This window comes from Manacus vitellinus, unplaced genomic scaffold (assembly GCF_001715985.3).
Source record: "Manacus vitellinus isolate BGI_N305 unplaced genomic scaffold, ASM171598v3 scaffold_8_pilon, whole genome shotgun sequence".
NCBI classification, from domain to species: Eukaryota; Metazoa; Chordata; class Aves; order Passeriformes; family Pipridae; genus Manacus; species Manacus vitellinus.
In genome coordinates this window covers 21,280,040-21,352,128 of record NW_021940864.1, presented here as the reverse complement: position 1 = coordinate 21,352,128, position 72,089 = coordinate 21,280,040, and the positions used below count along the sequence as shown (strand labels likewise).

The 72,089-nt window shown below is 38.2% G+C and overlaps 2 long non-coding RNA genes across 2 annotated transcripts in view; both read right to left on the bottom strand.

Annotated features, from left to right (window-relative positions):
* The window catches only part of LOC108641795, an 8,326-nt gene extending 3,739 nt beyond the window's left edge, over positions 1–4,587 (bottom strand). The window contains exon 1 of the long non-coding RNA XR_001922268.1: positions 4,095–4,587. This is a non-coding gene — a long non-coding RNA (uncharacterized LOC108641795). The remainder of the gene's footprint in view (positions 1–4,094) is intronic.
* A 34,972-nt stretch (positions 4,588–39,559) lies between these two features.
* On the bottom strand, positions 39,560–43,281 carry LOC108641796. The gene is made up of 4 exons (XR_001922269.1): positions 43,268–43,281; positions 43,020–43,069; positions 40,544–40,582; positions 39,560–39,585 (listed from the first exon to the last, which is right to left on the bottom strand). It is a non-coding gene; the product is annotated as an uncharacterized LOC108641796 (long non-coding RNA).
* Between the last annotated feature and the right edge of the window lie 28,808 nt (positions 43,282–72,089).

The following is a 72,089-nucleotide window of genomic DNA, read 5'->3' as shown; positions in this document are numbered from 1 at the left end:
TCACTTCACATGCATCTGTCTTAGTCCTTTGCTGAGTAAAGCCCTTTAAGATCACCAGAGGAGGTATATGTTAAGGTAACTTCCCTGTCTGATCATCCAGGAACCACCATGACAGTCGCACTCACAGTGCCTGAGTTGGGACAGAAGCCCACGGTGTTGGGTGTCATCGGCTCCTGCTGTGTCTGTAATTGTCCAGCCACCTGGCTGGTGCCACAGGTCCCTGTGCCCTTTGTTATGCAAAAGGTCCCAAGCAGAGCTCAATCTGGCACTGCAGTTTGCACACTGAGCTACCTGCACTGCATGTCTTCCCCGATGCATTTTATAAATGTTTCATGATGTTTCATAGGCACATGTACAGCAGTTTCATAAAAGGGTGGCATGTAGGGTTCCATCTTCTGTCAGAACCCCAGCCCAACATCCACACTGTTTTAACGATAAACAGCATTGATCCATTGATAAGAAGCCTCATTATAGACAGGGTGAGCTATAATCCTTAACTTCTCTCTCCTATCAGGAGCTCCCTGGGTCCAAGAAGTCCCATTCCTGCCCTGCACCCAGGTCAGCCCATTCACAGCAAATTACGCCTTGGTGGAAAATTTTCCTTGTGTCTGAAACACAGACAGAAAGAAGGAAGAGAGGAGAGGCTCAGATGTTTGTAGCAATCTGGTCTGTTTTGAACATAAAGCTATTGGAAGACAAAGAGAATTTGAGAAAGCTGTACTTTTATTTCTCAACATGTGAAAGAATATAGTACAAATGCCATTCTGGATATACCACATCTAAATATGAATGCACCATGTTAGAAAGAAGTCAACTGGTCAAGTTTTTTACCCTGGATAACCTCTAATGAGATTTATCAGACTTCCAACAGCAATTTTCATCACACAACTAAGCATGGTATTATTATATCTGTGATTGAGAACTCTAGAAATTTTGATAGCTTTCAGTCAGATACTTATCTCTGGACACAAAGAGAAATTTTACAATTGTACCACTGCAAAGTTGTCCAGTTTTAAATAAATTATTTCAACTTTAGTCAAAGATGTGTCTTGTACTGCTTTAAAACGAGTACTTGCTTCATGCACATTTTTGACTGGTCTCAGATTACTCTTCGGGAATTATTCTTACATCCTGTGCATAAAGATGTGTACTTCCCTTGAGGATATATTCAAGGTAAAATCTTACTCTAAGTGACATGCTTGCATTTACATTGGAGAGTAGGAGAGGTAAAGGCACCTTCAGGTGTTTGGTGGAGGTCACAAAGGCTGTTCCAGAATGGAAGCAGGGTATCCCTCTGGACCAGCCAGGGTGAGACCCAGTGAAGAACTGGTAGACCCTACTCCACCACCATCACACACTGGTGAAAGGAATGAAAACCTATGCATTGTGAGAGGAAAGGATGCTTCACTACAGAATTTATGTGTCACAAATTACTTTGTGCTCCTACTGTGTGCAGTGAGGACAAGCTCTCCACCAAGGCTCAATGTTTTGGGTACCTTTCACCATAGTCTTAATTTTGGGCATTACCCATGGCATGATTTAACCTAGTGTGAACAACTCCCTGGCAAATCAATTTTTTTACATATAATTTTTGACATATGTTATGTTTAAGTTCCTTCCATTAAATGCTATTCTTTACATCTTAAATTATTTCAGACAGTTTCCTTTAACATTAACTGGAATTAACATTTCCATTGTAATATATTGCAAGTGACATCTGTTGGACCAACTTTTCCCTCCAAGAATTATATGTCCTACCAGGCAGACAACCTCATAATTTTGTGGAATTATTATATTATGTTGTTCCCAAGAAAAATAAATGTATTCAGTTTTCCTATAGGCAGTGGCATTAAATAACAGTTACACAGCTCAGTCCTCTTCCTGCTAAATTTGGTGGCTAAACTCCCACTGACTTCATGGGAGCAGGATTTTATTTACTGTAACATTCACAGAAATTAAGGGTTAGCCTCTAAAAGTAGGGAAAGTTTGGCCACATAAGCCTCCAAAGGCCTAGATATTTAAAATATATCTGTTGCTGCTACTTATATGTCCATACACTTTCAGTATCCCTTTCACATGCTTTCATTAATTGCACAAAAATATTTGTGAATACAGTCAAAACAACTGAAATAATTAATGCTTATTTTTAGGGGCAATTGCTAATTCCTTCCAATAGGAAGTAGAAATTTACCTACTTCTCTTTCTCCAGACAAGAAAACCAATCTTTCGAAGGTTAGCTGACAAAATAAAATCCAGAGAGGGGCTTTTGCACATTTAACCACACCTATATACAAACTTATAGCTCCCTTATCCAGCACCCTGCCCAGATCCAAAGGTGTCTAAATTCCCTAATCTCTTAAGCAATATTCTATGTTCTTGTGCTGGAAAAAAATGTTTCCAGATGTATGATATCTGGTGTGCCTTTTTTTTTTTTCTGAGATTATTGCCCCTTCCAGCCATGCCTCCAGCTTTCCCTGGTCAGGTCTGCCATTCCTCACTCCAAGAAATGAGCACTGCAAGAAGTTGCTTTACACAGAGGAGCACCTCACTAAGGAAATATTTAAGTCCTGACCCATGCTGAGAGGGTGAGGAAATTCTCACTCTCTAAATTACTTTAAACCCTTTTCAAGAAAGAGACTTCCATCAAAAGAGTGCCTCCAGGCTAATCCTTCCAGGTGGCCAGAGGACAGAGATACTGAACATAGGCAGAACATTTCAGGAGACTCTAACCTTTAAGACTGCATAAACTACTCCTTTCTGCAGAAATCCCAAGAGACAACACACCTCCACAGCATGAGGCACTCCCTATTTTTTCAGGCTTTGAGGAAAGGGATGGTCATTTATTGCAGGCTCAAATGAACAGTAAATATCAATATTTCCTGCCTGACTCAGCTGCCCTATTTAGTGTATTGATCTGCCTATCTTCCAATTCCTATTCCTGCACACCAAGGGAGGAAAAACAAGCAGTTATTTATGGCAACTCACCCCAACCCTAGTCCCAGGGGCACAACAAGAATTCTTATTTCTTCCCCTTTCTTTGCATGGGTACAAAATGCAAGTCACATTGTCACTTGCTGCAGTCTGCTCAATGTTTAATAAAATATGAATGTAGAAACCTGGAAATGTTACTGAAAAAGGCACATGTAACTGAAAAAGTTACCTGCAGTCCTGCATGTCCCAGTACTTCTACCTATACTGCCAAATGAGGAAGACCACACAACCTCTCTCCTTCATCATAGCTGTAGCCTGCCCTGGTTGGTAGCAGTTACAAAAGAAGTGCAATCTCTTATCCCACCATGATTATCATTTACAGGAATAATGTCAGGAAAAGCATAAAAATCAACCAACCAACTGAAGAAAAAAAACCAAAAACCCAATAGATAATTTCTTTTTTTAGATTAAGATTAGATAATAATATTACTTTGCTCTCTTAAAATCTGAATTCTTTGTTACAACTGAGTAAACTGTAATACGTGTTTTTAAATGTCTGAAATGCCTTCTGCATCCAAACCAATATAGAATAATGCTAATAATTTTCTTGTAATACTAGAAGAAATACCCAAGGCAATAAAATGCTATGAAAGGATGCTTTCCTTATCGAATTTCATAAAAACTTGAAGGCTTAGTAGATTCTATTTCTTTTTTCAATAGATATTTAGATAAAATGAGGAAAATAGCCTTTTTTGGTACTTTCAGGTACAGCCTTTTCTTAGAATTCTAGGAATCTTTCACAGTACAGCAGATAAGAATTCTCGCCCTAAAAAAAATCCAGTGGCTTTGTAACTAAATAATGTTACCCCTCTGGTCAAAAAAATTCACTGCAGAAATTGTATTCAGTTATGAAAAGAAAAATTGGAGAGAAAAATTATCCCCTTTAACAATATTTTGTACTAGTTCTGTTCCAAAATTTTTAGCCAACACAAGAGAAGAAGCATAAAACAGACATGAAACAATAACAAAACCCTATGCATTATAATTAAAATAATAGAATCATGGAATGGACAGAGTTGGAAGCCAGAGGTGAGGTCAGTAGTTCCCAGAGTCCTCCTTTCTACCCTTTCTGAAGGGTATAATATTTCCCCTTCTTCACTTACCTTGGACTTAACTTCAGAGCCACGACTTTTCAAAGATTATAGAGAGAGGTTTGGCAACTACATCAGCCAATTCACTCAGGACTCTGGGATGCATCTCATCAGATCCCACAGACTTATGTGCATTAAGGTTCCTCAGGTAGTCATGAACCTGATCTTCACTTATAGTGACTTTGCTCTCCTAGTCCCCATCCTGCTGTCCATCCACTCAAAAGGTGTGGGAAGAGAGATTGCCATTGAAGACTGAGGCAAAAAGTTGTTGAGTACCTCAGCCCTCTCCTCATCCACTGTTTATGAAGGAGGGTGCATACATCTTCTTTGACCTTCCTTTTCTCGTTAACGTAGCTGCAGAGACCATTCCAGTTATTCTTTGCATCCCTTGCCAGCTTCAGTTCCAGCTTCGCCTTGGCCTTCCTCACCTCATCCCAACACAGTCATATTTCATCTTCCCAGGTCAGCTGCCCTGGTTTCAACTGTCTATGTATTTGTTCCTTTCCCTTTTGTTTGACCAGTAGGTTCTTACACATATCGTAACAACTCAAAATTCAGACACAAAAATAAAATGAAGTCATTCAGCAGGAGAAAAAAAAAAAAAGAAGAAAGAAACAGAATAACTCAAAACTTTTAAAGATAATATATTTTGTTTTCTTTGATTTTATAGTAAAAAATCTATCTCCCTTTTGTTTACTCTTCCATAATATCCTAATAATGGTAAAATATACCAGGACACTTAAAACAGGAATTGGTTGTACTATGATAAGATCATTCAGATTTTGCAAAAGGCCAGTTACTCATGATATCAGTGTGACTAGAACTGCTTTTAGACATCACTTTGGATTTACCTTTGTGATCTTCTTAATTTTAAATAACAAGAGAAAAACTTAATGTCTTAAAAATGCCAGCTACTACTACAGATTTAGAGACTTATCATAAATGAAAACACAATAACTAAAAGGGGGGGCAGATTCAATGGTGGTAATAAAGCAGATGCTTCAAAATACATTGTTTTCCTTCAATTCAGGATGCAGAAATTCATTGACAAAGAAGAGCTAAAGAACCTATATTTCCCACTTTTCTCAATTATTGAAGCATCTCGAAAGTCAGGGGAGCTATGTGGATTTAAATTGTTGAGTCTTTAGCACTACTTTTTCTTCTCTTTTTGGTAACCATGCAAACAACACTTCTAGGTTAATTGAATGTAAAAAGATTCTTTACTCTTTCTGAGTCAGAAAATAACCTGAAACAGAGATCCAAAAGAACTCTTCACTTAGTCACAACATGCAGTACCTGTACAATACACATTTCAACAGCATTTATCAGATTTCAGTTAGTTTCTATGAGTGACAGCCAGTTATTCATTCATTTACTTTATCTTCTACACTCACCATTAAAAAAAAGATAGAAATCAACGCCTCCATATTTGCAGTGGGACCTGGTAATTGATATCTCACACTGTGGTAGCTCTGCCTTAGAACTATTTTGTCCAAATAATAATTCTTCTATAAAATTTGTGTACTTGGTATACCACCTTCAACTGCTTAAAAAAATGAGGAATGCAGCATTGATCCTAGCTTCTCTACTTTCAGGAAACTTCTACAAATTTACTCAGAAACTGCAGGAAGGTATTTCCCTGGAAGGCCACAGATTTTGGGAGCTTCAAACAATTTGTGGGAAGGTGATCCACACAGGATTTTACACAGGACAGTGTCACTGTTTCTGTACTTAAAATGGTTTCGGGCCCTTCCCTCCAGTCTGCATTCCTTCAGATGAAAAGAAACAGAATGAGGTTTGACCAAGCAGGAGGAGTCCCAAAGCCTGCATCAATCAGCTAAGCTCTATTGAAGTCAATGAGCCAGTTTATCCTGGCTGAACTATGGGCCCCTAATCTCTATAAAAGAATTCATCTACACATTTGGTACAATAAAACCCAACAAAGCTGTGAAATTTCCATTTCCAAGTTGGATACGTCTGTGGAGGTTGGTCATGGATGGAAGCAGCCCTGATTTCAGTGCCAGCAGGGGAAGGAGGGATCCCCTCTGGTGCTGGGCATTATCACATGAAAGGTAGAATGTGGTGCCCTGGGAAGTATTAATCTAGAGTGCAGTGCCTCTTTTTTCCTCTGCTAGAGCCAGGCCTGGATGTGTATAAACAAACAAGCCAGCACAGTGCCAGGTATCAGCTAAGCTTTCCACCAAATACAAGCTTTCACATATTTATGCAGCATCTGCAGTGCATTTAAAGGTCTGTATGGATTACCTTGACTTGATATCACCTGGAAAGTTCTATTAACCACAAGTGCTTAACCTGCAAGTCATTCCTTCAGCTAATGAAAAACGTTAACTTGCATAAAGGTGCCTCTCAACTCACTTTCCTGCATCCTCTCTTTAGAGGAACGTCTTGGGAGTTCTTGTATTTCCCTTTCCTAATATAAATTTTACAAGTGTGAAAGAACATCTGATGAAAGTGCTTTTGTTATATTGACTCTAGAAAAGATACGATTGATTACAGGCCTATTTGCCTATTGCTAGTTCTGCTCACAGAGGTGACAAAGGAACAAAAAAAAAACCCAACAAAAAAACAGACAAAAAAAGCTACATTTATTCTCCATTTGTCTGTGTTCTCATTTACACCAGGCTAATTTCAAACCATATGTGTATTTCACATTGTGCCAGCATAAATGACTACACAGCTGCAGAGCAATACAAAGTCTGCCCTAAAACCAGGGATGTTCAGATCATCCGTGAGCACTGTTACCCAGGAGACCAGTTTATGCAGTGAGCTTAGAGGAGATGACTGGAAGGGAAGTCTCACCTTGAGTTAATGATGCATCATACAACAGATTTTAAAAATGAAGATTGCAGAGCAATAAGTGACTATACAAAAGTCCCATTGTGCAGGCAACCAAACAGACAGAAGTGTGTATAAATGGGTATACTACTTCAAACATTAGGATCATACGAGTGGGAATAACCTCAGATAATCTACCTCCTCTAGGGCAGAGTGCCAGAGGGTTTTTTTTAATTTATTTTCCAATAAAGCCACCCTTGTATAGCTTGTCACATCAGCACAGTTTCACTGAATGGACTAGAGTGTGACATAAACAGCTGAATCACGCAAGTTGCAAGTACTGAAAACCTGTTGGAAAGGGAAAGGAAGGAGTAATAAGTGGTATAATCCACTAAATGCTTTAAAATCCAGAAGCAAAGGGCCACTGGGAGTGAAAGGTGGAAAGGTGCCTGTATTTGCTTGTGCCTGAGAGATGCTATGGAGGTGGTGAGCTGAGAAAAAGTGGTTCCTTGGGAGGAGGTGGGCAGTAACGGCTAAGCCAGGTCCTTCCATGGGGATGGCACTGGGTTCAGGGGTGTTTAATGTGGATCACTCCACCAACATCCAACTCTGCATCAGACAGGAACATCAGAGGGATGGTGGACAGTGGGTGATGGTCAGACACCAGTCTGGCTACTGGGGGTTGTTGCTCTAGGTAAACCACAACCTGTCTGGGACCACACAGGTAAGTGGCATCTCGCTCCTTCACCAGTTTGACCTGTTTTGGTCATATAATTTAACACTTTACCCCTCAATCCAAGTATGGACCAGTGAACAAGTCCTTCCTCTTCATGTTCCAGTTAAGAAGGTCTGTATTTTCTTGCCTCTTTTACAGTGAATATCTATTCTCAGAGACCATCTAGAAATTCTCTAAAGAAAATCACATTGTCTTTCTTGAATGCTTTCCCTTTGACTTATTTTGCTGTTCTTTGCTTTTATGACTGCTGCCTTCTTTCCTTTATTTGCACTGCATACCATATCAGTATTTCAGCTCATTTTCTTCTACTTTCTTTGTACTTTCTTTTGCCCATTCCCTCAGTAAATGTCATTTCCAAGAACTGTGATTTTTGGGTCCTGAATCTCCTATCTTTTCCTTCAGTGTTCAGAGTTGCAATAGTTTTTATTTCTTTTTTCCAACTCTCTTTACTTTTTGCTTAATTAGACTGTTCTTTTTCTCTTATGCTTTCATTGCCCTAACAGTTCCTTAACATACCTCTCCTTTGCTCCACAGACTTTATTTTTTGTATCTGTGCTGAACTAAAACAGGGGATAAAGTCAAAGTTGCCTTCCACCACTTCAAGTCCTTCTTGACATGCTTTACTTTTAACCCCTTTTCATCTAATTATGCAGTCCTATCCTACATTTCTTACTGAATCTAATAACTCTTTTTTTCACAAATTTTGCTTTACCCTCTTTCACCTCCATTCTCTCATTTCTTCAAAAGATATTGCCTTAATGTACAAGTTATCAAAGCCACAAGTTCTAAAACCAGTATCACCTCTTAAAATATTTTAATCAAGCAGTTGTGATGGGAAAAACCTTTTAATTTCTATTTCAATATAAATTGAATTCAAGTAACGGCATCTTGTGAATTAAATTCTAACAGGTGTGTTAATTCAATATAAGACAAAATAGTATTTTGAGATATCCTTTCATTTTGTTATAAAAAAGGTGCTTCAGTCATTCAGGTTCACAGGATTATGAATTGACAATTGACACTGAGGAGAAGCACGTTTGTTCTACTTTGGGCTTTTTTAAGCAAAGCTCTAAAGATTCCCCTGGGATTGTTGGACTTGAGATTGAATGAGAAGTTAAAATTTATTTTACTTGTTCCTAAGACCCAGCAGAAGACAAACACTCTTCATATCTGTCACTGTTTTTCAGAGGAACCTTTGTCTTGAGCCTGGCCTAACAAGTGGTCATTTCCCTTGCCCAGACAGTGCACTGTGACCTGAGACTGAGATTCCAAGTCTGGTAATGACTCCTCCTGAAGCACAGGCTCTTTTCACTGCAGTCCAAGCAGCAGTTACACACTTTAAGCACAGCAAAGAACTTCTAAGGGGCAACCTCACCATCAAACATCCCAAAGCCTAGTTTTTTTGAAAACCGATGATAAATCAGGTGGGATCTTCTGAACATCAACCTAGGCAGCCATTCCCTGGGGTTTTTGATAAAGCAGAAATGCTTGAACTTTATCTAGCTCCATCCATCCTGCCACATTTGTCTTCCCTCATGCTGGGTTAAATCCCATGGGCAAGCCAGTAGCAGAGCAGTGTGGCATTAGATATGGGCTTTGGAATCCCAGTCAGGGTGGGCTTGCCCACCAAACCTCTGGTCCAGGGCCTTCAAGAGTCTATGGAGTTGCACATGGACTGAAAAGGGTCTGGTGGTGCTTAAGGGTTGTCTTTAGGAACATAAGTTGGTATGTAGGTACAGGCAGCCCATATGTGGAATATTTCACAAAAATGGCCTGTTTTTCAGGATGATAAAGGGTACTTGACAAAGTACAACTTAAGTACCTTCAACTTTTGATGATATCCACAACAAGACTCTCAAAGTAAAACATTTCTGGTCATCAGCACCTTTAAGCAGGACTTTTAACAATTAATATTTTGTCATGTTTCCAGAAGACAAACTGTTTGCTTTCTGTTTAACGAGTGCCAATTCTGATACTGCTGACGGTTTTTTTCCAAGAAGTTATGAACACCCACCTAAAATCTGAGGATGCTGTTGTTTTCAGAAGGCAATGTTTCTGAGGGAAATGAAGTTTGTTTTTTTCTACTGACCTACTTTGCTCAAAAGAAAATAAGTATTGTAGGTGTTTTAGTGCCATAAGTAAAGTTCTGAAAAATTAACATTGATACTGAACATTTCCATCCCTTAAAAGTTTAGATTTTCAACCACAAGAAAAAAAACTTGTTTTCAGGATAACAATGCAGGCTGACAATTTTTTTTGCTGTAGATTCTCTGAGATAATTTCTCCTGAAAATAAGGCACACATTGGAAAAGAGGACAGACAGATTAATTTTTCAGTATTTACCAAGTAATTGAGTGTTTTCTCAGTGTTTTGAAAAGTCAAGTAGTTTATGGTTGGATTTTGCTATTCATTGACTTCGGGATTAACTGATCTCTCATATGTGGTATTTCTCAGGTTCTTATGACTTTTGTATAGTTTGTATTGATTTACTATATATGTAATCAAAATTTCTCATGTCACGTATTTTTGCTATCTGATAGTTTTGGCAAGAAGTAGACTCATTGTTAACCTCTCTCCTTAAAATGCAGCCCTCCCTTCCACTGGCAATAGTAATGTTATAAAATAACAGTGATTAGTCTCTGTCACTGTAAAGCACTTTACCCATTTTTGCCAATCCAGCCTTGGTTTCCATGGAAACAGAAGACAGTAACACAGCAGACAGAACTTTTTTTTTTCCTTTTTTTTTGGATGTCAGTTGCCTTCAAAGTTCATTCACAAAGCCATCCTTCCTCCATATTTTTTCCTTAAACCTATAGATTTTAGGATTCAGGAAGATTCAGTCATCTGGGGTTTTCATTTTGCTACGGATGGCTTTAAAGAAAATTTGTGGCCAGCAAAATTTGACAGGATGATAGACTTGGACATTGGAGTCCTGGGTTAATTCACAAAGTTGTCTGAAGTCAGTTTCTCAGAGATAAAATGAAGACTTAGTGGAGCATATTGGTGCTGTAATTTTTCAGGAGTAAGACAGACAAAAGCTATTACCTAGATTACCACTTTTATCATATTAAGATACAAGTGTAGAGATGATTAGAAGCATATAACAGTCAAATTAGATTTGTGTTACTATGTCCTTAGAAGAAGGGCTTTGGCCTTTCTGAGAAAACAGAGATACTTTTTTAAAGCCATTTGAAATACATGAATATCTTACCCTACTGCACTAAGGACTCTTGAAAGGATGTCTTATCAATTAGATTGTATTGACCTTTGGTGAAATATAGAAGGCATGTGTTAAAATTTTAAAAATTAAATATATCAAATCAAATTAGTTGTCTGTCTGTGTAGAAAAACATTTTTAAAGGTCACGAGGGTGAACCATATACAAAGCATTATTTAGCACACAGTAATGCTAAAGACTAGTACTATATTCCAAGAACAAAGAAGCTGAGTTTCTTTTCTATGTAAAACTTGTTTATAAATAAAAATATGAGTTTTTCATCAATTTTTTTCTTACCAGTAATTTTATAACAAAACCTATATGGGATAAATGTTACCCAAAGTAACTGATTCACAACATTTTCTGTTCAAAGGATGACTGATCATGTAAATCACTAACAGAATAGGTTGCCATGCTACACAAACAATGAGACAGGTCTCTCTAAAATAGAGGAGACTGACTGTGTCATGTAGTTTTTATTCTTTTCTAATTTGGAAATATATGAGATAGAACATCAGCACAGGTGCATAGGGAAGGTCAGAAAATCCACTTTAAAACTTTCTTTTTCCTTCTCCATATTTTTAAAAAGCATTGTTGCCTGTGGAAGCCAAGAAGATGTGTAACTTTTCTTATCTGTCTCATTATCTGCATTGTGTACTATATGGGAACACTCACTATGAACTAGTGTTTCTCTGTGACAGGTATAGCTGTTCCTGTCTAGAAAAGCTGATGACTTTGATTTCAATGAACATCACCTCAGTGCTCAGATGCTGTGTTTCATCTGTTATTGTTGTAAACTTGCATGTTTTCATCCCTGACAGGGGAAAATAAAGCAACATAGTCAATATACATATGCATTTTTTTACATCTCCCAACAATAACTTATTTTCATATCCATGTGTGTTCCTCCATACACAGCACATTGTGACACTTTGTTTCACCATTCCTAAACTAAAAAATCATATTAAAAATCTGCTCAGGCTCCCAGTGCTCACTGGAGGCAGCTGCTCTAGGCACAGCAGCACATGCAGCCCAGCACTGCAGCAGTGACAAAAATGCTCTGTGCTTTGCCATCTGACCTCAAGCAGTGGTGACCTTCCTGCAAGACTGGCATAACCTCCCTAACATAACAAGTGGCAGTTTTAAAATACCTCAGAATTTTCCTTTATTGTCATAAGGGAGGCTTATGGAAAACACAGCTCTAGACTTTCCTTCCCATTCCTTCCAGCACACTGCATTCTTCTGCCTCCCTCTGAGTCCCCTTCACCAACCAAACACACACCTCTGCAGTTTGGTTTGGGTGATGGTGCTGCCTCAGGTGCCACCACCAGCAGTGGAATGGGAATATCACCACCCCACGAGCAGCTCCTGTCTCAGATCAGTTAGACCTCTCTGGCACCACCAGTGATACCCCAAACTTCAGGGGTAACCAAGAGCACAACTCTGAGCACTGTGGCACTGGCCATTTCTCAGACATCTGAGAAGCTCCCCAGCCCCCTACAGCAGGTGCCACCAAGGTTAAAGTAGCTGTTCACACGTATTCACATCGTAAACAGCATCCTTTGTTAGCACAGTCATTCTCATTGCTGATGGGATGCTGCTTCTCACACTTTTGTCCCTAACTGCTTTAGTCACCCTTCAACTATGCATCAGAAGTGAAATAATCAGATTTTCTGATGAACAAAATAAAATTCATCCCCAAAATTTATGTTTATAGAGAATAATTATCTGAAAAGATAACCAATTACTTTTTTTTTTTTTTAATACCATGACATCCCCTTGGACTTTTTACTGGGACCACCAATTAACTTCACACAGACAAATGAGCAACAAAAATACAATTTTTTGCTGCTGTCACCATGGGAGCCATTTCAGTTAACAAGGTAACAGTGAAACCTTCCAGGTCTTTTTCCCAATTCTCTCAGCTGTCTAGACCCACCAGCTTGATTATTACCAGAGTAAAGACTTCATCAAATATATTTATTTTCTTCCACAAAAGCTAAGCATAACTGTTGGCTCAGCTGAAACAAGCCCAGAGTTTCGCATTGGTGCTATCATAAAGGGAACCATCCCTTTCTTTCTTTCCACAGTTCTTGATTTAGAATGCCTTTAGAAAGTCATACTCTGGGATCTTTACAATGGGTGTTGTGCAGTGGTATCACAGAGTACAATTTTTGAAACAGATTCTTATGGTTTCTCCCCCCAAGTAACACAAAAGCACTTTACAGAAATAAAAGTCTAAAGAGGATCTGAGAGATTACTTCATCCATTTTTGCATCAAGACAAAGTTGGATGGTATGGAGCTACTTGGTGACAGGTACTAAATATGGCAGAATGATGTCCATAACAAAAATGTCTAAGGGGAAGCAAGTATCACATTACAATGCATTTTTATGAGTTTCAATTAGTTTTATCTTAGCAGTAGCAAAGACTTGATACATTAAAATTTGTACTATTTGATGTAGGTTGTATTTTTATTTAGCTAAATCTTAATGCCAGAGAAATATAGCTAAAGGACTTAGTAATAAATAACATGCAGAATGTAAATTTAAAAGAAAGACTGCAGTAATGACTGAAGATGCATTATATGCATTCTTTTTTAAATATATTTTGTCTGATGCTAATTAGATTTGAAAGAGAAATTAGTAAAATAATTTAAAATCAACATTAATGCCAAAATTTAAGTTTTAATGTCACCATAATATTTAGAATATAATAAATCTAAAAATTTCTTATAAATCTGTACAAACGTATTTTTTTTTTTTTAAGCCATGATATTTTGCCTGATGAGAACTCAGTACTCTGATTCCCTTTCTTCATTATTTTTGTTTAAAGTTCTTACAATGCGAATGGTTAAAAATCTCTGATTGCTCAAAACTTATCCTACAAGGGTTTTAACAGAGGGATTTCAGTAGGGAGTGTTAAGAGAACAACCTGCCGAAAACTCATGCCAAGTTATAAACAATCTTTCCCAGAGGATATCAACTTTCCATCACAATTCCCTTGTGATTATCAGAAGTCAGTACTTCTAAATTTTGGCTCCGTGACTGACTTTTTTTCTCATTCTGGCTTGTGGGATCCATTTTGTTACTCTCCTAACCTTCTCGGGTAAACTATGTGAAAGATAATTTATGCTGGCAGCTCTCTATTACTCCACCCAATGCACTTCTCCAGCACCCATGCCCTGTCCTTGCTCATAATCTTCCTGAAAATTTTAACAATTAGGTTTGCTTCCATGATTTGAATTTAGAAAGGAGTTGATGGGTTTCCAGAAACTAGGATATCTACCTGCACAGAGATGGCTGAAACACTAGTGCTCTCCAAGGATGCTTAATTGCTACAAGCAACCCTAATTAGTGGAAGGAAACAGGGGAAAAATAGGCATCAGGATGGACATCTGGTGCAGTTTCCCAATTTCTACGTCCTTAAGATGTAATTTGCAGGCAAAAACTGTAAACTGAGTAGCAAACCTCCCGTGTCCTAGTGGATTATAACTGTGAAGAAACACACTCCTTTGATGATTTCTCTCTATGTACAAACTCCCTCTTCTGTTCCTGTTTATGATTAAAATGAAAAGGTACTTAGCAGTTCATAAGCCAGAAAACTTGCCCGTTAGGTCTTAGTTCCCTTATTGCTACAGTAATGCTGTCTTATGTACTATGAAATTACTTCTACAGTAGTCAAACTACCAAAGAAAAAAAAAATCTGTTTGCCATAGTGGCAGCAAGCAATTATCAGAAAAAGAGGAGAAAGTTTGAAGAAATTTTGCCCTCTGAGTGCAGCATCAGCCAGCTTGGAGAAAGCAATTGTCTGAAGTGTTGCCATATTACAGGGCATTAATTTCTATCTGAAGCAGGGCGATTCTGATCTGAGTTGTTCTGTCTCCAAGTTCCCTTCACTGAAGGTTATGTCTTTATTTTCTGTATCATATATCATGCTATTTTACTTCTATCTCCACTTAGAATTTAGAGATCTGTGACCAAATCATCATTTTAGCCTAAGCTAGAATATTTTCTAACTAATTGGGCATATTTAGTCACCCCTAACTTGTCCTACTTTCTATGACAGAACAGCAGTAGAAGACCCACAGCACCTGAACATGCCCTCTCATCTCAGGGAAAGTCTGGTGAAGAATATGAAACAGATCATAAATGCCAATTACTGTGCCATGCTCCCTTCAGTTTTCAGGTTTTATGCATCCCAGGAAAAAAGCATGATAATACATAACACAAAGTATTCCCCTTAGGAAAAAATTCATAAACAATTATAATTAAAAAAAATTACAGAGGAAAATATTGGCAGATACTAGAAGTTGTATTTTTAAATATTTTGGTAGTACTCTTGGAGTTTTCTTCAACTATTTTTCTTTTCCTTTTTTAGGCCTGCTAGTCTGCAATTTATTAATGGCCCACAATAAAGTCAGAGATAATCCAGCAAGAAAAAAAACAAAACCAAAAAAAGGCAAACCACAAACAACCCCAACAATTAAAACTGAAATAAAGTTTTGCTTCTAACTCATGATAGGAGCATCCTCCAATTTCAGGTTAAATTATGTGTTTACAACTATTAATAATTTCTATTAGTGAGCCCAAAAATATTCAAAAATCATCAACTACCTACACATTGACACATATTTTTTCCTGATTAATCTAATTATCATGATTTATTAAAATTGTGCAAGTATATATGTCAAGGTGAAATATAGATCACAAAACATATGTCAAAGGTGAATCCTTCATGGAACGTGTCCTTCATGCTCCATTTACATTTTGTTGGGACCAAAACTCATGGCTACATTTGCCTATTGCCTCTATTTCCACCACTGTTTCATTTTTTCTCCCCCTTTATTGTCTTTTTAATATATTGTAGTTCTATACCTATATATATCATCTGGGAAACAAGCTTTGGGCTATCGTTCTATAAATGTTTTATTTATAATAAGCTTGAACGATTTGATGTGGTTCCTTTAAGTAAATGATTCCAGAATTATGACATATAAAAATTTAAGAAAATATGGATAGTTAACTAACCTTCTGACAAGAAAAAAGGAAGAAAGACAAAGACCATAACCTCTTTATGTTGTTATTATTATTACCATTTTACCTTCAGGAAGGAACTTCTTTTCTTTTTGCTTATAGAATATTATATTTTTAGGAACAAATTTTAGTATGTATACTTTTTGTGTAGGCAAAGCCCTTTTGGCTTCCTTTTCAGGAAACACCTTTCTTGCTATGAGAACATATGTAATACCAAGCATGCATTTGAAACTCCCCAAACAAGAGGCTCATTAATAGACTTTAAAAATTTATTAATTGGTTCCTGTAACTGGGCCATCTGTCACAAAAAGATGAAAAGCTATGTGAAAAGAGTCATTCATTTGTGAATTGGGAAATACTTTTTAGTCTTTTTAGTGTTTATGTCCTTATTATTTCCAAAGATAATAATTTTTTCCTCATGTGCCTGCCACTTCCACTCAGAAGGAGACATGTACCAGAAAGGCAGATGCTGTTAGAGAAGTAGTACAGCATGTTCTCATCTCACACTGATTCTTGAAACAAAAATCCTCATTCTGAATCATAGAATCATATAGGTTGAAGAAGACTCTTAAGATCACCAACTCCAACTGTAAATGGCCATAAGCAGCTAATTCACAAAGAAATCAGTGACATTCAGGTGCTCAAATACTAATTAGAGATATGGGCCATGAGTCTATCGTCCCAAATATTGGAGAAAAAAAGACAAATGTTTTAATGCTTGTGCATTATAGAAAAAGTGTAAAAAAAAGGATCCCGTGGTAACTTTGTTTCCTGGCTGTTGGGGTTTAGATACCATATTAAAGTTGGTTTTGTTGCAAACACCTGAGAGTTTCCTTAGTCTGGGGCTGTAGATATCAGGAGGATGACAGATTTGCTGCTCTTCTGGTGAAAACCTGCTTAAGTGAGAAAATATCTCCTACTATCTTAGCAAAGAGAGAGGTGTTTCAGAGTACAACGGGTGGTTGTGGTACATTGTTTTTAGGGATGTCAGAGCTATGACCAACATGTTCCTGTGCTGGAGGAAGTTTTAATGTTCAGGGGGATCAGTAGGAAAAACCCTAGTGAAAAAGATTCTCCAGAAATTTTCAGTCATCTCTGAAATCATTGCTGTTCCCAAATTTTCCACTTAATTTTTTGTCTTGAACTAAAGCTGTCAAGTTCTCTGCCCAGGCTGAATTTACATATTTCTGCAGTTTACACCTTGTAAAAATCATTGAGGATATAACTATCAACTTGAGGGAAATAAAACATGGAATATGGCAACTAATCAGACATAAACCAGAATATTTAAAAAAATGATTCATGTAAACTTAGTATTGAAAGAGCTGAGTGAAAGTTTTGTGTATTTATGGCTCCTGCTCAGCAGAGTTTAATCCTGGTGCTGTTTTCTGGAGTTCCTTGTACCTAGGCAGTATCAGCATATAACACCCTAAAGACAGTGTAACAGACCATACTCAGTCCACAAGAAGGATTTGAACTTAGGATTTTAAATGCTAAGAGCACCAACTTCCTCAGTCTGAGTAAAGGAAATGAGTGTCTTGGCCAGTCGCAGTTTTGCAGAACTGTCATATAGTGCTACAAGATGGAACCTGGTGTATCTACAGCTATTTCTATTAGTTCTACAAGACTCAAGTATCACACATTAGTACTTCTGTTTATGCGGATCATCCACATAGGACTGCTGGCACTTTTATTAGTTGGAAAGTCCAAAAATTTATACTTCCAAGCCAATGCTGATAGGCATTTTGATAAGAAGACTCAAGTGATAGTTTTCATATTTTTCACAGTAGATGTCCTAATCCTAAACCCATAGAAACTTATTTAAAAACCAGTACATTCTCTGCAACAGGAGGTCACCAGAAAAATGCTTCTTGAAAGTAATTTTCTTTTTTCTATAAGCAAAACATAATGTAAATATGATGATCTCTAGAGCTGTCTGGAACTCCTAAAAATTTAGAATTTTAAAGATGGAAGCTGGTCCTGAAATAAGGTAAAAATGTGTCTATCTGTTCACAAACTAAGTAAATGTCTCTCCACAGTACTTTGGAAGAACAAAATCAGGATTATGTAGCTTCATTGCACATTGCAAAGTATTTCAAGCAGACCAGGGAGCTGACTGGAAGATAGCCAGTACTATCTGGCTATCTGGAGCCAGGATCATTTATCATGATCACATAATCTGAGGTCTAAAAATTATCCAATGCAAATGGAAAATTAAATTACAAATCAATCCCTAAAAAACCAGTTTCCTGGAATTTTGAGAATTGCAGATTTATTGTTGTCCTAGTTTTTATTACCATTACTTGTAACAAATAAAATCTTCAATCATTAGGAATGAAAAAATGGGATTTTACTAGAGTTTTTTGGTATTCATTTCAGATACCATACCTATTTTCTAAAAGGGTGTAAAAAATTCCTGGAGGAAAAGGTTTCATAGTAGCTATCCAAAAACTGAGGCACGCGTATGAACCAGCCATAAGTAAAGAACTTGACTTGTTGTAGCAGCCATAGTTCTGTGTGTTGGTTTGCCATACATAGCTTCACTTTCTGTAACTGACAGCTTAAGGGAGAATCTACACATTCAACTAACAAGGTGCTGGAGCAACAAGGAGTGACGTTACCTTAATCTCAGTTATCCCTGTCTCTTTTCCACATTACGTACTGTTGGAAAAAGGTTAGCTCTGCAAATGGTTGTTATACTCGTCAGCTTCCTAGATTTGATTTAGATTTAAAATTAATAAATTTTCCAGCTCTGACTGATTACAAAGAAAAACTGGGAAACAGAATCCTGGTAGCTTACATACACACACACAGAGGCAGAAAAAAAGAATTAAAAACTTCTTTGCAGTTGCATCTATTTCTTTCTAAACCAAACTTTATGGCATATCAGGTCTTGGTTAAGTTGTATTTTGAGCCTTTGAAAAGGTTAGAGTTTAAGACAAGATTGCTTCCCAAAAGAGGTTACTTAGGAAGAGGCATCAGTAAAGTCTGGGTGCCCTATGAGGGTGCGTGGGGAGAGTCTTGAAGCATGGAACAGCAAGGAACAGAAAGTACCACAGTTTGTAGTGAACCACAGAGGTTCTTACTGACTCTGAAAGTGGAGAAGTTATGTAAGTTTGAAAGTTATGAATAAATGATGGAGAAAAGGAAATACTTTCGAACTATGATAACTGCAGATAAAAACCTGAAGTCATTGCTTTGTGAATAAATCTCCTGCTGTTCACTTAGCAATTCCTCTTCTTGTATACTTACTCTGATACGGTCCCTGCTCAGAGTTTACATCCTTTCTTTTCCTTCTTCTTCTGGAGATAAAAATCTAATGGCATTATTGAGACCATATAAGGCATTTATTATGCCATAAAACACGGAAAGCAGCTTTGAACATTTGAAATTTCTTTCTATTTACAGATACTTTATCAGAACATTAGCAATGGGCCCAGTAGTTTTAATGTCTTGGTTATTTGCTCCTGTTTGGTCTGTGATGAGTTTTTTGTCTCTTTGGGTTTGGATAGTTTTTTTGGTTGCTTTTTTTCTTTCTCCAGATGACATAAAGGAATGAGAAGAGGCTCCTGATGCAAGATGGATATCTTTAGAGCTATGACAGAATGAAATTTTGGAAAAAAATAGAACCCAGAACTAAGAACTTTATGTAGCTATCCTAATCACCCCCTATGTTTCCTGAATTTGGTACTGAGGCTGAACTGGACTGAACGTGAATTTTTTTATATTCTTTGCCTCATGAATGTTTCCTAACCACCAATTTCAACAAAAGAAGTTGATTTATCCTCCTTCTCATTGTGTAGTCAGCTAGTCATTTAAGCACATGTTTTTGTATCTTTAATCACATTGTTTTGATGGATTTAGTTATAATATTCCAGAAGCTTCTAAAAATATTCGACTACTTGAGTGCTTTGTTGAGTGAGGTTATAAAAGCCATAAATACAGGCTACAAATATGCCTATGCTACTTAAGCAGAAAAATTACCCAGAAAGAGTTAACCACCATCCTTACTCCTATATGTCTAGCACCACTGACAGGACAAGACTTGAAATGTTGGGATTTATCACAATCATAACCCACCCCTGAATGTTACAGTGGAACTTGAGTTTTCTAAGAGCATACTGTTGATCTTGTGTCCATTTCCAATAGACCAATAACAAATACACCTTAGGCCTACTAATACTCTAGGGTGGACTTATATGGTGGATGTTTCAGAATAATAATAAAATTCTTTTTTTTCTTAGTAATGTTTTACTTCAGTCCAGAATACATGATGCTACAAAATAATCTAATGATTACACAGTTTTTAATTTCTTTCAAATATTACTTCCACTTTAGCAAATCTAAACTATGCCTCTCCCCAAAGCATCATGGATTTCCCACTTGAAGTCAGATAGAGAAAACACTCCATAGGATAGCATGAAATTACTTAATTTGGGTTTATTACTCAATTTATTTTTAAACCCTGAAAACATGAAGCGGCACAATTTTATTTCCTTTAAGTTTGTTCATTTTAAGAGAGATATCTATTTTTATCTCTTGTGCGCATACTTCTACAAATAGATAAGTTAGCTATGCATATCCAGAGAATGAACTTAAGGGTTTGTCTTTGCCTGTGCATTTGCTTGAGAAAAGGAAAGCAGAATTTTGCAAAGAGAGGGGGTTTTGATTCTTTTAAAACTTTTTTTCATATTCTTGAAATGACAATGTGCTATTGAGCCTTTTAAGCTCAAGTGACATACATCGATAGCATCCTAGGAAGTGATGGGCAGAGACAGACAGTCATCCTGCCTCTTGCTGCTGTAATTTGAACACATGCCTTACAGAAGGCCCTACTTCAAGATGAAAATCACTGCATCCAGGACAACAGAAGAGCTTTTGCAAGTCTGGTTCTGGGAATGTGAGTCATACAGCTCAGTAAAATCCACCATTATATAACTACGCTTTCTAGACGTTACGACAGGACTATCAAGGAGGTGCTAAACATTTCAATGTTGTGAGCACTGAGCCTTGCTGTACTGGTAAACCACTGCAATGAAAAGGATCCAGGTTGCACATCTAGAATATTTGTCTGTTTCCCAAGCTTTGTGAAACACTACATCACATCACAACGCTTTTTGGTTTTGCATTTAATTAGAGGACAATGATGATATTCATAATGATGGCCACTAGAAACAGTGCACCCAGTAGATCAGCTATGTAAAATGTGGGTGAAGTTTTGAGTCTATACAAGCAGATTTTATGGAATCTAAATTTTATTATAGATAAATGAAAATTACCACATCACTCAGATTTACAATCACAAATTTTCTCTGTGTAATTAAAACACAATTTTTTAATTACAAGAATAGAAGATTTGGCATATGAGCTTTTTTCCAAATACATTAACAGTACAGTAACAATTTTGGTACATACTGACAGGCAGAATTTGCTTACTGGAATTAGCTATTCTACCCAAAATTTGCCTCCCTGGAACTTTATTTCAGGAACTGAAGCATCATTTCACAAGTGCTACAATTTTATGGTGTACTAAACATTGAAATTGTAAACAAGATTTCTGGGAAAAGCTTTTTTAATGTTTCTTGAAACATTTAAATTTTTTATACTTAATGTCTTTTTTTCTTTTAAATTACATTTAAAAGAAAAGTCAGTAAATTTAGCCCCATGTATGCTTATGTCATTTCATTTTCCCTATGAGTAATAATCAGGAATAAAGAAGTAAAAAATATCAGTGTAATGTGGGAATATCAAGGCCTGACATTTACATATTTCAAGACCTACAAAAATTTCAAGTTTATCAGAATTATTTTCTATATTAATTTAGAATAGATTCTACCAGTTCCTGTAATCTGGATCTTCAGTCAAACTGTCTTAATAGTGCCAATATTCCACTGAGAATATCAATCACTGTTCAGTAAATGATGACTACTTAAATACCTTACTCTTGCTGGCCACTTTGGTTTTGGATATGCTTAGTTACCTTATCCCTGCAGGGTCAGAATATGCTCAAATCAGGATATGCTCACCGGTACTTGCTTTCAAACTTTGTAACATAACAGAGCTGTAATTCTAGATAAGACTCTGGATGATACTATAATATAAATACCAAAAGAGAAATTACTGTAAAATTTGAGTAGTTTTAAGAACTTTACATTACCTTGCTGGTTGTTTCAATTAAAAGCTGTTTAGATTTAGCTGAAGAGCTTACTTTTGCTTCCGTGCTTCCACTGGCTTTCCTTTACATCTTTTTAAGGACTTACGGAGAGAAAAAGTGTCTCAGAAATCAACATCAATGTTTCAGTCAGCGCCTCAAAGCTAGCCACCTGTAGTTAGGAATTAGAAATGTGGCCAAGATAGAGAAATTGAACAGCTTTTGACAGACAGGGTGTAAAGTAAGATACACAGGTATCCCCAGAAATGCCAAGGCAGTGGAAAGAGTTCAAAAGTTTGGTTAGAAGGCCAGAACATGAGAAACTTAAAAATATTTCACAGTGATATTGAAGCACCAGGCCCTAGGAGGAAAAGGCAAGTTCCTACCCTCTCCGGGTCCTTTAGTATCCTCTCTGTTTCTCCCACGCCTTCCCAAGGCCTCTGTACATGTCTGCTAGGGTTATCTCTCTCCGGCATAGCAAAGAGGGAGATAACACAGCTCTCTCTGAAACCCCCTCCTGACCAAACAAGGGGAAAAAACCCATCTAATCCTATTGAGAAGGCACTTCACAGGCTTCCTAAGTGTTACAAATTCTTCCAAAATTGCAGCTCTTTCTACACAGGGTCACAACTCCTACGCACCCTCTGTACAGCTTAAGCTTCACCAGTATGTAAAACTTTGAGCTGCCTAACCCAGCTACTTATAACCTCTTCAACTGGCTCAGCAGTGGAGCAAGTGGAGGGTAGTGGTCATGCAGAGGAGGTGTGAAAGTTTTGACTTTCTCCACTGTGACCCAGACTTGGTGCCATGAGATGTCACTCTTCCTCCTGTTCCATGAACCCATCAACTACCCCCATCCCCACTTCCTCCAGCACCTTATTCCATGGTCATTTCTGGAAACGTGATGGCAGCTCTTTTACCAAGATTTTAAAAGCGTCAGATCAGTTCATTAGATGTCAAGGACTTCTGAAACACCAATTACATATATGCTTCATGAAGTTTTACACAGTAAATGTGACATCTTCAATGATTCTCTGCTCGGACAAGGCAGAAAGCACCTGGACTTATAGTGGAGAAGTGCCATGATCCACTTTTCTTCCCTAAAGTTCACAGGGGAAAAACATAAAGTGATATGGGAAATTTCTGATGCCTCAAATACTTGGAATACACTATAAAAAATGTTACACTGGGCTGGTCCCAGCTACACAGAAACATGTTTGTTCTAGATTCCACTAAAATGAATAGAAGCTCCCAAGGGCAGACAGATAAGAGAGGTGCAACCAAAAGCCTGACCATCTTAGAAAACAAAAATTTTCTAAAGTCTACACAAAGCAAATTATGTGTGGAGTTATTAAATGCAAACATGATGGACATTCAGGGACAATGTACATGTACTTTACGCTAACCAGCAAGATGAATTATGCTGACTGAACACTCTCAGGTACTTACATCACCCACATACCTGCTGATTTCTTCTTTTTTCTTGCCACTACTGAACTGTGATTGAAAATCAACTTGTCTTTGCAGTCTCAGAGACATTCAAGACCACTTTGTGACTTCAAGCTCTTTTACAATTATAGCCATCAGCCCCTAAATTCAGAGATATATGAAAACTGCTGAAACAGACAAGGTGTGCCTGCCAGTTCTGCAAAGGGCGGATGGTCAAATCATAATGATGCACTTCACAGTAATTCCAGTGCTCTGATGGCTACTCTGTAGAAAGCACAACAAAAGAGATTGCAAGATTAGAGAGAGGAGGCAAAGACAAATTTTGAAGTCTTTCAATGTGTTCCAGCTAGTACATATTGCAGTTTAAATTGACAGTGTTCAACTCTGTGGTACTCAGCTGACTGTGACCAGTCATGGTGTTATGCTGATAGCCCAAACTTCACTGAGGCTCATTCAGCCAACAGTAAAGGCTTAATCTTAGTTTTTGCTGTATGTCTGCTCAGTCTTACCATTGTGCTGTAACTGCAGACACAGACATCTTCATTCTGCCATCAACCAAATCAGAAATCTCAGCTACAAATCTTCTTGGACTCCAGGCTCTGAGCTAAACATCCACATCCAAATCCTGTGCATTGCAGTTTTAATTTGAGTTTGGGATTGGATTTTGTTACAGCAGAAGAAAAAAATGCAAAATACTTCTAGAAGAAGATCCAGGGAAATATTCTGACTCTGTCCTAATTTTATGGACATAAAAGTTGAGCCCTTTCAAAGCCAGCAATATCTATTACAAAACAAGGTGACAACAATTTCTATCTTGCACAGCTTCCTGAAGGGAACAGTTGGTGTTGTAAAGTCAACATCCCCTGCCCCAATAGAATGTCCAGCCCTATGATTTGTACCCAGACCCCCCAGGGAGCTTGTGAAGAGCAATGATGTCATGCTCCAGCTATCTAGCTGACTGGGAAGTCACCAAAGCCCACCAGATTCATAGTGGATCTTGGCCTCCTGCACCCAAAGCAACATCCCAGCCATCCAGCTCTCAGTTCTCCAAGATGTGTCTTGCCGGATTTCTCCTGGTTGAAATTCCTCTGTGATGGAAATTCTTCTATGGACGCGTGCCCTATACCTTGGTAGGAGACTCAAATTTTTCTTTCCCCTTTCCTGTTCCTTTCTGCAGAATGGCATAGATTGAAAGGGAAATAGTCACCTTCCCCTTCTTGCCCAGGTGTTTGGATTATTACCTCCAGGATAGTACTCTTTCTTGGGTTTTGTGGGACCTGTTTTAGGTCTTCGTTCTAAACTAGAACTCTAACATGAGTCATCATGAAGAGCCATCAGTGCAATGCAGCAGTGCCATCCTCAGCACTACAGTTATAATGTTCCTGTGCCACACAGCTACTCTTTCAGAGGGCTACCTCAGTCCAGCAGCTAAAGGGACACATAGTTTAAGCCTCTCACAAAGCTTTAAATATTAGCTAACAATGGTGATATCAGGGCCTTGGCACAGCTACCAGAAAAATGATCTCACAGATTCAGGTAGCTGCTAAGAGAAGGGTTTTGAGATCCTCTGTGGTGCCTAAATACAATGCTGAAAGTAGCAATTAGTTGTCCATTTGTGGACTGAGTTCTCAGAGCACTGGTTCAATTAAAGCACTTATTCTTGCAGTTTAAGTTTATACTAACTCAGCAGGGTGCCCACCTCTCTCAAGCCAACCAGACTCATCACATGCTCAAATTTGGGTACATGTTGCAGAATCAGGATCAAGAAAAATAGCTGGTGCTGATAAAAATGTTCAGAAGGAAGTACAATGCCATTTTTAACATTGAAAAGGGAAAACCTACGTAAAGAACAGAAAAGCACTCACCCTCAGGTGTTAAAGATAGTGACTGGACAACAGTTTGGACAATAAATAGAGAAAGTACACTTCTTTTAGTGATTAGTGATGCAGATTGGTGTCCATTTGCTGGTTTTGCTCAAGCCCAATTTTTCAGCTCAATCACCACTAAATATAAAGTGTTATAAGAATCCCAGGGGAAAACAATAGTTTTCTCATTTTGCAACATTTTTGCCTTCTGTAACACATAAGGTATTCCAGTTACTGGTAAATCCACTTTCTTTATTTCTGTTTTGAACTAATTATAGGTTATTAGTTGACTAGGTACAGACTATATTTGTTTTTATTATTTCTCCTGCAAATGCTAGGTTTTTTCTGAAAAATCCCTACCCACAGGAAAAGTAAATCCCTAAAGTAGTAAATACTGGACAGTGAGAAAACATATTTTCAGGAAGTTTTGGGTAAGAAAAAGCGGACCAGATCCAGAGCTGACTTATCATCATCCAAACCTTCTTGCAGCCTTTTATCAGTGTTTTAAGCCTGCACCAGGCAGTGGATGTTTGATTGCTGATTATAAAAGTTCTTACTTTTCCAGATTAGCTGTAAAACAGTTTTAATGTATTCCCTCTGTTTGCTCATACAGCCAGTTTTATTATTGCCACTGCAGAAGTAAACTAGTTTATCTGTGAGTACAGATGTAGTCATTTGCAGAGACAGCAAACCAGAAAATAATTGCTTGCTAATGTGCTTTCTTTTGTTTGCCCTCTTTCAGAGAATTTCTTTTGGATTTATAGATGTGGTTATGACTTACTGTTAAGACTGTATTACAGAAATCCACTATTGCCTCTCCGATATAACTAAAGTAACTCCCAACAGATCACTGGGTAACTTATGGATTGTTGAGTTGTTTTTTTTTAAAAAACTACTCTTTACTCTTACTTGCTCACAAAACCTGACCTTACTTCCTTAGCAAACAACCCAGTGATGCATACCAGTTTATCATTTCTTATCTGTTTTATAGCTTTTTTTTTCTTCTTATCTGCTAGAATAGGGACAACTGCTGCAATACAATTAAGACTCCTACTAATAAGCTTGTTCATCCAAGCTATCTGCTAACATCATATACAGAAAGGATAAACAGGAAATTACCATGGAGAACATTTGCTAAACAAAGCTATAATTAATAATAGATGAAACTGAGTTCCCAACTACTCAAATACACTAGTTATTAATTATCATGTGGCCCCAAGCTATTTGTGTACAATACATAATTTACAGTTCTGCATGATCTCTGCTGTACTCCCTGAAGCCTCCAGAGCTATCTTTTGCATAACTTTAAACTCCAGTATGTCGGTTTTGAAAGTTTCATCTGGCTTCTGCCTCAACTCTCTGCATTGTAAGGCCAAGATATGCAATCTTGTATTTGTGTGGAAGAAATTAGAACTTTTAAACAGCAGTACGTACCAAAACCCAGAATATAGCATGCAACTGAATTAGATCTAGCTGGCAGACATGGTTTTGTCACCTGTCATAAACAATAAGCCTCCAGCTGTGCAATTGGGAATTTGGAGGTAGCCAGCACTGTCCTACATATCATTCACCTAAAAAATTATTATCAGATCTGTTTTCACCACCAGAGAGCTTTACCAGCCAGTTTCCAAAATCCTATGTAATTTAAACTCTTATTACACACAGTATAATTTCTTCAGAAAATTAGATATTCTATATAATGTAAAACCAGATATCTTTCCTACTAGAGGTCACAGCCTCATCATAGATCCACGGGCCATGCAATGCCTTTAAGGTTTATGTACTCACCCTGAAAGGGGTACTATGAAATACTAGACTGCTGGCAATACTACTCACACTACATTTTTACAAAGGCACAATCTGGAGCTCCAAGATTATCACTTGCTTCCACACCTTGATTTCTCACCATATTTCTTTCAAATGGTTCCAAGAAGTCATAAGCATTCTCCTGGGGGCTTACCAAATTTAGAAGTCAGACTACTGACAGGGTTGTGTGTTTTCAGTGACAAAGGCCAGACATTTTCAGAACAGATCTGTTCATGTTTGCCTGGTGACATAAGACACTGTAAAAGCCTGGTGTAGAAGGGAAAACCACAGCATCCACCCAGGCCAGCCCCACTGACATTACTCATTTCTTTCTGCAAGCATATCCAAGATCTCTCTCCATCTTTTTCACTTCCCTTAAGTTCTGTTTTTAGACTGCACTTATTTTCATTCTACATTTTCTGTCTGTCTTGTCTGCTGCTTCTTGAGAGAAAGCACCTAGTGGGTGATCCATTCTACCTCCAACTAACTCTGTTTCTCTGTCCTTAGCAATTCAGTCATATCAACCAAACTTGCCTCCTATTTCACACCAGTCTCACTTCTCTGTCCCACTGAAGACCTTGAATATCGGTATTGACTCAGTTAAAAGATGGTCAGTGAAAAAAATTAATTACTGATTTTTTTTACTCATATTCTCCACAAATGCATAATTAAGTCACTTAAAAAGGTATTGTCTCTGTGACATGCAGCATCACTGTTTTATCCTGGTACACCATAATGTTCACCACGTAATTTTCTTTTAACAAGATTAATTTAGGAAGATCAGTCAAGTTGCCTAGAAGCATGGTAATTGTCATATGCCATATAATAGCTTCTCTCTGTGGCAGACTCCTGCCACTGACCTTGGCAACTGTACCTGAGAATTAAAGTCAAACTTCAGCCCAACGTAAATACTTGTAAGTTCAGTTCTAGTCCTTGGAAATGAATGTACTTAACTATAAGTTGTAACAGGATCTTCAGCCTCTGTGGCACACCACTAATGGCAGAATTGAAATTATCTGTGTGTAATGGTGGCAACAGTGTCTGGGTGCTTGTTGCAAGCATGATCTGAGCCTGTAACTGGACAAAGCAAATTGTCAGGGGTATGTTGTGTGTTTTATTTTGTGGAGGCTTTGTCGGTTTAAGCTATGTGCTGTGAGGGACTTTCCCAAGTAACAATAAACAAACAAACAAACAAACAAATGAAGACAAAAAAGGAAGAAATAATTAAACCACAATATTTTTGCATATTTGTAATAACTTTGACCTTTTTCCAAAACTGTAATCCCAAATGCCATGCAAAGGAGCCAAGTGAAGGGATTGCAAATTCCGTAATTACCAACAAATGATTGCTAAATTTCTAGAATGATCTCCTATCACATTTAGAAAACTCTCATTGGCAAAGTATTCCTTTCTCAGGAGACTCATTCTCCAAAACACAGAAGTCTTGTGTGGAAAAGACTAAAACTGGGGTCTCTGCTCCCCACAGTTCTCTTGGATGTCTGGTTCTTTGTCCCCACCTTCTGCCGTGTGAGAATCATAGATAGTACCAAGATGACTGGTTTAAGTTACCATCCCATGTTTTTGGGAAGCCAATAATTGCACCAGGGAATGCCATTAGGCAGGAGTGGCAACGACAGCATCAATGGAAACAGGCAAGGCAAGGCAGGGGGTGAGGCAGCAGGTGCTTTCCCAAAAGGAGCTCCACACACCAATGAGAAAATGTTCTGGCAGTTCAAATACAAAGACTGGACAATAGCTCAGGCAGCCCAGTATAGTCCAAAACCATAGGAAAATGGAGAATTTGGGAAACATGGAATCAGGCAGGTGGAAAATACATTTTGTTGTGATCAGGTGCCCACCAACATTTCACCTGTGACCATGGGTGCAAACAATGTAATACAGCATTAGCAGATTTCCTTATGCTGTACATAAAAATAATTAAAATTTATATTTTGGCATGTGATTACCTGCTTGGAAGTCCCCAGTGAGAAATTCTGACAAAATTTCTGCCTCTAGACTTGTAAGTCAACTGAAGCAGGTGGCTGCTGGAAGTCTGCTGGTGGTGGTATTCAAGTTAGTCAAAGATAGTACATGCTAACATGCAGAGTTAGAGATCTTTTCCTTGGTAATGGAGGAGAAAAGTGGCTTGGACATTAAGTATGTAGAGTACAATCAAACCACACAGGAGCTGCCACGTTGAATAAGGTACACACACTCTCTTGATGAATAGCCTGAAAATCCAGCATGCTGAAGCTTTACTATCCAGCACATGGAATTAATGCTTTTCCTTTTTCTGCAAACACCGGACAGCAGCCCTGTCCAACAAAGCTATTTCTACCTTTGTGTGCATCTTTGAGAAAAACTCTAAAGGGGCAGCCTTTGTATCTAACCTCTCTTTTATGTCTTTTGAGTAGCCTTTAGGTCAGAAACATTGATCTTTGAATTGGAGAGAATGTACAATTAACTCTGCTTGTAGCCAACTGTATTTATCAGCAGCACATTTTTTCTGTAGGTATGTGTAAAAAGAATACTTAATTTGTCTTCTAAAAGAAACTTACAAACAGAAGACCTTTCTTAACCTCTTGCAATATGTCTTAATTCTAAACTTAAATACTTCTGTAAATATTCTTTGTGAGTAAGAAATGTCTCTTTTGTATGAAAAGCTTTCTGGTCATATAATTCTTATACATATTTTCCAAGGAGCTGAAACTCTTAAAAGAACCACTTCAACATTCTCAGGGCAAAAGTACTCAGTAGTTAGTTATATCAGCTGTATTATATTTATCTTGTACAGGTTTCTGAAAATATCTCTGTGATAGAACTGTTTTTACAATTTTACCTCCTCAAAATTTCTATTTATTTCTTCTGCCTGTACTTTTTAAGTATTCTTCCACTTAACTAGAAACTTTAACAATGCGGCAGGAAAAAGGTTTTTTCCTCTGTTTGCCCAAGGCTGAAAACAGGTAATGTGTCTTTGTGTAGCTAAAAATTGCAAAGAGATAACCAAAGAAACCTTATGATACAATTCTTTTCTCATAACCAGTATTTTAAAATACTTCTTTTTAATTATTTTCTAAATTTAGGAAAAAATATTAGCATTTCTAGAGTTTGTCCAAAATTAGTCTTCTATTTCTTTGAAAGATCTGTAAGGCGGAAACCCTGATTCTACTAAAATCAACACAAGTTTTCTGTGTGACAGCAATGGTGGTAGCATTTTGCTCAGAGATCTTAGCCACTGCTGGATTAATGTTCCCTGAATATCAGATCCAAATATCAGACATGAAGGACAGATATACTACTTTATTACTTCACAAAAAATAGTAAGTTTTACACCTATTGCAATTGCCTTATGTTAATAGTTTTGTTGATATTTTCCCATAAAAGGAGAAAAAATAATATGCATTTTAAAATCATCTATGCTCTTAACCAATCTCTGTTATGACAAAGTAAAAACAGGAAGCATGAAAATTGTAGGCAGTTTAAATATTACTCTGGAATGACCTCAAAGGAGTGATGAGCATGTCACTATTTTGGAACAGAACTTTTCTTAGTTTGAAACACTTTTGTTAAGTTCTGAGCTTGAAATTTACGGTTTCTGACACTGACCCACCAGATCTCACTTTCTCTCAAGATATATTTTGGGGATGAATGGGCAGTCACATTCCTTTATTCATCTGTCATCTCATAAAAACAAAGTGCTGTGCCAGTGCCACTGTTCTATTTCCAGGACATGTTGTCTCAGCAGGAGACTACCTGTGAGATATGATCTCAAAATACCTTGGTTATTCAATTTTTCTAAATATTATTTCCTTCACATCAGTAACACAGACAGGTTTTTCTCTGTCACAGGCAATGGCAGCAGTCCCAGATGCTCTCAACAGCGCAGACTGAAAAAGGGCAAGTAGTTCAGTCCTCAACAGATTTCTTTTCTTTTATTCCACCTGTAAATCAAACATTTATCTTTATGAATTACAAGTCACAAAATTTTCTAGTCCAGCAGTCAGTCCTCATGTTGGTCTAAAAATCTTGTTCCATATGAAAACTCATAAAGAAAAGTTAAAAAATTTGTTAATCACATTGAAGGAGCATGATGCTTATGTCCATAAGCCATTGTATATTGATTTGGTAACTTGACAGTATGATTGGGCTCAATAATAGAAGAAGTCAGTAAAAGTTCAATGTTGCTAAACCTTTCCAATATGTTGCTTTGTTGCTCAGCTTTGTTTAATGAGAGCACTGTGAAAGTCATATATTTTTGTCTAAAAACTCTCCAAAGACAGACATAGGATTTGTTTTTGTATAACTTTCTGTACTGATCATCAGATAATCCTTAGTAAGACTTCAGAAAAATATTAGTAAACCAGAACTGTAGGGAAGTAGATTGCATACTTGTAGTTATTTCTAAAAATTAAGTTAATAAATTAAATTGCAGTAAATTCCATGTAGTGCACTGACCCTGCCCTAAGCAATGATAAATACCATATAGGGCTATCATTCCTGTGGTATTCTGAGATATAAGAATTTTAGTTCTTTATTAGGGTGCTGTAATGTAACAGAGAAATAAAACAAACAAATAATTTAGGTGTAGTTTCTCAAGCTGCCAATATAATGTTTCATTTCTAATTCCAACTGGACACTTCTCAGGGAAACTTCATTTAAAAGTGCTTATAGAAAGATTTTTAGTAAATATATTGGAATGTTGTTGTTTAAGTTTTCTAAATTTAGGGAAAATTTTATCAGCAAGAAAACTTATTAGGCTTTCTGTTCTTCTTATGCCCAATGTTGACCCCTGTAACAGATTAGCTCTTCTATTATGAAAGCCAAATCTTATCAGAATTCAAGAAAAGAGTTGAACTGGCACTTGGAGATTCTAGACATATGCATTAATAATATAAAAATAGTTATTTTTTAAATTTTTCACAGAATCATAGAATCACTGGTTCACACAACAGCTGAGATTGGAAGAGGGCTCTGGAGGTCATCTGACCAAACTCCTGCTCAAGCAGGGTCATCTAGAGCAGGGCTGCCCAGGGCCACATCCACACAACTTTTGAATGTCTCCAGGAAGGAAGACTTCACCACCTCTCTGGGCAACATGTGCCATTTTTTTTTGTCATCTCTGCAGTGAAAATTGTTTCCTGATGTTCAGAGGGAATCTCCTGTGTTTCAGCGTGTGCCATTGTTTTTTGTCACTGGGCACCACTGAAAGCCCCTGGCTCTGTCTTCTTTACACCCTCCTTCAGATATATGTATACACTGATGAGTTACTCCCTGAGTCTTCTTATCTCCAATCTGAACAGTCCCAGCTCTCTCAAAGTTTTGTCATAGAAGAGATGTTCCAGTCTGTTACACATCTTAGTGGCCCTTTGGTGGACTCCCTGGTGGCTCCACATCTCTCTTGTACCAGACACAGTAAACTGTGTCCCAGAACTAGGCACAATACTTCAGCTGCAACCTCATCAAGGCTGATTAGAGAGGAAGATCATCTTCCCTGACCTGCTGGCAACACACATCTTATTGTAGCTCAGGATACCATTAGTCCTCTTTGCCACAAGGCCGTATTGCTGGCTCATAGTCAACTTGCCGTCCACAGGATTCTCAGGGATTTTTCTGCCAAACTGCTTTCCAGCTAGGTAATGCCCAGCACATACTGGTTCCTGGGGTTGCTCCTCCCCCGCTGCACAACTTTGCATTTCCCCTTGTTGAAGTGCATAAGGTTCCTACCATTTCTCCAACATGATGAGGTCCTCCTGCATGGCAGCATGGTGTATCTGCCACTCCTCCCAGTTAAGTATTATCTTCCAGCTTATTGGAGGTTGACTCTGCCCTATCATCCACATCATTATTAATGATGTTGAATGGTATTGTACTACTTATGGACCCCCAGGAGTTCTGACCTTTGCTCATGAAGGCTTGACAAAGGAACCATGGATCAACAGCCTAAAGAGGAAAGACTTGCTCTGAGCTCAGCCTGTGATATATTGGGAAATAAACCCTTTCAGAGAGTAAATAACTATGTTAGTTAAGTTCCCAAAATGAATCATGATCTATTCAAGAATAACCATCCACTGAATATAGCATAAACCTCAGGGCATCTCACTCTTGTTGATTGAGGTGCTGAATATGGGTACTAATAAGAGGCACAATAAATGCCCCTTCTTCTTACATAAATAAAAAACAGACATTATTTGGTGGAAGAGACTAAGAGATGGTTTTAGTTCAGGCAACCATAAAAACCAAGTTTTGAACAGATTTTTTGTACTGGGACATGAAGAAACTGAAGCAGCTCTCACAGTCTAGTAGCATCAGAGTTGTCTGAAGACAGGTCACTATTGTGAAATTTTCCCCTAAGCTAAATCCAATTCACTCAGCTTTGTACAGAGAAGGCATAAAACGCCACCTTTACTGATGTCACATATAGGTTTGTTGTCTGAGCCCTCTTTGTTCCAAACATTTTAACTGTGGTTTCTGCACCAACTTTTACTAGTGATCTGAGTTTACACAGAAGTAGGATATATTTCTGTAACTTTCAAATAACTTATTCTAGTTGTTCAGTAGCATCTAAACCCTCTCCAACATAGAGATGTACAGCATTTTAGGAACTATGACACATATATGATATAAATATGAAACCTACTAACACCTTCTTAAGCAAACATGGACTGGAGTTTAAAAAGAATTATGTGGATTTTGGCATCAACAAATGATTTCCATAGAAATATGCAATCAAGGTCTCAAACCCAATCTTGGGCTTCACAGTACAAGAGAAATATGGAACTTTTGGAGCAGGTCCAGTGGAGATCTACTAAGTTGGTCAAGGGTCTGGAGAATCTGGAAAGGCCGAGGGATCTGGGCCGAGGGATCTGGGCCCATTCAGCCTTGGGAAGAGGTGACTGAGGGGGGACCTCATTAATGTGTATAAATATCTAAAAGATGAGTGTCAAGAGGATGGAGCCAGGCTCTTCTCAGTGGTGCCAAACAATAGGACAAGAGGCAATGGGTAGAAGCTGATGCACAGAAAGTTCCACCTGAACATGAAGAAGAACTTCTTCACTATCCAAATGATCACACGCTGGAACAGATTGTCCAGAGAAGTTGTGAAGTTTCCCTCTCTGAAGATATTCAAGAACTGTCTGGATGCAATCCTGTGCCATATGCTCTAGGATGACCCTGCTTGATCAGCAGTGTTGGACCAGATGACCCATTGTGGTCCCTTCCAACCTGACCAATTCTGTGATTCTGTGAAGGTGAATGTCCATTAATTTCAATAGTGTAAAGTAGTATTAACTTGGCAAGATTTTTTAATATCTTGCAGATACCTTTTATCTTATCTGTTTTTCCAAGACAGCAGACATTTTAAACCTAACATTATCCCATGAAGACCTAAACACATAATACTCATATCTTTTTCCCAAAATATATACTAGTCTCTCTCACGAGTGCACTTAAAAAAAATTAAAACCACACATTATTTAGATCACATAAGCACTTTGACTCAGTTCACACGGGAGCCATTCTCCTACTGAACTTGCTCTGCATTGGGTAAATAACCAAGCAAATAACTATCCCACCGTAAGAGCAGAGTGTGGAAGCTGGCACTGTGCATGTTGGTGGTATGCCTTAACCACTAAACTGGGGACCTGCTCAGCCTCTCCCTGGCCTCATAAATTGTTATTCCATGCTGCTGGGAAGAGCTTCAAAAGCAAGGATTCAGAGAAACCTACACTGCAGCAGCTTTCCAAGCAGGCATGGTGCCGAGACATGAGTTCAGCCCCCTTAGGTAGGAGAGGGCCCTGAACTGGTGTGTCCTGAATTGCAGGGGCCAGTTGTGTCCCTTAGTATTTGGGTCAGTCCGAGGCATTTCACCCTTTCAGAAATAAAAGGGGGAGGCCTGTATTATTTGCAAGGCACCCGTATAAACAAACAGACCATCTAAAAAGAGCAAGTACTTGAAACACTCTGTTGGCTTTGAAAGATTTGGATTGTACTTCATAATGGGAACAGGTAAAAACCTAATCTTTCATAAGCAAATAGAAAAAAAAATAACTGTAAAGCAAATGAAGATATGTAGGTATTAACTACTCGATAAAAAACTCCACTGAAAAGGTGGAAAAGATAAGGTAAGAAGCTTTCAGTACACATAAAAATTTTTACTAACTTGATGGGTTTTTCACAATGTAACTTGTACTAGTAGACATGATCATTACTGAAGTACAGATAAATTAAATTTGCTGCATTATGCTGTTACCCATAATTGAGTAACACTGCAATTACCAAAGGGATCCAAGTACTATAATCAAAGAATTTACAAGATAGTCTTACCAAAAAGAAAAAAAAAAAAGTGGGTTTAGTGTTAAAATTTTCTTGTCTTTACATTTATCTGGAACTCTAAACTTCTTGACTGAAGTGCTTTGGCTGCTAAACAATTACATGACACAGCAATGCATATCACCATAGTTGGATAACTTTAATGCTCTGCCTAGAAAACAAAGAAGGGACTTGTTGTACATTCACACATATATATAGACATATATATATATCTATAAAATTATGATAACATATATATGAGACGAATGAGACAAAAAACATCACAACACTGTATGATATCACTCTGGCCTCATTTTCTGTTCCAAACACACAATAAAGAAAACTGCAGCCATGAATACAAGTACTTAAAGCAAACTTGTGTAGCTGTAGACCAAAGGAAAACTAGGTACGTGATGGAGATTACAAAAGGTGCTCAGCATAACAAAAATTTCATAATATATGTTATTAATATGATGCAAAGTGCAATAACAATAAAGTATCATGAAGTGGGTTAGGAATGGCCTGGTAGATCCAGCGAATCAGAAATGGCTGAGGATCCCGCTACAGTTGTTAATATAGAAAGCATAGAAACTGACTGGGCATCTAAGATAATTGGATTTTCCTGGTAAAATAATCACTGATGATATAATTAATAATTATTATATTCAGATGTTTGTCTTTATGTCTCAAGCTTAATAACCCAGTGAAATGAAATGGGTGGCACTGTTTATGGCTTTCAGAGTTACTGTTTCAGGTTTTCTGTAGGCTCATTAGGACCACAGTGGAGTGCATGTGCTTAGTTCACATTTTCGAGGTCAACTTCTACCAAAAGGACTAAAGAGCATACCTATGAAACCTCCTTGTATTATTCCCTCTTCCAAGATGCATTGGCTAGGATAACCTGCCATTGCACCTGTTGTTTTCACAAATAAATACAATGCACATGCTTTAAAGAAATTGTTCCTTTTATTTTCTTTATGCTAAAATATGTTTAGTGAAAGAAAAGTCCATGCTACAGCTAAGAACATGTAATTGACAATCTTTTAATTTCTAATTCAGACTTTAATTAACGTAATAGAATTATACAGCCCCACAGTATACAGATTGACAATATTCTCTTGTGTATACATTTTACAGGTGTACAGTGATCTTGGAAAGAGAAGATGGGGGATGAGATATTATACAGTGCAGCAACACAGAACCCTGTAACACTGCGAAATTATTGCTGTTACTTTCCAGTATGTGGGAGGAGTTGGTGCTAGTGCTTATTTCTTGTCCTTTTGGCCAAAATGTCACCAGCCACAATTGCTCCTGACAAAATTAATCCTATTGGGCCATATGTTTCCTAATGATCCACAGATGATAGTTTAATAGCAGCCATTGTAGACCAACAGTATGAAAAATAAACAAAAAATGCATCATCATTAAAAAGCTGAAAGGTTCCTGTAATTACAGATCTCTATCAGAGTACAAAGCCTGGAGTATTTTGAAAGCAAGATCTTTCCAATGTATGGGGGAAAATGATTTGTTGTGACATTTAAAGAAGGCATGCACATGTCAGTAACTCTGTAGTAGCTTTCTTAGGTGTGAGAATATCCGTTACATAAATTCCTCTGTCCTAGCACTGTGTAAGGAAATATCCTTACATACAGACAAAAATGACTGGTGAAATTACAATATTACTCAGCATTAAATTTGTACCTTATCAGCCTGACTCTGAAAACCCTACACAAAAGTTCCCACTGTTGTACCATTTTTGATTTCTGACAAGGTTCTCATGAATTGTGCAAATTAGTCATGTATAACTCAAGCTAGCAATTTGCCATGAAACACATATGAATTTAATTGCTGATAATTGCATATTAAAGAGAAAATTTTCCCATTAAAAACATTTTCCTAAACCTTGTTTTCAACTTCAGTAGTCATAGTCATCTTATGTTTTGAAATCTATTCAAGCACAAGATGAATTACAAGGGAAATGCCTGTACCCATTTTAGAATAAAGAAGCAGAAAAAAACATTTCTCTTTCTGGTAAGAAAAGGAAAAAATAAAATTATGTAAGATATGAAAAGGTATTGTAAGAAAAATTTCTTCAGTGTTTTGGAACCACGTGATCTTTAAGGTCTCTTCCAACACAAACAATTCTAAACTTAAATTTCAGTACACCCTACAGAACATGGTATATGAGTTCATAGAACTTGTTCAATAAAGGCTGAACTTTGATAGTGAAAATTTAAGTTTTTCTAGGTTGGAAAACCAGCTGAAGACATTTAGAGAAAATATCATTATAAAATATAACACAAAGTTCTAAAGATTATAATATCTTCTACTTAGCATTTCTGCACACTCTTTTCCTTTCCTTTCACTCTGAACTCACATCTACTAGGTATGAAATATCAAAAAATATTAAAAAATATCATGTGTTCTTTTTTGTCATGATGAATGTCTTTTTTGAGTTTATGCTACTTTGTCATTGTGAAGAGAGGATTTATAACTTTTCATAGCATTGAGCATTTTTTTTTTCCTTATTAGAGGCACCTGAGAGACATGCAGGGCCAAACTTCCATCATGCCCTCAGCAAGGACTGCATTTTTGCATCTGCAATTTTTCAAGCACAGCTGAAATTATTTAAACACATAACCATTTGATTTACAGATGTAATCAGGTACCTCTATATACAAGTGATTGTAACTGCAGGTGTTAGATTGGGGACTGTCATTTGAAATTCTTCCTCAAATGTGCAAAATAATTATCTTGAAATTATTTATGTGGGTTCATTAAACAAGTAAGCTTCGATCCTTGTATTCTCCCTGTGTGTTAAACTGTTTAAATCCTTAGGTAGCCTTCCTGTGATCTCTGCTCTCATTGTTTTCCCTGCTCCACTTTTGCTTATATCAAGTATGAATACAGCATCACTTGCTCTCGCACAAGTGCAACATTTATTCTGTGTAGGCTGTGCACCTGGTTCAGTTGCAGACTTCCATGGGCTGGTCCCTTTGTTGTATATACAGAACCCAGGAACAAAATTAGACACTCAGGTAAAGATGGTGTAAGCCACTCACTCACTCCCTTCCTCTGATCCAGACTTCAGCTGCATCAATAAAGCAATTCTCTCCGATGCTGAAGACTTAGCTACTGAGCATGATGGCCACAATCTGGCTCCACATTTTATTATTCCATCTAACAGCCTCAGAATCAAAGATATTGTTTTTCCCTTCTGCCTTTTTAGCTGTCCTTTGCCTGCACTTGTAGGAAGATAATCAATACAGATGAAACAAAAAGGTAATGGAAAACCTTGTTCTTCAAATGTTTTGCAGGAGACAAAATGGCATTACTGGGTCACACAACAATTCTGTGCACACAGACAGCTAATGTCACCTTACCCATATCTGTAAATTTATGCACTAACAATTTATAAATTAATAAAAAACAACAGGCAGATCATGTGTAACAATCTGTACTCTGTACTCTTACAGGAATTATAGAGATCTTCACCTGCTGTCCCTGGGCCCTCTCCTAATATTTCTGTGTTGTCCAGATTGCAGAAGGGCTGTTACAGTGACACATTGTCCCAGTAAGAACTGTATCAATGGCCACTGCAGTCACTGTTCCTGCCCAAGCCTGAGTGTTCCACTGTGCATGTGGAAAACTCTGACCTGTAGAGTAAAAAAACCTACAACACTGAAGACTGCATTTACGGACTCCACCAAATGCTTACATTTTAATTATATAAAATATTCCAAAAACTGAAGCATAACAAAGAAGATTTTAGCATTTCATTTAATTATCTCTGGTAATAATTTTGTTCTTTCCGTTTTACATGAATTTTATCTCCCTTCATTAAGATAATAGATAATATAACCCTCTTCTGCAAAAATGGTGTCTAGTTCATTCAATTTAGCCTGGCAGTTTTCCAGATCGTTAAAGATATTTTTCAGTATTAAATATTGGCAATGACACAGTCATCTCTTTACTACGTCTAGATGAAAGTTAGGAGTATATGTCGTATGTTTTTCTTTCATTACTCCCTTACAGGATGCATGTTGGTAAAATTAACTGAAAGGAATTACAAATGCTATTCTTACTTGCCTGGATTCCTGTGAGGGTGAAGAAAAGTTTGGCCCAAGCAATACTGAAAAACTAGCAGAAAGTAATAATAATAACTAAAAAAAAAAAAAAAAGAAAACAGGCAAAAAACCAAACAAAAAACCCCACAAAACAAAAACCAAAAGAAACAAAAAAAACCCCACGTTACATTCAACCAAGCAAAAATGCAAACTAATTAGTCAGGTTAGCTGAGGGAGGGTAGCAAGAATTAAAATCCTCAAGAAAAGGAACATCTTGATGTTAGCAATGCCAGGAGAGCTTTAGGAGTGTGTATTAGTAAGGAGCTAGGCACTAAAAGTTTAATCTATTTAGGGCTTTAGAGCATCTGCTAATCTCCATTGAGAAAGGAGTGTCTTATTCTGCAAGGAGAAATGGCAGCCCTACACAGGGCAAAGCTCTGGAAGCACAAAGTATATGATGTAACATTTAATATCCATGGGGCTTTAACATGTCCTGCTGCTGATTCCTGAATCATACCAGAGGTCATCAACAGGATAATTAGAAAGATCTCTACTGACATCAGCAGGCCTTGGGCCAGGCTCTAAGCTAGGTCTTAGTGTATAACTGATGATGGCAAACAGACAAGGACTTCACATCAAGCTACAGATGTTATCTGGGAGGTAAATGTAGTCTGTTTATTATGATTCCACACAGAAATCTGCAAACATATTTGTGTTTCTTAATATCACAAGATAAGCATAATTACAAAGGAAATTAGTGTAGAATGACACATGTAGCTCGGGGGTTAGTTTTCATTAACATGTAGAGATTTTCTAGGTTATTGCTGTGGCAGAGAATGATGCCAAATGAGACATTAAAAGGGTGCAAATGCCAAAATTGTCTAACACCATTTTTCTTAATAATATAAAGAATAATTAGTTGGAAAAAACACCTGAAGATGAACTTTTTGGTGGAAAATTAATGTTTTTAGGAATCAGGAATTCCTTACTGGAAACCTCTAGCTACCCTTTATTTTAGCTATTAAAATTACCTTGGAGAAAATGTGATGTTCTCTGTGGCTATAGAAATTCTGGAATGAAACAAAAAAAAAACAGATGAGAACCCCTAGAAATTAATTAGTGCCTTTCATCCTTCTCCACATGGTATGCTGTGTTGAAAGGAATCATGATCCCAATGCCACCAACCACTCATGTGGACAGCAATGTGATTTTCTGTGGATTCAATCTTCCCACTGTGTACAGTTCTTGGTACTTCCTATTGTGACATGCAGAGGTTTTTTTAAGTCTCAAACTCCACACAATTAACTTTTATAATTTGGTAAGAAATAGAGTAGGTCTTTTCCAAAGGTCTCATTGCCGGTCATCATGACTTTCAGAAATTTTATCCCTCACTAAGATTTATAGAGCAAGATAAAGCACATCAGGGACAAATTAGTACTACAGAAACTTCCTTCTCTTAGATTAACATGTAAAGTTTTTTTTTTATATTACCAACACCTTTGGTTGCCAACCCTCAAACAAGTCAACATGCCATCCTTCCCTCTGCAGGGTGTTCCTCCCGCTTTCGCTAGCAAAGAAACAGAACTCCTACCAGAGCTGTAAAAAGACAACACAAGTCTCTCTGCATCTGCTGCAGCACGAAAGAGACAAGCCCTTAATTGTTTCTGGCTTTTGGAAACACAGGAGGTACACATCAGCCTATGAAATGGCTGCAACATGCAGCAAGAAGGGCAAAAAGCTCTTTGGAGCGGTTGTGTTTTAGCAGGCTTCAACACAACCTTGGCATGTGTCAAGGGAGGAGACAGAGGGAGCTGCCTGGGATGCATGTAATGTTTATCTTCCTGACACATAAAAATTTTTCCTGGGCCTGTCATCATATCTGTTGAATACTTGCCTGGAGGAAACCAACTGGTTTGTACTGCTTCTGTAAGAACAGTAACACCAGTTTGCCTGTCAGCATCGCTGGGGCAAAACAGTCCTACTCTCCAGACATGAAACTGGGTCTCAACCTGCTAAATAAGCTTTGGACCGAAATAGAGAGTGAATAGTGCTGCATGCCATGTAGGAGACAGTAGATGGAGTTAGGGAGAAGAAGGAAGGAGTGGGATGAGACATTCTCATGAAAAATTCTTCCTGGAAGAAGGTGTCTTCATAAAGATGCCTAGAAAGTAACCACTCCTTTGTGGATATCAGAAAGCACAGGGAGGATGCTTCAAATGTCTGAATTGCCATGCCAAATGCATATGGCTACACTCCCCCTCAAACAATCCTAGTCAGGACAGGCAGACAGTATGATGCCTACAGGTGTGCAACTACACTCCACCATGTTTGACAGTATTATTGGAACTCATGCACATATTTAATGACTGACACAGTACAGTGTTGCCAGCACTGACCACATTTTCCATTCTTAAGGGAAAGGTGTTGTGGCTAAGCACCGGGGTTCTTCTGAGACCAAGAAGCACATCTGTCCTACTGTTAAAAATACTGGTGAAAATATAACTCCCTCCTTTCAGTCTGTCTGAGGAAACTGTTTATTCAGTTATATGACATACACAGTTACATCTTTCTCCACCAGCATTTCAAATCAGATCTAAAGAACCACTTCAAAAAATAAAACTAAGATTAAAAAGGACCTGGTTCTCCAGAAACAGCCAAGTGTCTAGATGCTTTTCTTTTGTTCGTAGTGGAAAAGAGTTAAGGAAGTGTTTTGCAGAGCATTCAGGTAAAAAGGAAAAGAAGGTAGGATTTTCTGATGGACAAATGTATGTGTTTCAGCTTGGAGTGGCCGCAGGGAGAATTCCTCTCTGCCTTTCAGTGAGTGACTGATCTGTCTGTGACAGGAAAGTTAGATGTAAGAGGCAAATATTTGTGACATAGTGCAAAAGAATTGTTTGGATTCCTTTTCCCTTACAAAACTTTCAACTAGGAATGCACCCTTCCCTTCAGGTTACAGTGTGGGATAGGAACTAGCCACCCTGAAGAGCTGCCAGAGAAGTAGTTCTTCAGTGTGAGAAGAAATATGTGGATCTTTTATTTCAAACTGAATTTAGAGATCAATCTTTTTTAGACCAAATACCTGGTTGCCAGTGAAACTCACATATGGTTCCAGAGGAGATTTTCTTTTTTCAATGTATTTCTTTTTTCACCTAGATCTGAGAGTTTTGATGACATCTAATCAAGTAAAAAGGAAATTGCAAAAAATAGAGGGTAGAGAAAATGGTAAAGGCAGTTACCGTTTGGTGGAGGTACAGAGAGACATAACCATTTCCATCAAAAGAAAATGGTTCAGCAAGGTTAAAAAGCACTGGAAGCAACACTGATGGCAATGTAATTGCTGCAAATGAAAATGGTTATGATTTTTATTGGCCCGAAGAAGAATTGCATGGTAATAGTACTGCAGCTGGTGAATCTCAAAAGGTAGCTAAGGAAAAAAAATCATGAGGTGGTGCCAAATGACCTTCCTGGCTGCCATGGTATAGTTGGGCACAGTGGGGAGGCACTTACCAAGAGACTTCCCTATCAGATGCTTTGCTTGGCCCTTCAGACTTACGGCTCTGGAAAAGGACACAAATCCATTCAATTTAGTTTTTAACAGTGTAAACATTATTTTTTCTCCCTTTTCCCCTCCATTTCCTTTAGATGTTCATGGTCCCTGATTGCAGTGGGATCATAGCACAGACAAAAGTACTAGCTGAGGATGCCACTGGCAATGGGCAGCTGCATGATGGTCTGGTTGAGTGCCCATCTCTTACCAGATGTCAGCTCTGGTCTGATCTGCTGGGAGCAAACCTCTTCTTTCCTAAGTGCCTGCTGTCCTTACTGCCATTTGCTTGCTGGTGCATGGAGACAGATCACTTGTGCAGGCAGGGCCTGTCTTCCTCTCCGTCTGTTTGCACACTGAGAAACAGGAGGAGAGCCTCATTTCAGCCTAATCTGACTTTACAGCACTCCATCACTTAAGATAACCCACTGGAAGTGTCTTTTCCATTAACTGGCATGCATCAATAAAGTGTGGAATTCCGTAGATTTTAGCCCACCGGGATATAAGCAAAACAGAGACAATACTGAATATTTCCATGTTTTATTTCTCTATTTTACCTTAATTGGAAATAAAAGACTTCTGCATTTTAAAGCTGTTTGTTCATTGCAAAAAGCATGGAAAGGGCTGATGGAAACAATTGTTAGAGAAAGATTTTCTGTTGGGAAAATAGAGGCAATGTAAATCAATATATCTCCAGAGAAAGATCAATTTTTATGGAATTTTCCCATCATGATAATCTAAATTAAATACTTTATGTTTACATTAATTTCTGCATCCAGTTACATCAGCATTGCGCATGATAGCACTTGCAGTCAGAAAATACTCTTCTTTATTCTCCCCAATGAACCAAGCTTTTTGTTTGATCTGCATCTCCCTCATGCACCAAAGTTTCCCTTTGATGATGACTTGCTCTGATGAATCCCTAGAATTTCAACTGAACTCAGAAATGGGAATGGGAGAGAGGAAACCAAGAACCACATTGCAAACAGGCATTGAAGAAACCCAGGCATAGTGATATCAAGGTCAAGCTGAGCTAGATGCACTGCTGTTGCCAGTTCCCTTTGATTTTAAGTAATTTAATTCTGAAAAAACGCTTAAATTTTTGCTTGCTTGTTCTGAATTTGGTTTGGATTTAGGTATAGTCATATTTTGCTTAGATGTATTTTCCCACTGAGAGAGGACTCAACAAAAGACTGAGATGGAGAATAAGGCCTGTAAATGGTATGGTGAGAAGGGCAGGGAACTCAGCATGGCAAAGCCCTGATCAAGCACAGAAGGACATAGAAAGAAAGAGAAAACACGAAAGTATAGAACTTGGTTGGTTTCAGTAGAAACTTAATTGCAATTGTCTTTCAAACTGTGTCACACTTTGAAGGGTTTTATGTAAATTCAGCCTACCAGCACCACTGTCCTTCCTGGGGGGAAGCTTCTCACACCGATGTTTGTGATACGAGCTCGGTGGTATCAGATTAGAGACAGCTACTGAAACCCTCTGTCAACTGATCCTAGGGTGGCTCTCCTTAAGGGTTCATCATGGATGAGGAAGGAGAGTTTGGGTGGAAAAGCATCATCACTTTCAGGAGCTGTGCAGACAACTTTGCTGGCAAAAGAGGTGAGACAAACCATGTCTGAAAAGGTGCAATCCTCATGGTGTGTCATGACCATCTAATTACCTCCATGATTCTGCACCATCTAAATGAGCTAGTACCTGCTTGGAGACTGAGGCTGCCAGAGTGAAGTACAGGCTGTCTGTGATTTTCAGGCAAGGAGATTGCTGCTACATAGGGAAAATCTGTACTTCTTTTCCTGTGTCATAATATAGTCTCTCTGCCATATATAATCTCTGTCATAATTATGAATAATTCCTAAATTATGCTCTCTAATACTATATATTTCTCTAATACATTGCTTGTTTAAACTCTAGTTTTATGATGTGTTTTTCCTCTGTTGTGATTAGAATGTGACAAAGCTATGCAAAAAAGTGAAGAAACAGGCCATACCTGAAGAAAACTTGCAAAGGCTAGAAGTGATAAAATAATAATGCAAGTTCTTTCTTTTTCAACAGGCCAGATTTACCAGTACACCCCAGACACATTGCTCCTCGCCAGCCACACAAAACAGCTGTAAACCTGGATTAACCAGGCTGTTAAATTGAGTTTACAGCTGCTTTGCATCACCAGAATGGCTCAAAGCAGGCAGCACATACCAGTGAATACGGGCATAATTGTACACTAATGAACGATGAAGTAGTTTAGGATGCAGTATTCTCTTTGGCAGAATGAAAAAGAAATCTTTATAGAGAGCAGATATGTTAGAATTTATCCTGGCTTTGCTCAAGGGGAAAAATTCATCCTCTTTTATTCTGAATGGATTATAATTAAGAAAAGCATCAGAGACAAATTATTCAAGGCTAGAAATTTAAAAGAGCTTTAAGAATACATCCACTCTTTCCAGATCTGTTAGTGCCTGCTCAGACTGGAGTTACAACAAGAGAAACTCATAGTTTAATTATAAAATAATGGTCAAAAAACCTGCTTAGATAAGCATGTGTTTCCATTAGGGAAGAAAAATCATTATAGAAAACAAGATTAAAACTTAATGTTGCAAATCTTGTTGTGTATAACTTCATTAATGCTGGATAACTTCTGTATAATTAGCAAGGTGTTCATTGTAGAAATCTGTTAAAAAAGTTGAAATGATATCTACCTAGATGTCTGCATAGTCTGTAGTTACCTTAAAAATAATGAAGCTCAGATTATTTTTAGTGTTTTAAGTCATTGTTTTTCTTCTGTAAATAAAGCTTACAGCCTTAAGGCATTTGCCTTGCTGGAAATACAGCAGCGTCTGATATAATTTAACAGACACAGAAAGCATAAAGTCTCCAGATGACTGGCTCTCATTTGTATATGCAATGAATCATGCTTAAATTACAGGGAAAAGCTGGATCAGGAGAGCCCATGGATAGAGTAGAACAATTTCCTCCTCACACTCCCAGGCATTGCACCGACAATAGTGCGAGATATGATGGAGATCTGGGCCCTCCATAGTGAAGACTCATGCATCACTCATCCCTCCAGGTGACTCCTAAAGCCAAGAGAAACCTGGTCTTCCGACTTGACTTACCTTTGCAGTTCTGTCTTCCAAAATTGATTGCCAAACCATAGTTTCCAGTTTAGCAGAATTGAGCCTATTTCACCTGGGCTAGCCACAGACTGGCTGTGGGTACATTCATAAAGCCACAGGCAGGCAGAGCCCACATCCACACAGACACCTAAGGCTGTGTATGAGCCCATATTCCTCCGCTCAGGGGGCTGGTAATTAGCTTAGGCTAAGGGCTGTGCTCACCACAAATACATGGCTTCACCTTCGCTTCCAAGGAGCATCCAGCTGGCCCAGAGCATGAGCAATGAGATGATGTTTTCCTGCAAAATACCATGTAAAATTCTAGTAAAATATTACATTCATTTTGAAAACACATTATCCCAAGAGGGATAAAAAATATCAGTTCAAAGAAAGAGCCAGGAAAATCTGGTCTTCAGGCTGCAAGATATTTAACCTTTTTCATTCCTGAGTGCTGAGCATCCCACACACTTTCAGTGATAATAGTAACAGCAGTAACAATAATAAAAGGAAATCAAAATCCGAAACAAAAGGTAGAGCTGAAGACATAATACTTAGGAGTTATTCTAAAAATTATGCACCTAAAAGCTACAATTTAGGAAATCATACTTAACCAGCAGGAATAGAAAAAAAGATGAAATCCTCATGAAAAAAAGGAAAAAAACTATTCAGAAAAGCCTTTTGTTGGTGAAACTACAGAAGCAAATGATGAATCAGATTGTGGCATGTCATTAGAAGGAAATGTCTATTCCCTATGAAAATGGCTTTTAGCCAACTCAAAAATAAAATTATCAGTTGCATTTCATGGGGATTTCACTTCTTGGGAAAAAAAACACAATTACAAAAAATACATTTCCTGGGTCAATATAAAACTGTGGTGGGGGGAAAGTTTTCCCCCTGGAGTTAAAAAAAATGGTAACTCCTGAGGGGGTGGTGTCACTTGATATGGACCCAATGAGCGCTCCTGCAAAATATAAACATATCACAAGCAGACCAGAAAAGAAGAGTGATGTTGTAGTTGTTGGGAAGAAAGTGGCCATGTTGTAGAGCCACGAGGAGAAGGGGCAGGAGCCCCTCTGGGGGGCCACGGCCCCCCAGCCCCGGCTGGGGTCATAGAAACGGACCAGAGTCTGTGACTGAGAAGCTGAGAGTCTTTCTCCACTGTGAGTGGGCAGCAGGAGATACTGAAAAGCGGCAGCAGAGCAGTAGTGGATGGAGAACAGTGGCAGAGAGCCAGAAAAAGATAAGGAGCAGCAAAACAAGCATGCAGCCAAGCAGGAAGACACAGAGTTGTCTGAAAGAGAAAGAGAGCTAGCTACAGAGTGGGACTAAGCTCTACAGAGAGTTTTGGGGTAAGAACTGAAACAAACTCCCCAAGCCCCTCTGAGATCTCCTAGAGAGGAGGAGGAGATGGACTCCTATTTGAGAGGAGTCTTGGAGTGCAGCATGCACCAGAGAGAGGAGCTAAGAAGCTCAAGATATCCCGGAGCTGGACCAGGACAGCCAGATGGAATGCGGAGGGGGTGGCCTTGCCCCCCCTGCTTGCTGCTGCTGGCAGCAGCTGAGACAGAGCACAGGAGCTCTGATAGAACTCTTGAGGCAAAGGCTCTCAACTGAAAGCTGCCCAAGACATTCTGACTCAGGGGTGATTCCACTGAGGAAAGGGACCATCATGAAGATGCCCCTGCACTTCGTGATATGACGTGGTGACGCGAGCTTGTCCCTGATATCAAGTCCATGGAAGAGAGGGGGGAGAGGAGACCCCCTTGTGTGTAATGGAAGGAGATCCAGCTACAGCAGTCCAGCTACTGCTGCTACATAGAAGAGAGGCTGCTGCCCTGAGAGTGGAAAGGATCTTTCCTTTTCCCTTCTGGACTTTTATTGGAGGGAGAAGAGATTGATCCATTAAAAATACTGATTTATCATAGGAGGGATAGTTAAGATTATGTATACGATGTATTGTAATATTTATTTGTACAGTGATTGTAATATAATTCCCTTTCTCCCCATATTGAGTCTTGTGTAGTGTCTGGAAAACCCACCTCACACTGGGGTGAGTTGTGGGAGGGGGGACTTGCACTCCAGAATTGGATTTTTGGGGCCTCAAACCACCACAAAAACCTTTTAATAAAAGTAACTATTCAAACAAACAAAAAGCTTGTGGTCATATTCATAAAAGATAATATTCAGATGATATTAAAATAGTAATAGAAGATAGTTGTTTAAAGATGCTCACTGCTACTACTTCCCTCTTTTACGCAGCCCAAGGCATACTTTATTATATTAAATCTTGTCAAGTCCAAATGGAAAGATACTGCTAACAAATATATGCAATTCTTTGATTGCAAATAATATTTTCTTGGTCAGGAAGTCTGCAAATCCATATCCATATTGCTGCCTGTCCTTACAGACCAGACTCTCAGATGGCATAAAATTTTTTCACCACCTTCACCTCAAAGGAACAAGCCCAGATTACTTCCAGGGAGGATCTGGACTCTCATTTATTGTGACTATCTGTCTCTTCTAGTGCTTTATTACTCTCTGCATGGATGAGCAGATTCACTGGGCAGCTCTGTCTGGGAGGATAAATACACTTGTATCCAATGTCTCTGAGGAAGGGTGGGTGTTTTTCTGGACACCTGCTCCCAGAGACTGGATTAGTTTACGGAGGAGTCTTCTCGTTCTCATTTAGGGAACAGTTAATTCTTGCATCATAATGCAAGTGTTTTGGAAATTCAGCACTGAAATCTTTCAGGTTCTGTGCCTCTGTTGGGGTCAAAATGGCTCAAGGTAAACCTTACACTGATTTAAAATAACTTGGAAGACACTAACTCTGAGTATGCAGGACAACAATCAACTATTCCCTCCCCGGGTATAGGGAGAAATTTCAACCTAAAAAGTTTTAGGTTTTGCATGCATCCCTCACATGTGAGTGTAAATCCTTACATTCATCTCTAAAATGTCTGAAAATGGTCACTGGATAACTAATCAGATCTGGTACCACATTTCATGTGTTATAACTGACACACACAAAAAAAAAAAAAACCAAACTTGGTGTCCCACTCTTCTGTACATCAAAACTAGGAGGATGTGAAAAACAAACTGGGTGAGACTCCTCTGAAAGAAGTGTTAGCGATCAGCCAAACATGAACTAATTATAGGCAAATTGGAAAGCCCATATGTGAGCCCAGGAACACACTAGACCTACTGCCAAGAGAAAGTCCTATCAGATTCCTAAGAACACACCCTTTCTCAAGCAGAAAAAAAGAAAAAAAAATCAATACCACAGATTTGATTCAAAGCAAAAATTCAAGAAAATCTACTGCGAGCAGAGGCAAATAGATATTTAGCCCAAAAGCCAAAAGTTGGACAAGGCAGATTACTGATCTTCCCCTTTGTAATCTAGCTTGGTTTCTACATTCCTATAAACAGGAAGCTGTAAGCTGTACAGGTGATTCTACCAAGATGTAAGTCTGAAAAAGATCTCTGTTAGACACAGTTGAATATGTTGTTTTTTTCCACACCAATGATATGTCTGATTTTCAACTGAATATTACTTCTTGAAATGGGTTATAAAGTAAAAAAAAATGACAAATATGCTAGTTTCTCATGTAAAGGAAGAAAAGTATTTCTTACTCTGTTTTCCTATTATCATTCTTGCTTAAAGGTCAGCTGTTGTTGGAACATTATGCATGAAGAAGTTAGGTAAAAGTTTGAGGTTTTTCTGTTTCCTCATTTTAAATTGGGATAAATTACTTTCTTTAAAAAAAAAGATTGTTTAATAATTCAGTTTGTATTGAAAAAAATCAGTTGCCAATCTAATACAGTTTCTGACAAACTCAAGCAGGCAGATTAACTGCACTGAAAAGATTTCTCCTCATACATTAAACTTTCTAAATATTTCTGGTACGGCAATCCTCAAAAATCCCTACTTTTGCATTATGAACTTTTATCCATATGTTCTGAAAGTTAGATACACTTTAGGAAGGAAGGTCTTCTTGAACTGCTATGTTAAACACTGTATAATGAGACAAAAAATATTTGGGTTGGGTTTTATTGCAGAGGTAACATTAATATTCTTAGTTCTTGGGGGGGGAAGGGTGAAAGAAATGATCATTTTTATAAATTATTTCTTGATATTTAAAGTGTGATTTATGAAAAGACAGAATGATGGATTTTATCATATTACAGATGTAATCCATAGAGTTCTGGAATATCATATTTATCAGCAAAGATTTCAGAGCATTACCATTACATCCAAGTCAGTTCTGACAGAGCAATACATCCATGTTTTCTGCATGTTCTCTATGAATATGCACCCGTGTTTGGACAGGTATATGTGTATATGTGTCTACAAACACCTCTACACTTAAAAAAGGAAAGAAATGTATCAAATAGTGAGAAATATTCATGAAAAAGCAATAGCCAGTACATATGTTTCTCACTCTGACAACCTGGAGACCAATGGAGAAACTGGGTTTCTTCCCAGGTTTCTGCTTTGTTTTTTCTTCAGAGTACAGGATGGAGACCTGTCTCCTCTTACTCTAACAGGTAGCAGCAGATATCACACATCTCTGGTCACTGGGTCCCTAATGCTGATGAATCACAGCATAGTAATGCTGATACCCTCTATGGTTATCATGTCCTGAGCACAGCTGTGGGGAGAGGGAGCAATGCTGAAAGCCACAAAAATAGCCCATGCTACCTAAAATAGCTCTTTAGGAGTTATATGCTTCAAAACTTAAGTTTGACTGTCAATCTTAAAATTGCAAAATTCTTTATTTCAGGTCTTTTTAGGGCTAGAAGTGAGTCCTGGGTCTCTTTGGTATTATTCCCTTCCTGTCATAGCAACTATCCACTTCCATTTCTGTAGATCTGCAGACTACACAACTCCTACATAGATGGAATCTGACAGTTTTTCAGGACTCTTTCTTGGCCTTCTGGCACTAGGACTACTATATCTTTAGGGAGAAATATGAGTGTTTGTTCAGGAAAGGAAATAAATATGTTGCAGGTTAGACTGCAACAAAGAGGAGAAAAAGACAGATTGAAACTGCTCAAAAGTTTGGGTGTTGAATGAAATTTCTGGAGAAGAGAGTATTAGGCAAATAAACAAGTTGAAACTAGTATATTTATTGCATATTTAACCAGAAAGACCTTACCTACTTGACTTATTAGGGATAGATGACAACACACGTTAGAAATGTTAGAGATGTGTATCAATCAAAGAACAGTGGAAATTTTCCACTGTTTTGTCTTTCTGTGTTACAGCAAGAGACAACAGAAAAATGAGCCAATCAATCACAGCTTATACACTCAGATTCCTAAGGCTTGCAGGATGCTCTGTAATTTGTGATTTGACCTCTTGGTACCTTCCTCTTGTTGAGGTTCTCACAGAAAAAAAATTATGTGCCAATGAACAGGGACACAAGATTCATCTTGTTTGACTGGCTAGGTCACAATGACAATTTGGGTTAGTCTATAGCCATATGTGATGGCTGGGAAAGATATAGTGAGATTCTGTGAAACTACTTCTTACAGGCATCACCCAGAAAGACACAAAACACACCTAGGTCTATCAGACAGAGTATTGGGTGATCCATTATACAGCAGCAAACACAACAACATAAATACCTTGGATTAAAGAAAACAAAAACCAATCTGAGTAGCAACCGATAACACCCTACATTGCAATTGTGCCCACTGCACTGCTGCAGTGTAGGCAACCCTTTTGGTGCTATAAAACTAGTGCCATAATTTCTACACTGCTGCCACTTGGCTGGTAGAAAATAAATGGTCAAATTCAGCAACCAGAACAGACTGACCTTGGGCCTGGCTAGTTCTTAGCTCCTCAATGAGTGTGTTGAGCTTCCTGGATGGTGCTGGTTTGTCCTCTGGGAGATGAATGTGCTGAAAAGTGCTACAATGTCCTCTGGGAGACAAATCAATGCACTTGCTGCTGGCCCAGGATCAAGAGTTGGGAGAACATGTTCATGCACCTGTTCGCCTAGCATCCTCTGCAGCTGCCTCTTCTACTAGCTCATTATTGTCACTCCAGCAACAATTTGCTATCCCCAGCATGGACAGCATGGAGCTGTGGCTCCTTGGGTACCAGCCTCTTGCCAGGGAAACTTAGAGGCACTCTAAAGCTATGGTTCACTGCTAACAATAACTTTCACAGTGTAGCCTGAGACCCAGATTGCTAGAGATGTTTGCTTACACATTAGGAAGGCAGCAGGGGGAATCACAAGGAGATATCTGCTCTTCCTATCTGACCACCTTTGCTCTTCCTATCAGGTCATAAATTTATATACTGGATACAACTGTATGTAACAAGGAGTCCTGCTGCATCCACCAGCAATGCACTGCCCTCACGCACACACACAGTCACCTCACTCGCTGCTCTGTTATTTACTTCAGATTTATGGTCTGCTGGCAATCCACATGGACTGGGATTGAAAACGTAGCACAGAGTGAATCAATTATAGAGCCCTAGATTGATAGGCCACCTACTGTATTTAAAAATAATTGAACTGTGAAATGATTAAGTAAACTGAGAATTTCTGTAAGTTTGAGAGTTAGGTAACTATAAATGGCAATTTTGTAAGAACAAAAGTATATTAAGCAGCAATGGCAAGAATTAATGTTAAATTTCTGGTACTTCAGAGGTCTGTTTTTAATTTCAGTATGTATGAGCTCTCATCAAACTGATGAATCCAAACCAGATATGAATCTTCAAGAAGAAAGAGTTAAAATAGTATCAAATAAAACTAAGTAAGAAATATTGGGGAAATAAGCATTAATGGGAAATTGCCAATACTATGGAAAATATTTGTGCTAAAATAGTTGTTTGACAAATATGGAGACATATATGGAGAAATATATTCAGTGTATTATTTTTAGAAAGACTTTTTAATAATACAAGGTGGGGCAAGGAAGATAATTCATACAATGGCCTTTCCTGAAATCAGTAATTCTGGTCACATTAAGAAGAAAAATTACAATAGCATTTTAAGCAGAAAAAAAAAAAATTAGCAAAGCTCAGATGATATTTAACTGTAACAAAAGACTGAGTAGTGAAGGCACAAATATACTCTGCCAGAAAAGTGAATACACAGTCAATATTATCACAGATCTAAGTATTTTGTTCTCCTTTGTATTTCACCAGATAAAATAAATGACATTTCTAACTCTCAGACACATTTACTATGCAGTGAGGGCTATGGAAGAAATCTCCCAAATGTTACCTTAAAAAAAACAGGTAATTACACTTCCTTGAAAACAACAAAACCCTGGTCATTAATGAGAGACACTCTAGCATCTCAGAGACATGGAAAATGGAAAATACAGAAAAATCTTATCAGGGTATCTATTAGACAAAGTGTTTGTATTCAGTAATGTCAACAACAGGCTTCCCATCTGCCTCAGGAGGAAGAGAAAATTAGTAAAATTAATTTTGTCAAGACAGAGTTACTCTCCAGTTCCCTCTGCTGTCACTGTGGAGAGACAGACTGCAACAGGATACATGTGGTTCCCCAGCCACTTGCCCCAGTATCCTGTGCTGGTGCTAAGGATATCTCATGGACACAGCAAAGGCAATAGATGTCCTTCTGATCCCCCCACTCTTGTACCCTCTGCCTCCCAAACACCGTTCATCACTTGGCCCAGTGCAGATGGCCCCCTGTCTCCTGATAAGCCTCCTCATCTTATGAAGCTTTTTTAACAGCATCTCTAACCAAAGAGTCACCACTTGACAGTATCACAAGAGTCTTGTTGACCAGCTTGAGAACAGAGCTAGCCAAAGCTCAGAGCGTTGTATTTACTGGAAACAGTAATATTTTGAACAAAGCGTACTTAAGTGAGTTACAGAAGTAACAATGGTGTGGCATAGATTTCCATTAAAGTGACCTGAACAGTCTGTCCTTTCAAAAAAGTATCTGTTTTCTTTTTTCATGTTTACATCAATCTAATGGAGTTTTGCAACATCAATAGTGGGAGCTCACTGGAATTCATATGATACCCTATTATGTTTATTTTATAGTTAAATTATCAGAAGACTTTATTAATAATGATTTGCCATCTTCTTTTCAGGTTCAAAATATCTTCTGCCTCAGTTGTCTTGACAGCTTGTGTGATAATCAAAGCTTTTTCCTAAGAAAAACCTTTTCTGGGATAGTTTCCTAATAACCTGTTAAAACTTAATTTATCCTGTCAAGTAATCATTCACAGAAGTCGGATCATGAAGTCAATGTGACTATGGGCATGATCAAGGGGAGCAGTGATGATCACATCTGGGCCACATCTCCTGAATTATTTGAAAGAGCCTGACATTTGTTATGTAGAACCTTTTCATTGGCTACCAGGGTCAGCAGGAGCTGAAGGGCTTCAGCAGCTTTAGAGGCACTCAGCATCTCCCAGGATCAGCCCTCCCAGCTCCAGAAGGAGTCAGTTATCTCTTGATGTACCTGAAAGAGGTTCTTTAACCCTCCTTTACTACAAAATCGTAAAAGTGCAGTAGATTGTGAAAAAATCTGTCATAAGCAGTATGTCATGTAGAATAGTGTAAATTGACTAGTTTTGGGGGGAAAAAACCAACAAAATATCTAGCAAGAGAACACCCAGGAGAATGGATTGCTACACTAACTTCATAAACCCACTGTGCAGCCTGTGAATTGTCTGTACAGTTCCCTGACATGGTGTTATTTTAAAAAAACAGGAGTAAGTCCTCATAGTCATTTGCACAGTTTTTATGTTATCATTAGAATATACCTTTGGAGCAGAAATCTCACTGTGAAAGCACATAGCACTATTCTATAATAATTTTTTATTGTTTTCATCTGCAGTGCATTTTTTACCATATATTACATATGATTTTTTTCCCCATCAATGCATAACAATGGTAATGGATGATCTGTACAGTACAACCAACAGCCCATGCAAAATTTCATAGAAGCAGTTTTTGGTGTGCATTGGAGGAAGAATGGAGGCATCACAGATGTCAGAACGTGATTAGTCTTCATTTTATCTCCTAAAAAAATTCAAATACCCTTTCTGTCTAGCATGATAATTTGTTTAGTGTAATGTGCATTTGATAATGATAACAAGGGAGAAAGGCTTAACCGAAGGTACTGTACTTTGCACTCAAATGAATTGTCTATTTAAACTGTGCATGTATAAACTGAGAATTTAAACTCTCAGTCCCAGTGAACTGCTCCTCTGATACTGTGTTTGTATTAGAGGAAAGCTTTTTGGACACCCTTAGGAAACTAATCCCCAGGAGGGCTGAAATTCAGAAGAGGCTAACAAGTCTGCACCTTTGATCCACTCTCCATACAGCAAAGCCAGACAGGATTATGCCAAAGCCTTTAACCAAAATACTTGGGCAATTTTAAACCCAGAACTATCTGCAATCTTTAGAATCCTGAATATTTTTCAGGATTTTTTTGTAATATTTCTAACTTTTACCTCTTTCACATGCAAGTAAGTTTTCAGGAATGGCAGAAGTAAATGTCACTGAAAACCTGTGTAGTCTTCATGCTCTGTCATGTAGCAAACACTGCTGAATTATGTCAAAATAAGGGTTAATTTAAGGAAAAGAAGCACTCTTACCTTTGCTTCTTTCCCTAAAATTATTGATTTACTGCAAATTTTAAAGATTAAAACCAGTGATTTGTACATATACTGCTTAAAATCATTTTTCAAGGCAAGGGAATTTATGCATCCAAAAATGCCTTGAAAAATCTGTCTCAATTAATTTCATTTCTGAAAATTAGATTCACTCACATAGTTGCAGACTACAATGGATAATTTGCTATTTATTGACAGTCAGATCAGTGTCTGCACAATAGTATTGAAATTATACCTACTGAAGAGCAGGTTAATGCAGCAGAGTAACTCACCTGTGGTAAGATTAGAAACACTGCTAATTACCAGAACTATGTTTTGACTAGCAGCAATACAGGAATCTTTTGAAAAAAACCTGTCTTTCTAGTGTGAGAGACCACTATGTCATTTCATTTCATTTGAAGAGGTTTTAAAAGACAGTCTTTGTTCTGAGTAGCTGGTGACAGTACTGCAGAATTTCACAAGATGACTGTGATAAATGCAGCAGCAAAGGCAAAGACTGATTAATAGACAAGGAACCTCGGCACTTATTATTACTGTTCTTCCAAGAAGTAGGATTACCTTAAATCAATTTCATATTTCAAGGGGTTTTAGTCAGCATTCAAAAAATTATATTTAGAATGTAACAGATCAAAATCTACAGACACTGCCCTGGAGATTCTGGTTAATGTTATGGAAATTGGCTGTGAATGTCTAAAGGAATATGTTTTAAGTTCTCACTGTCACTATAGAAATGAAAAGTCAAGCCTAACTTAGCACTTCAACTTCCCGTCATAATTATTTTTTCTTGTCCAGATTTAAGTATCTGTGATTTGGCTTTTCTGAGGGGATCAGAAGATTTTTTTTGAACAGTCATCCCTTGAGATGGATTTTTCAGGTTCTCAGAAAAACCCTCCACAGCTCCCAGGAACCATGTCATTCAGGTAGCCAAGGGAGCCGACCTGATGTCCATTTCATATTTTACTACTGAAGTTCTGCTATAAGATCAGTCTCGTTTGAAGCCAGTCCTAAGTGATTTTGCTTTTCTGTGCAGGTCAATGGATAACTAAATGTCTGTGAAATGGTACCATGGCAGCAAGGTAGTACTCCTGTATTTCCTTTAATGACAGTTTTTGTTTTTCGCTGCCACTCTACCCCATTAATCCTATTCTGAGAACTGAAAAAACGAGGTTTCATATATCCATGTAATGGGTTGCATGTGTTTTCAAGGTCTCTTCTGTATCCAAGTCTGTCTAGCTCTTGAAGAACCATTACCAAAGTTCCAGAATTCTTTCTCATCATGGTATAAAGCACTTTATATTTCAATGAATTCCTAATAAGGTTTGCCCTCCGCCTTTCATATGCCACCCCAATGTCCAGTGTTCCCATGCAATGTCTGCTGAGTAACAGAGCACGAAGTCAACTTGCTCTGCATTTTCAAGTTGTAACAGGGAAAAACAGATGCACATTAGATCTTACTCCTGTTGGAGTACAAAGGAAGTGGAATTTATTCTACTGAGATGATAGCGCTAGTAGGAAAACCCATGTTTCTTCTCTGAAGGAAACAAGCCCATTTTCAGCACATAGCTCAGAGCCTGTGCTCTGCCTCACTGCCTATCCAGCCCAGGACTGAGCCCAGACTTTGGACCAGTGTGGGCCAGGCTGGATGACCTAGAGTTGTTCTGCTCAAACTCACTTGAAATCTCTGTTGGGAGACCTTACTCTAATGGCACTGCGGGCCAGCAGCACCCTGCTTCAGAGCTTCCTGCCGTTCCTGGGGGCAGCTTGAAGGAGCCTCAGAGCAATGCTGCTATCAAGCCTTCCCCTTCCATCAACAGCTGATCCTTCACTCCATAAACATCTGCAAAGTAATCTCAGAGTGTGGTGGAAAAGAGGTTTGTGCCACAGATGTGCATGCAGTGTGAGGTGGGATTTGCCAGGCATCTTTGGCTTAGATGAAACACCAGTATCCTTTCCTTCTGTGCAGGCCGTCTCCATGCTTCCTTTTACCCTCTGTTCTGAAGTTTTTCAAGGCTTTTACTTCCTCCTCACCCTTTAATTTTATATGAGTAGGGGATTTTTGGTAGTAAGTCTTTGACCCTTGTTTATGTGAGCATACCAGTCATGTTTACCTCTGAAAGCCCCGCCTGGACTTGTTTAGAGGAATAAGTAACAAATCAGATAAAGTCTGTGTGACAGGGCAAAAGAGAGTAAATCACTTTAAGAACATAAATCAGCCTCCTACAGCTTGTCCTTGCAGAGGTTAAAGACAAAGTGACAAGCAAAGAGGACAAAGATCAAGTAATAGAATAGCTAAGCTGTCTTGCAAGGAGTTTATAATCTTTTGGTAATTAATCACCAATAGGGAGGTTTGATATGCAAACACCTGCAAAAAGTACTATTCCTCAACCTTTTGCCCAAACAGAACAAAATACAGAAGTATCTCAGCTCTGGGAAAATGGGCAGCTGTCTTGATTACAACATATCAATTGGGATAATTCAGATGAAAGTTTTTACATTGATAGGTTTTTAGCTGTGAATAATAGGAGATGGGAAACTTGGAGCTTCTTTTGCCCCTTCTTGTTTGTTTGTTTGTTTGTTTTTATTGTTGTTGTTGTTTAACTATTCTCATATGGAAATTCTAATTATTCTACAAAAGAGTACTTACCATCCATTAATGTACTTTCCTGGCATAAAAAATTTGCAGAAGGAAAACAGTTCATCATGAATAAGGAAACACTAATTTTAGGTGCTCAGTTAGGACAGGTTGCCTAGGCATATCCCAGCCAGGAATGAAACATTGCCCTTGATCCTGGCACATGGCATAGTCATTTTATGCTCCATCAACCTAAAACAGACTTCAAACTTAATTCATCCAACTTCAAAGAAGCACTGCAGGCTTTGCAGTGTTTCCATTTCAGCTTCCATGATGCAAGACCCCCAGCTAATGACAGTGTAGGGGACCCTGGCAGGAGTCTGCAGCACACACTAGCTACTCCAAGCATAGGTTGTGCCAGCTTTCTCCAGCATAGGCATGAGCAGACTGGTGATCAGAAAACCATGTAACTTGCTCTTTTGGTCACCACTGAGCACCAGACACTGTCATTCTCAGGCAGAGACAGCTACAGGCTAGAACTGAGTGTCCTCAGTTCTCAGGGTTGTCCCTGAGGCTGTAGACAGTGCTGCACGTCCAATGTGCTATGGGCATTGTCACATACACATGATATACTCAGCCCTTTATCACCACCCAACTGAACCATTCCTTAATTTATTTAATTTAGTTTTCTATGCAACTGGTAATTTATTCTAACATTCATCAGCTTTGTAGGATTTCCAGATGTGACTGTTGCTAAAACCTACCAAAGCCACCACTCCTCCATGAAACATTTGTGTCCTCTGCTGGAAGGACAAGAAATGCTCCGTCTGTGGGGAATGAAGGTTGCTGCAGCAGGGAAAGGACAGCAGCAGGGAGAGGGGAATCTTGAGCTTCCTCCAAAATCATAAGATTGTACTCCAGGCTTTCCCTGGAAAAGTCCTGAGGGAGTCCAAGACGCAGGGTTTTGCCAGTCATAATCAACTTCACCTTACACACTTGGGTGCTCAGCTTAGCTGGTCACCCAGAAAAGATACAGTGCTCTTTCAGATCATATGATAGCTGGTGCATTCTCTTTTCTCAGCAACTTTGGTCCTGTGCCAGCAGAACGAGAGTGTTCTTTGTTAAATACAACCCTGGTTTTCTGTAACTCCTTCTTTTCCTGTGTATATCAAAGTCCAGTGGTAGCCTCGCCTACTGTTGCGGTGTGGACACACACCCACACATGTTACATTCTAGACCAAGAGAAGTGAAGTACCCTTTCCAAGCAGGAAGATTATGTTATTGCAGGATCCTGGGAACAAGATTTCATGTCAGTTAAGGACACCTCATTGTTCAATGAGAAAAATAGGGGCTGTTGATAGTCCACTACATAGAGTTAGAGGGTCAATTTGCAGTAAGCCAATTCATGAAGGACATTAATTCCATCTAATTAATTTCCAAGGAGGATTTATGACTGGGGAAATATAGGAGTCTTTAAATTTCTCAGTTTGCACCTAGGAATGGATTTTTAAAAAGCAATAATCTGAGAATGACCAAGAAACATACTTGCCAAAATCAAAGCAATGGTTTTAAATAACAGCCACCCAGAAAAAGAGAGATTTGAGACCATGAATTCAAATTATCTACTGAGCAAAATTAGGTCGAAGTATTATGACCAACAAAGTAAATCCAGCCTTGCAGGCAACAAACTAACTGCTTTAAAAAGGAGCGCATTCTCAAAACTCAAGTAAAATTAAGGTATCATCTAAAATAAGATGTGGAAAGAAATTTTAACATATGACTGACAAATCTGGACAAAGTAAGGCAGGAGATCTGGAATTTCATTTTGAGATGAACTAAAAAAGAGGGGGAAGTATGAATCTGTGGTGCTTTATAGCCACAAAAATAGTGTTTAACCCCTTTACAGAAGCAAAAAAAGCTTTTTCACAAGTTCTTTCTCTTTCAAAATTCGCCTTCAGTGTACCTTGAAAATCTCAATTTCTACTTGAAAATCAGTAGTGAGGGTTTTATGACAAAAGAATTGAAGAAGTGAAATTTGATTGAGTAGAAAATATATGTTTCAAGATGCTTTGGTTTTGGGTTTTTTTTAATATTAGGGAAAACTTTAAGTTTTGATATACACTGTTCATTCAATACAATTTAAAAAGCTTAGTGCTGCACTTGTGACAACTAAGTCATTCCCCATTCTGCAAACAAGGAAGATCAGGCTTGACATTTCTGGCATTTCTAGACTGACAGGTAGAACACAAACATGCTTTAAGTAAATGTTTTCTTCCATGCAACATAAATGAGTGAAAAAAGGCACTATCGCCTTTTCCCCAGAGATCGCATATAAAACCTGACAAATAAAGTCATAGCTTATTACTCTGCACAGACCTTCAGAGAGTTTAAATCCACCACTGAAGCTCAAAAGCAAACCATTTTGGACATCAGGGTGCTAGCCTGGATTGTCAGCTGGTGCCCACACCAAGTGCCTAGGGGCCCTGCTGATGTTGGTCCTTCAGACCTCAGGGTGTGAGAAGGGCTGGCTCTGCCCAGCACCTCAGGCAAGCTGGAGAGGGTCCTGGTTTCTGAAACCTCACTGAAATCCTGCCTGTCTCCCTGATCATTTGTATGGTGCTCATTGGCACATCCTCTTGAACCCTCAGTCATTTACTTGTCCCCAAGTCTCAGACTAATTTAGCCCTTACATTGAGCCTCTGAGTAATTAAACAACACTTTCTTTTCCTTTCTGGTTCCCCCTTGTGTCTTCAGACTTCAGTGCATCTTCCACAGTACATCACTGTAGAAATCTCTGGCTTCCCTACACTCTGTGTCATACAGAAACACACATGCTCTCTTAGGAGATAAATAAGATGGGCTGTATTTATCATTGCCTGCACTCTGCCCTGCACTTTTTCCTCCTCTTCCTCCCATGTCAATGCTCCAGGGGTCCCGGGGGGGCTTATACTGATCATTCCCCACCACTGTGAGAAATACCTTCACATTCAGCATATTCCTCCTCCATCTAATAGGCGGATTCCCCAAGGTAATCTTGGTATTAACTGGAGCCATGCTAGCCTGTTTGTATGTTGCAGATAAATTGTTCTTGGAGGCCCATCTACTTACTACTTACCACCACATCTAGCAACCAGGCTCTCCTCTGCTGATATATTGCTAAATTTGCTGTTTGTTTCCTTGTCACTTTTGAAACTGGGGGGTTTTTTTATTCCTAAAATCCCAAATGTCTGTAGTGTTCAAAGCAGTTGAGTCTAGACAATAGTCTGGCTTGAATTTTCCAATTTTATCTCCATCCTTTGTCCAGGCTCAAGCATTAGGGTTTAAGTAGTGATGTGGTATAAATCCAGATGACTTATGCTTTTTCTTTTTTTTTTTTTTCCCAAGTAATAGCCTATCTGGGAATAGATAAAATGAAATAAATTTTATTTTCCTTAAAAAGATGATAAGAGTGGTAATAGCAAGTTAAAGAAAATGAAAAGCACTGTAGGCAGGATTTTCTTTGTAACACGTGGGAAAAAAATAGTAATGTGCAGTAGGAACCTATGCAAAGAGATTATAAAATATCATTTTTATAACTTGAAAACGTGAAATAAACAGGATTTTCCAAGAGAAAAGAAAAAGCAGAATCACATTATAAATTACTGAAGGACTTATTACTGTTAACTTTTTAAATAAGAGCAATTTGGAAAGTGTGGGTGAACATGACCTGATGGCGAATTTTTTTCTCTTTTTCTCCTGTATTGGTCTGCACAGAAACATGAGGTTGCAAACAAACCATCACAAGCAAAGACTTTAAAATCTCTGAGGACTCAGAATAAATACAGGAGCTTGATGGGAGCTGCAGTGTTTCAGAAAGAGCACTGACACTCTCATTCCGTTTCCTGGTTAGTTACATAGTCTACGTATTCCTTTTCCTACACCAAGGACTGCTAAAGTTTTCCTTGGGGAGGACCGTTTAACATCTGAGCCATGTCACTGGCTGCATGAAAAAACATCCCCTTGACCAGTTCTTGCAATACAGAACAGTTTGAAAATCTCAATGCAAAAGAGCTTTCTCTTGCTGCCTTCATAATTTCATTCCTAAAATGGCCAAGCACATGTTCTGGCTTCAGTACTGCTCAATTGCCAGGTACATTGATGTTGGAGAATAAAAGTGAGAGGGGTAAGATCATGCTTGTACCCGAAAACAAATGCACGAAGAAAACCCATGGAAGGGGGAGTAGGAGAGCAGCAGAAAGCATTGCCTCACCCAAAAGAAGGAGATGCTTAAGCACTACCTTGCACTTCTGCCAGTGTGTGCTTTAGAAATGCAGCTGAGCCCTGAAGAGTAGGAAATCCACGGAGAAAAATATCATGTAATCACTAGATTAATGGCTACCATGTACCCTTGCATGCACAAGGACATAAAAGGAACACACTTTTTGTCACCAAGCCTGGGATGCTGCCAACACACGTGTTTTCACAGAACATTTTCCTTTCGTAAATACATGTTGCCTGACGAATTATGTTTTCCTTCCCTAGAATAGATATATGCAGAAGTTGTCCAACATTCTTTATAAAATTTCACTGAATAAGAAATTTCAGCACCCTTACTAGGAGAAATGAGACTTTTCAAAAATACACTTGTGGGAAAAAATCTCCCTTTAAACTAGTTTCTGTTAAGAAATTACAGGTTTTCTACAGAAAATACAGAAATATCACGGCATGTCTTTTTTTCCATCACTTTTCCAGACATTCTTCTTTTATTTTATGTGGGGGGGTTTTGTTTGCTTTTGTTTTACAATGTTTTTGTTATGCCAGGACTAATGTAAGGGTTCTGTATAATGAACTTTTCTCAGCAGTAAGCAATCTCATACAGTGCCAAAACATTTTCTACTCCTCAACATTGAGCACATATCAATATTTCCTTTCCTTGTTAATGCCAAAAAACATGACTTTGTGGTAAATATGAATGTAACTGCAAAAATAGATCTATTCAAATGTTACCTGGATGTGTCATAGCTGATCACATTATTGGATAAATTTTTACTAATTGATAAGATAATTCTGTACTAATTATCAAGCCACATCTTAGAAAAAGTGAAGATACATCATGTAGGAATATATTAAGACATTATACTTGCCCTTCTGCATAGAAAGAAAAAATTATAACTATTTATATGGACATATACTGGCATTTTTAGGAAACTATCTTATGTCAAATGAAATAAGGTAAAAAGGAAAAACCTGAGGCTAAACTTCAACATTGAAAATAGTGAAGTCAAGAATCTAAAATCAGATAAAATTTCATCACTGGTTTATCAGCTCTGTAGTTTCAGCTGTTGAGTCCTAAAACCTCCATCTCTGAATGTATTGTTTCAAACACTTGGTTGTGGAAGCTAATATTTTCCACAGCAGAGGCTGTATTTCCCTGACTGAGATCAGTTTAACTGCAAACAGTTTGTGACATCATCTGCAAATGCAAAATACACCATAATGGGATACTCACAAGATATTATTTTATATGTGGCCCATACAATATCAAAAACCTTTAGATAACTCTTAGTAGGAGGGTGTAGGAGCAGGCAGAGCGAAAACAAGGCTAGTATTGTGATCTGGGTCGACACTGCAAAAGAAAGATATGCAGATTTAGAACTTGTTCTTGTCTCATCTTGATTCCAGCTGTAAATCCAGTTGGAATCTTTGCACTGACTTTGTGTTACATCAGTATTTAATTCTCTGATCAAACTCCATTTAAATATATATATACATTTGTATATATGCTTTCATAAATTTATTTGTATAAATATATATATGCTGCAAGGGAATAGAAAGAGAGATATATAAATGCACTCTACAAAATTAAATTATATTATAAACTACAGGAAGATAATAAATAAGCCTGCCTTTTTCCTACTTGAATTCTAAAATTTCAGAAAAGCACTCTACTTGTACTTCATTCTCTTTTCTTTTTTTTTTTAATATGTTCAGTGCTTACAGTACTGTTTTCATTATAGACTGGCAGTGTCTGGGAATTAAGCCCATTCTAGACACAGACAGATGTTATTTTATAGAGTGTCATGCAATGTAACGGTACCAGATTTTAGCACTTAGCCTGCCTCCCAATTACCCATTAACAGTTTGTGTAATTGGGGAGCAGAAAAGTACCTACTCTGCATTGCAGAAATTATTTCAGGATATCTGCTTCCCAAACTTCATGCGATGGGAGGCTTTCCCATGAGCAGTAACCATTGTTTTAAAAAAATATTTTGATCAAGCAAAGAGTAAATTGAAAAGCATTTGAGTATTTCTGCTGGGTAAAGTTCCCCTTCTTACCTTCCTCTCCAGTTCATAATGAAGCAGAAATCTTGCATAAAATCCTGTGTAAGTGTACCTGATACAAGGAAACAATCTGAGGACAAGCTTATGGAATATTCTAATGGCACAGTTTGCTGGTTGTTTGCATTGATTACTATTTTTTGTGGGGTTTTTAAGTAAAATTGGTGTATGTAGGCAACTGCCATGTCTATTCTCTCGTAAAGACTCCACACATCTGGAAACGCTCTCACACTGGGCACATCCTCTGTCAATGATACTAAAGCAAGCATCTGCTATGTGCCTCTTCAACAGCACACAAAAGGTTACTGAGTATCAGAGAATGATATGCAGTTATTGTTCTCTTGACACATTTTTGGATGCCACTTGGTGATGGTACATATAAATATGGATGGTTGTTTCTGAAAAGTTTTAACAGAGTCATAAACAAGTTTACAAGAGAAAGCTGTAAGCCTGGGGCCGTAATGGCTCATCCAATACGACGAGGAAAAATAGAATGATGCCAAGCTTGAGAGCCCATCTCCTGGGGAATAAAAGGCCAGACTCTCCAAGCACACCTTCAACAACAGGTCCTTATTTTAGGATTACATTTAGAGTGTTGAAATAGTGAATATCTTCTAGAAGAGTACTTTTCCAGTGAGCCTGAATTGCATGTTTGTTGCAATGCCCACTCCATGACCTGGGAAGTGATTATCCCTGGGACAGCTCAGTGCCCCGGGGACAGCTTCACCTTGGCAGCAACCACCTTTGCTGCAATTTGCAGGGTCTCCACAAGCAGCACTGGCCTCTTGACTCTCACTAATGGCTTTTGAGCAGCAACTTCATTGGAAACTGTCTCCTTCCACAGGTGGAATATGTGTATGCATGTGTATGCATGCACATATGCTTGTAATCAAATCTGAACCCTTTGTGAAGAAAGACATTTGCTGGGGAAGAAGTTTATTTTTCCTGTTTGGGTACTCCTGCAGTTTCTTAATTCTGGAAAAAAGTCAAAAGACAGTGCACAACAGGATCATCCTTCTTCGTTAGATATTTTTTGGGTTTTTTTCTAACTTGCTCATGTTTTTCCGTTTTTGGAGCATTGTTTGGCACTGATTAAAAAGAATTATCCAAGTATGAGCACAAAAAAAGCCTACCAAGGCTTGTACTCACCTGCTAGTAGTAGTGAGTAAAAATGAGTGTGCGAGGAGTATGAGCAATACTGGAGAGGCTCACCCTACTAGGTATCTACCTACACTCAACAGCATGCTGCATGATAGAGAATCTCCTCTGGGGAACTGAACCCCCAAAAGAACAGGCTGGAAGGTTGGAGGAAAGATTGGTTCACTAGGGTGAATAATTTGAGACGTGGAGCCGGGACGTTGCAATCCCTGCCATGGGCAATACCACTGTCAAAGTTGGGTGTACTTACAGAATAATTATCTCTAAGGGAACACTACTTCTCTACATAATTTGTCCTAACTAGTTCCCAGAATAAAATAATGTTCTAACTTGTTTCAGTTAACAAAACTGAAATACCCCTGAGCCTCCAGGACGCTGGCAATGACAGACCATTGTCCCTACCTCTGGCTCATACATGTTCTGTTATTACATTCAGTCTTCTTCTTTGAACATTGAATATGTTCATGGACATAGGAAGGCAGCATTTTGCACCATCCTCTCCACAGGACCTTGTGCCATTTGCACTGTGAGAAAACTGATCCCAGATTGGATTGGGTTGGACAACTGCGCAGCAGAACTGAGTGTACATCTGATGTTCTCTGGCATAGATACAAGAGATCCCTTAATGATAGGAGATCCTTTAGAAACAAAACATACCAAATAAAATATGCAGAGGTAAGTTTTCCTCTTCCTACCCTGTTTTGCTTGCTTTGCCCTCCCTGGGTTGTAAGCCACAAGGGACAAAGTTTTATTGAGTCTTCTCACTCCCTTCAGTTATATTTTCAGGACAGAGCCGAGGTCAGAGCACCCTTGTGACACCACCTGTCAGGCAGCCTGTTCATCCCCGCTTCAGCCACAGCTAAGACACTGGGACAAAATGTGAAACTGGAGCTATACAAGGAGCTGTACAAATCAAACAGACAAGGAACACAATTTATATAACCAACCAGACAGTTTATATTACAGATTCACTTAGTTGCTTTTTTAAGATAGTTCTCAAAGAAAACAGCTTTGTTGCAATGATGTGCAGATCCATGATGTAATGTGTCAAATTTCAATATGCTCAAATAGTAAATCTCTAATCTTTACCACTCAATTGTGGTCAAAAGTCTCCTGAGTCAGCCTATGAGACATGTTGACATTTCTAGTGGTAACCTGACACTAGAATATTGACTCCTTTTCTTTGTGATAAAAATCATATTGTGTGTGTTGTATTTTTGGGTTTGGTTGTGGTTTTTTTAATCCCATACTTCACTGTCAGTCTATCAAATTTTCAATAACTTTTGAATATTTGAATCTCAGTCAAGTTTGTGGATAAATGTACCAAAAAGTTTAACATTGTAAGAATATGCTGCAACTTTATTCATTGGCCAGACATTTTTGACATACATTTCTCTAGCTTTTGATTTAGCTTCATAAAATACCATCATTTCTCTCAGGAATAAAAATCCTTCTTTTGGAACAAGTATTCTTGTTTTCTTCAAGACATTTTGAAAACAGCTCCTAAATCATGAGTCTCTCCAGTCCATCGCCAAACCAACACAACACATCAAATTCCAGTCCAAAGTACATTGGTGTTAATTTGTGTATTACATGCGATGGAGATGCTCCTGACTTGTGTCTGTAAAGGGCAGAGAAGTCTCTGTAATTCTCTGAAGAGGAATTTCAGGAAAGTCCTGCTGCATCAGTGGGGGAAAACTGTTTTCATGTGAAAGAACAATTGTTTTACTCTTATCAGAAGGTTTGCCTGCAGGACTTACGAGATAAAATGAAAATTAAAAGCATTTTAAAACTAAATAAAACTAACAGATGTGTAAGGCAGGCATTGATTGCTCTCCCTTTTGTCTTATGCTCAAAGCCCTGGTTCATCACTGTATTCCTCTCCCTGATTTTCTTGACCAGCAAGGCAGTCAGAAGGCAGCATGCACACACAGTCATGCCCTCTTGCCATACTCTTTCTGACCATATCCTTTGGGAGCAGTAGCTCCCAAAAGGACATGGGAAATGAGCAGATCTTTACTTTCACTGTGTCCAGTTGACTTTGCCAAAATGCAACAGAACCATCTGATTTGCTAAAATACTGGGTACTTCTACCATATCTTGTTTCTTGAAGGTAAATTATAATGTTCCTTAGCAAATCTGTTTGTTTCGCTCTTTGGGATCCCAGCCAAGGCAAAGTAACCATCTTTTTCTCTCTTACTTAGACTCTCAAAAAATTTGATTCACACATTAGGCTCATCTCTTTTTCTGCATCATTTCTATTTTTGTCAGTCCACTTTCATTTACTTTTCTAGAAATGCTGGTTGTCAATTAAGATCTGGACAATTTTATTGATGAAACATCCTAGGTCCTTAAACGATTTATCAAATTATGACTTCTAAAACTCCCTTACCCACTTTCTTTTTGGAGTTAATAAGCATCAGCCATTGACATTTATCAAGCAGAGATGCAGATACTGTTTGGCAATACTTTTCTACCCTTCTATTTGTGCAGAATATGCATTCCTTCAATCTCCAGTTTATCTATTGCAAAAGTCCTTTATTTACACTGAAATCTCATCTTCCCTGGGCAGTGGCAAAAATGGCAGAAGGGATTTAACAAATAAGGTAATTGTGACAATCACATAATTCCCTCCAGCCTCATATTTCAAAGATCTCAGTCTCATGAAAGCAACGGAGTTCTCCATTGACTAACCCTTCATAACATTCATGTTGCACCTTTATTTCCAGTTCCATCATGTTCAATGATTCAGTTTTGGTTTATACTAATACTCCACTGCCATGAAGCAGTGTGTCCAGGGAAGAGCTACCTGCCTTGTTCATCTCTTCTAAGTCCAAAGGAAGAGCATATTAAAACTCAGGCAGAAAAACAGGCAGGCAGAAAGCTGAAAGTAGTTTACATTATCCAGGGTTAAAATAGTCTAGAGTCATTAACTATGTCCTCAGATAGAAAAAGCATAAGATAAGAAGTATTTTGATACATGGCATTTTTTTCCCCAGATCTTAAGAAACTAATACCATGAGTACATATCAATCAGCAATCCTTGTTCTTTACGTGTTCTAAAATCAGTAGCTGAAATATAGGTTTCTCCTAAGGTAATAAAATAGAGTGCAAAGTATGACATACATGAAAAAAAGTATAGTACAACAGGTTGGACCCTGAATTCTGTATAACTCAAGAGTAGGGGAATTTTTTTTCCTTCTCATTCATTCCAAAGCTGTATTTCAAATCAGTTATCATGAATATGATAACTGAACTACCTTTTGAGGAGTAGTTGAGGTCACTTGATTTGTTCAGCCTGTAGAAGAGGAGATTGAAGGGAGACCTCATTGAGGTCTTCAACATCTTCATGAAGGGAAGCAGAGAAGCAGGTACCAATATCTTCACTCTCATGACCACTGACAAGACTTGAGGAAATGGCATGAAGTTAACTCAAGGGAGGTTTAAATTAGATATCAGGTAAAGTTTTTTCACCCAAAGGGTGGTTGAGCACTGGAACAGTCTCCCCAGGGAAGTGGTCACAGTACCAAGCCTAACAGAGTTCAAAATGCGTTTGGACAATGCTGTGAGGCTCATGATGTGATTCTTGGGGTGTCCTGGGCAGGGCCAGGAGTTGGACTCAATGATTCTGATGGGTCCCTTCCAACTTGGCATATTCTCAGATATGTATTTGCTCATGTGGAGAGTTAATTTCATCCTATAGAATTCTGTGCAGGAGGTATAATCGCTCAGTTTATCCTGAAGATTCAAATAACCTGCAGAGAACTTGTAATTTTTTTAAGTGGTTTAATGAGTTTTTATGATAGGAAAGGTATTAACAAAGGGAAAACTATCAGAGAATATTAGGAAAAAACTTCCAGACTGTAAGATATATTAGTTGGTGGAATAACTTCCAATGCATGAGGCAGAAGTTGCATTGTCTGGAACTTTTAAAAATAGACTCTGCCAAATATAATCAAATCTACAATAAGCAATGATCTTGCAACAATGAGAGGAACTGTTTGGCCACCTTCTTCTCTAACATTTGCTCTTGTTTACAATTCTCATCAACTTGTTCAGAGTATGTCCTCTCTGTGTATACTCAAGCAGCTGCAAAGAGTAAAAAGAATGGTGGCACTCAGCTTCATCACCAGATTGGGCACTTCCAGTGTTAAATCCACAGCTAGCAACAGTTTAACTGGCAAAATAGGACTGTTGGAACTGAATCCATTATATCCACTACACTTCAGCAAAGAAAGGTATCTAAAATATTCACTCCCTTTAGCCTTAAGTTACATGGAAAAAAACACAAGAGCCTTGTACAAACTTTTTCATACAAGTAAATGAACCCTTGAAAACAGCTGTCAAAGAGGGTGAGGTGAGCAAATAATGGGTAGCACTAACACAGAGGTAGTGTGGGTCCTATAAGGAATAAGGTGGTGCAAAAATATGAAGCAGTATATTTGCTTGCTTTCCATCAGTATAAGAGTATCTTGGTTCTTAAACACTGAAAAAATTACAAGCAAAATGTGTAAGATTATCAAACATCTTGGTGATACTAGAAAACAGAACAAAGACTAGGGTGACAGATGCAGTTAATATTTTTTCATTTGCAACTGATCAAAACCATGATATGTTAGACAATGATTTATGATACTGTTTAAAATATTATTCAATGTTTTAAAGAATACAGACAATACAAAAATCAAGCTCAATTTTTAAAGTTACATCATATTGTAAGGAACAAAATAAGATCATACACTTATGGATTGATTTGCATTCAGACAAAAGAATTTTCTACGTTTTTGATACTGTAGGATCTACGAATAAACATAGCTTCAAGGTATTTTAACATTACCAAATTTAATTTTCAAAAAGAATACAGAAATCTAAAAGCTTGACTTTCAAATACTCTTGTAACTCATCCAAATAAAGAGTTAGTGGTGGTATAGATGCTTTTCTATAGGGTGCCATCACTTGGATCCATTGAATGGATTTTGTTGTCAGTCTGAACAAAATTACGGAACAACTACTTCTTAATGAGCTGTCTGGTCATTCATTTAATGAATTGTAATTTTTTTTGTATGAATTGGCAATGGAAAACTGAGCAAGACAGTTGGTCCACTGCAACAGGAGAAAATTGGCCATCACACAACCTGCTTGGCATTCAAACTAGGTTGCCTAAGCGATCCCAGAGCACCTAGGCAGTACACTTAATGAAAATTAGGCGATTGCTAAACATACAGTGTTTAAGAAAATCAAACCAGAAATATTTTTCTATGAACCATTTAAAATTTAAAAATGGAAAGAAGGCATATGTCCAGAATTCCTATATTCTGCATTATATCAGTGAGGTAACTGAGCTTGATCCTCTCCTGTACCTGAAAAAAGAGAGAGGAGGAGTTGGGTGACTGGCTCTTGTTTACTGAATGTTTTGAGCCAGACACACCACAGCCAGAGTTAGAGCCATGTTCAGTCAGCTTCTACACATCTTTGCAGCAGAATCATCAAGACGAAGACTTGGAACCTGTGAGTTTGCGCCTGTGTGGAAACACCTCTCTAAAGGAGACCTCTCTCCTGACTAGCTTTTGTTTCTTGGTACCTGACATTAGATGTTTCTTCCTATTCTGCTCCAAGCACTGTACTGCTGTGTTGTGCATTGCATTTGAGTCCAGATGGAAAACTTCACTGTCTTCTGCATCTGCACTCTACCCACCAGGTACCTCTTAGGGAAGGAAAGTCAGTAACAACACATATTGATTACCTGGTCAAACATATTGGATTTAAACCACAGAATCATTTATGGAATAAGCTGGGGTACTTCATAAACCTGCTTACTCCTTGTAGACTGCACTAAATGGGACAGACTGCAACCTTTGAAGGAGCAGTTCCACAGTTAAGATGTTGGGTGACTCAGTGAGTGCAAGCCCTCGTTTAAAGATTGAAAGAAGCCAGCCTGCCTCTTGTTCCAGCAGAAATCAAATATGCTGGCCAGAAAACCATGCATAAAGCTTATCATCCCGCTCAGGATATTCCCATAGGATTGCTTGATTGGGATTGGAGGCAGAAGAGAAAATTTCTTATTCTAGAGAATTGTTAAGGTTGTATGGGAATTAGTACGGTGGAACTGAATTATCATTTTTTTCTTTCAAACTGTTCATGCATGGACAATTTGGAGTAACAGATTGTTATTTACATCTGCTGAGGTGCTGTGAAGAAAACCTATTTTGCAGGGCCACATTGGTTCATATCCCACATA